The sequence below is a fragment of the Leuresthes tenuis genome, unplaced genomic scaffold (assembly GCF_036924035.1).
Source record: "Leuresthes tenuis unplaced genomic scaffold, fLeuTen1.0.hap1 SCAF_22, whole genome shotgun sequence".
NCBI classification, from domain to species: domain Eukaryota; kingdom Metazoa; phylum Chordata; class Actinopteri; order Atheriniformes; family Atherinopsidae; genus Leuresthes; species Leuresthes tenuis.
In genome coordinates this window covers 2361577-2426658 of record NW_027325376.1, presented here as the reverse complement: position 1 = coordinate 2426658, position 65082 = coordinate 2361577, and the positions used below count along the sequence as shown (strand labels likewise).

The following is a 65082-nucleotide window of genomic DNA, read 5'->3' as shown; positions in this document are numbered from 1 at the left end:
TTTTGGGAGTTTCTTGGTCATGTCTGTTGGCTGGTTTTGGGAGTTTCTTGGTCGTGTCTTTTGGCTGGTTTTGGGAGTTTCTCGGTCATGTCTGTTGGCTGGTTTTGGGAGTTTCTGGGTCATGTCTGTTGGCTGGTTTTGGGAGTTTCTCGGTCGTGTCTGTTTGCTGGTTTTGGGAGTTTCTTGGTCATGTCTGTTGGCTGGTTTTGGGAGTTTCTCGGTCGTGTCTGTTGGCTGGTTTTGGGAGTTTCTTGGTCATGTCTGTTGGCTGGTTTTGGGAGTTTCTTGGTCATGTCTGTTGGCTGGTTTTGGGAGTTTCTCGGTCGTGTCTGTTTGCTGGTTTTGGGAGTTTCTTGGTCATGTCTGTTGGCTGGTTTTGGGAGTTTCTCGGTCATGTCTGTTGGCTGGTTTTGGGAGTTTCTTGGTCGTGTCTGTTGGCTGGTTTTGGGAGTTTCTCGGTCGTGTCTGTTGGCTGGTTTTGGGAGTTTCTCGGTCATGTCTGTTGGCTGGTTTTGGGAGTTTCTTGGTCATGTCTGTTGGCTGGTTTTGGGAGTTTCTCGGTCGTGTCTGTTTGCTGGTTTTGGGAGTTTCTTGGTCATGTCTGTTGGCTGGTTTTGGGAGTTTCTTGGTCATGTCTGTTGGCTGGTTTTGGGAGTTTCTTGGTCGTGTCTGTTGGCTGGTTTTGGGAGTTTCTCGGTCGTGTCTGTTGGCTGGTTTTGGGAGTTTCTCGGTCGTGTCTGTTGGCTGGTTTTGGGAGTTTCTCGGTCGTGTCTGTTGGCTGGTTTTGGGAGTTTCTGGGTCGTGTCTGTTGGATGGTTTTGGGAGTTTCTTGGTCATGTCTGTTGGCTGGTTTTGGGAGTTTCTGGGTCATGTCTGTTGGCTGGTTTTGGGAGTTTCTTTGTCATGTCTGTTGGCTGGTTTTGGGAGTTTCTTTGTCATGTCTGTTGGCTGGTTTTGGGAGTTTCTTGGTCATGTCTGTTGGCTGGTTTTGGGAGTTTCTGGGTCATGTCTGTTGGCTGATTTTGGGAGTTTCTTGGTCATGTCTGTTGGCTGATTTTGGGAGTTTCTGGGTCATGTCTGTTGGCTGGTTTTGGGAGTTTCTTGGTCATGTCTGTTGGCTGGTTCTTGGTCGTGTCTGTTGGCTGGTTTTGGGAGTTTCTCGGTCATGTCTGTTGGCTGGTTTTGTGAGTTTCTTGGTCGTGTCTGTTGGCTGGTTTTGGGAGTTTCTTGGTCGTGTCTGTTGGCTGGTTTTGGGAGTTTCTGGGTCATGTCTGTTGGCTGATTTTGGGAGTTTCTTGGTCATGTCTGTTGCCTGGTTTTGGGCTTGACTTGTTTTGTTTTTGAAGGCCATCCTCTGCCCTCGTCGTCTTCACCATGAAGCTCTTCGTTGTGTCTCTTGCTCTCGCTGCTGCTCTGAGCCTGACTGGAGCCGGTCCCGTCAACTCCACCCTCACCAGGCAGTCGGGGGGGCTCTGTGACTACAAAAGGCAGAGCTGCATTAGTTTCCTAGGAGCTTTCTGTCCACAGTGCGACCCCTATGGGAACTTCCTCCCGCAGCAGTGCTCTGCATCAACTGGCTACTGTTGGTGCGTCGACGTCATCACCGGCGATGAGATTCCCAACACAAGGACACGGCCTGGTGTTGTGCCTATCAACTGTGGTGAGTGACTTTGTCTAAACAGAAATCTTTAGCTTGTGTAAAATGATGAAGTATTATAAGTGAAAAGCAGCACCAGAGAAGGTTTGGACCTTTGTTGTGCCAGTCCCGAAGCTGCCCTGTTCACAGCTTTGTTTCCTACCCAGGATGACACCCGTCATGCTCCAGCAACTAGATAGAAACAAAGAAATCCCTCAGAAAAGTAAATCTGATGGTGAATTAACTACAGATCCGGAGAAAATCAGTGAAACATTCGCCCCTTTTTACCGATATACATATACAGATTAAGCAGGTATAGAAAATGGATGGAAATAGTCAGTTGTTACACTTCATTGTATCATCACTCGAGTCATATGTTCATATTCTCGTCATGGTTAAATGTTGAGTATTGTTTAGTGTTTGTGACGTTCCTCAATGTTCTGAGTGTTGTTCGGTTGTTTATTGTCTATGTTTATATTTTTCTGAAAGCTTTTTGTTGAATTATTTGGTTCATTCCTCTTTCAGTTAATATTTTTGCTGAATCGTTTTAAGTTTTGATGCTTTTATCCAGAGCAACTTACAGGTAGGATAAGGGGAGGGGGTCTTGCCTCAGGACCCCTACTGGAGGTAATACCTTTCATGTAGGGCAGGGATGTCAAACTCCGGTCCTCGAGGGCCGCTGTCCTGCAGGTTTTAGATGTTTCCCTGCTTCAATGCACCTGATTCAGATTAAATTAATCTCTTCAAAAGATTGTTAAGTTCTGCACAAACCAGCTAATGAGGCATTGATCTGAATCAGGTGTGTTGGAGCAGGGAAATAAAAACCTAAAACCTGCAGGACAGCGGCCCTCGAGGACCGGAGTTTGACATCCCTGATGTAGGGGATCTGAACCCAGGTCTCCCACACAGATGGTGGCAATTATACCACTAATTCAATTCAGTTTTATTTATATTGCGCCAAATTACAACAATTGTTATCTCAAGGCACTTAAATAATATAGTCCAATATAGTCAAGCCAATTGGAATTCAATGTAATCATAATCCAATTAAATCCACTACACTATCCAGTCCATTAAGTTTACCAGTTACCAATCACAGCCAATCACACATGTGTCCATTGCCTTTGGTGTGAGCCAGCTGTTGGGAGCTTAAGTAATTAAGTGGTCGGTCGCCAAGTCGGGATGGGACAGTTTTTCCTGTGAATAAGAACTCGAGTTACAAAGAACCCCATGTTGTTTAGGACCTGAATGAACTCTGTGAGTGACGAAGATGTAGCAGCATTCTCAGACAGCAGGTGCCAGACAGAGATTGGGTTTCAAGAGGGATAAGAAGGTCTTGTTCTTGTTAGGTCCCGTAACGTTACACTACCTTGTTTCTTGAAGTTTTTTGCTGCTTCTTGAGGTGTCTTTTGTCAGCCTCTAAAGCAAGATAACACACTCACGTGCATAACTGTGCACGTGCAGGGTTCATACAGACAGTGTCCTTACATCCCAAAACTGTAGGGGGAGCCAGTGATGCTTTAAGTACAGCTTTGAGGAGCTTTTTCTTTCTTCTCGTACAAGAGTCTGAAATAAGTTTATGAATAAATAAAAATGCCATCTTAAAACAACAAATATTTGACCTTAACCAAGTGTAACGGGGTTCAAATGTTTTATAGAGGTGGACATGCATTGTCCCAGCGGCTGGACTCGCTTCGGGCACCGATGTTTCATCTTCATCAACGCACAGAAGTCGTGGGCCGAGGCCGAGGTGAGCTCTGATAGAGACGCCACCGACCGTGTAGATCAGGGATGTCAAACTCCGGTCCCTGAGGGCCGCAGTCCTGCAGGTTTTAGTTGCTTCCCTGCTGTTGGAAAAATTATATAGTTATACTATGACAGAAGAGTCCCTCCATCTGTTCACCTTCTATGATTCAAGCAAAAGTGTTTTGACTCTGGTACTAGTCTTTCCCATAATATTAACTGGTGAGAAGCACCTCTTATGTTCCTTCCCATAACAAGGAATGGGGAGAGAAGCACCTTTCCCCATAACATTGAATATTCCTTCCCATAATAATGAATGGTGAGAAAAGCGCCTTTTCTCATAACATTGTGTGATCAGCAAGCATAAGCAACATAAATAGCTGGAGCACCATTTTGTCGGGAGACAACTCTGAGCGGTCTTCCCGACAGGTTGTGTGGATTTGTCTCTTTCTTGCAAGAAATCAATGTTTTGTGTTAATTAATCGTATCCAGCGACTCTCAGCCTAATTTTACAGAGAATTTTTCTAACACCTGCTTCAACACACCTGATTCAGACTAAATGGATCTCTTCGATAGATTGTTAAGTTCTGCATAAGCCTGCCAATGATACATTGATCTCAATCAGGTGTGTTGAAGCAGGGAAGCAACTAAAACCTGCAGGACAGCGGCCCTCGAGGACCGGAGTGTAGATGTTCATACATGATGTAATGAAGGAATTATGGGTGAAATAACTTATCTCGCTCCTTCCAGTTTTACTGTCAGTTTGACCAGGCCAACCTGGCGTCAGTCCACAGTTACGAAGAAGAATACTTCCTTCAGTCTTTGACCAGAGGAAACACCCACATCTTCCCAGAGACCTGGATCGGAGGCAGCGATGCCATACATGTATGCAGATGATAGCAGTGTCCTCTAACAAAGATGGACTCGATCAATATCTGACCAACTGACTATTCTTTCAGTCATAGTGAATATAAGATAAGAAAGCAGTAAATTGCACGATAATTCGATGGTTTGTTGGCACATTTAAGTACAACAACAAAAGTTTTATTAGAGTTTTATTAGACTTTGTTGACCTTACAGCATATTAAAGTTCCTGTGTTGTTTGTATGAATTTGTGTGTCTTAGCTTGGTCTATGGATGTGGTCCGATGGCTCGAAGTTCAACTATGAAAACTGGTACGACGACGACCACGATGAGAAGACTGAGCGCTGCCTGATGATGAACTATCAATGTAATACTATCCACACACAGACACAAATATAATCAGATGGCTTAAATTGGTTTTAACATCAAATTTGTTCAAAGCTGCTCCAAATAGCAGATTTGATCACCTGAAATAGCTGAGGTGCTCCGGGGACCGGTGGCTCAGGCTAAATAGTCTGATCAGTGGTGCCACAAAAGAAGGAAGAGGAGTCAGGACAGTCCTGGTTAAGCCATCATCCTTCATATAGCTCTACGTTCAGACGTTATTATCACTTAAAAAGTGATGAACGCACCAGGAGCTATTGCAGGCCTCGACATGTGGACGGAGGAAGCCTGGCCTCAAGAAACATTTCATATCGTGCTTAATATTTTCTTTTAGTTGTTGTAATTTATGTATGTTTAGCTGTTGCAACTGCACAATAGAAGATATAATGTGTGAAGGGAGTGCGTTAAACCAGCTTGATCCCTGAAAATTCCTTTGTTTTGTGTTGCAGATGACTTGAAGTGGACCGCCGCCCTCTGCAATGGCACCCTGCCCTTTGTTTGTTCCAAGAGAGCCTGAAAACAGCCTGAAAACAGCCTGAAAACAGCCTGAAAACTGCATGAAAACAGCATGAAAAACAGCATGAAAACAGTCTGAAAAACAGCATGAAAACAGCCTGAAAACAGCATGAAAACAGTATGAAAATAGCATGAAAACAGCCTGAAAACAGCCTGAAAACCAGCATGAAAACAGCATGAAAACAGCCTGAAAAACAGTATGAAAACAGCATGAAAACAGCATGAAAACAGCATGAAAATAGCATGAAAACAGCCTGAAAACAGCATGAAAACTGCCTGAAAACAGCATGAAAATAGCATGAAAACAGCCTGAAAACAGCCTGAACACGTGTTCATATGATCATCTTGTTTTGTTCTAGATAAGCCTGATGAAAGGAACTAAAGTATCATATCAATACAGATTTAATTGAAATTTAATGTAGAATAAACACACATTTAATCAGCCAGAAAGGTGTTGGTTGGAGAAAGAGGAGCCTGAAAGAGTCACATATATGCATGCAGGAGATATATGTTGTAAACGTCCTGCATAAAGAAGGGTTCAAATAAGTCATTAAAAGTCTAAAATTCAAACAGTTGTTCTGTCACATTCTGTTCGTTAGCTTCAAATGACGCACACCAACATGAACAACTGACTCACTTTTACGTGGTGGTCATTAAATTTAAACTCTAAACCCTCCTAAAAGGCTTTAAACACAGATCCAAGCATGAATCAGTTCAACCCTGTGCCAATTTGTGTCATATTTTATTAACACAATCATAGTAATTATCTCCAGAAATGGTGTGAGATGACTTTTTAAAATGATATTTTAAAGCTCTGTCGCAGGTTTGTGTGTGTGGGTGTTGGGGAGTTATTGTATAACTCACCACTTCATACCCTTTTGGACTCAAACAAACTTTCCTGGCAGCGAATGACTCAGTGCAGCGTTTCCCAAAAATAAACATCTATAAAATGTATTTTATTATCAAAACAAATGCTATTAAAATGAAGAAATGTCAAATTAATGCATTTTTCTGCTTTAATTTGAAACTTCATTAATTTAAGTTTGTGTTAATGTTGCTATTTAATGACTTTGCCACTCAGTTTTACATTGATTTTATCATTTTAATTGGAATATATTCAGTTTCTTTCTTTCTTAACGTGTCGTTCCTGTTTTTATTTCTGTATTATTTTCTTTAACAAATTATTTTTGTCTGTATTTTACTTCGATTTCACCACACATGTTTATTTCAGGCTGATAATTACGCATCTGTTTCGGCACATCCTGACTCAGGCCTTTTGCCCTTTTGTTCCCTGACGAGCGCGAGCGAGCACAACTCTGACTCAGGTTGGGTAAACTGTCCCTGCAGTTATTGACCAACTCCAGCAGATCAATGAAAGGGATTGAGAGGATAAATACTCGATCGGATCAGGTTTCAGCAACAGAAAAGGGACACACAGTTTGAGAAACTAACACCGCTGACAGAGGACGATGAAGACGCTGCTGCTGCTCTATCTGTGCGTGCACGTCACCTGGGCGCAGGGTATTTTTGAGTATGACGACTATGATACTGTGAGTATGTTACCGAACATTTCAGTCATGCTGGGCTCAATATTCAGGAGAAAAACATCTGAATCTGTAGAAAATTGGCACCAAATTGCATCACTAAGTTGTTCGTAAAAAAGTCAAATTAAGTGTAAAAAGTTCCGACCTTTGAGCTGATTTATTCACTTTTTTTCTATTTAACTTTAAAACATGAGAAGTCTGGTTTGAGTCTGAAGTTTTTTTAAACAACATTTATCAAATTATTAAATCAATCAGCACTAAAACCAAAGGTACTGGAAGTAAAACTGAAATTACCTGGAAAATATTTATGAATGAATGAATCAAACTGATTGGAAATGGATGAATTTAAGTAAAAACTTCGGTGGGAAATTCCAGATGTTTTCATAATAAAATTCACAATTGAATCATGATGTTATTTTTAAGGAATCCACACCTATTCTAATAATGACAAATAAATCTAATTATCGGGGAACTCTTGAGAATGACTTGATGTTTCACTTTGATTTTCATCAGGATTTGGCCAAATGCGCCATATGCATCCACCTTAAATGCGCTTTAATAATATATTCTTCACCATTTAACACATTTCTTACTAATGGACAACAGTAAGATTTAAACAGCATTTAGAAAAGCTTTATTCTTTCTTATCTTCCTCAGGACACCTCACCAGGGAAGAACGCAACGGTACGTAAAAACCAATCTGCGCAACCTGATTGGCTTCATTAAGCGTGTAACGTTCAATAATCTGTTCTCATCTTGACTCTCAGGGCGGAGGAACGGCTGTAGACGCGCGTGGTCATCGGCCACTATCGAGAGGCAGAGAAACGTACAGTAGAAACAGATATTCCCCCCCTCCCATCGGCGGAGTCAGCAGGTACGACCACGTGGTGGAAAACGTCACGTTAATACGACGCAGCCGTCCTTATTGTGTATGAGTGACGTAAGAATCAAGTAACGTACAGAATAAACCATCAAAATGTGACTTTGTTAGCTGTGTCTGAATCTGACGGCTCATAAGTATGTTTTTGTGAAGTTTAACTGGCAATTCTTGATCAAAAATCATAAATTGTTGAGCTGTAGTCTCATTAAATAGAAAGCTTAAGTAAATATAAGTTGTTCTGACATCTAAGAGGTTATTTTGCTGAAAAGTGGGAATATTTGGATGCGTTTAAACTTGAGCTTTTCACCACCAAAAACAATCAAAAGTTGTTTGTGAGATATTGCAGACGTCCAATCCAAATCCTGGAAATTCACCATAAAAAACACGCTATTTATTAATCTGCTTTTAAACCAGTTTAAACTCATTTTGACCGAGTCAAACCAAAGTCCAGCTAAAACGAGTGCTGTGTGTCCCCCCCCCTTGTTGTTCAGATATGGCGGCCGTCCCACTACCGCCCCTGTCGGAGGTCATCGGGGGCAGGAGAAGGTGCAGCAGCCTGAGGCTGGAGGATGCACTCACGCCTCAGATGAGATGGTAAGAAGACACTTTTCTTTGCTGTGTTAGCCGTTTAAAGTTGATAAAAAGCGACTAACATGTTGCTTTTTACTCATATATTCAAGTTTCCTGTAAAAACTCCCTCCTATAAAGCTTAGTCTGCTCTGATTGGTCAGGCCTGGTGGCCTGATTAGGTAACATCCACCAGTCTGAAGCAGTCATGCTAAAAGAAAAAAGCCTATTATTGGATGAAAAATCTATCTAAAACCCTGAATTCAGCATCAACATTTATACACCCATGTTTATAGATTTGTATTTTTAAGGAATAACTCATTTAACAGTTCCTCACATCTTTTTTTTGCCATGTTAGCCGTTTAAAGTTGCTAAAAAGCGACTAACATGTTGCTTTTTTCTCATATATTCAAGTTTCCTGTAAAAACTCCCTCCCATAAAGCTCAGTCTGCTCTGATTGGTCAGGCCTGGTGGCCTGATTAGGTAACATCCACCAGTCTGAAGCAGTCATGCTAAAAGAAAAAAGCCTATTATTGGATGAAAAATCTATCTAAAACCCTGAATTCAGCATCAACATTTATACACCCACGTCTATAGATTTGTATTTTTAAGGAATAACTCATTTAACAGTTCCTCACATCTTTTTTTTTGCTGTGTTAGCCGTTTAAAGTTGCTAAAAAGCGACTAACGTGTTGCTTTTTACTCATATATTCAAGTTTCCTGTAAAAACTCCCTCCCATAAAGCTCAGTCTGCTCTGATTGGTCAGGCCTGGTGGCCTGATTAGGTAACGTCCACCAGTCTGAAGCAGTTATGCTAAAAGAAAAAAGCCTATTATTGGATGAAAAATCTATCTAAAACCCTGAATTCGGCATCAACATTTATACACCCATGTTTATAGATTTGTATTTTTAAGGAATAACTCATTTAACAGTTCCTCACATTTTTTTTTTTTTGCCATGTTAGCCGTTTAAAGTTGCTAAAAAGCGACTAACATGTTGCTTTTTACTCATATATTCAAGTTTCCTGTAAAAACTCCCTCCCATAAAGCTCAGTCTGCTCTGATTGGTCAGGCCTGGTGGCCTGATTAGGTAACATCCACCAGTCTGAAGCAGTCATGCTAAAAGAAAAAAGCCTATTATTGGATGAAAAATCTATCTAAAACCCTGAATTCGGCATCAACATTTATACACCCACGTCTATAGATTTGTATTTTTAAGGAATAACTCATTTAACAGTTACTCACATCTTTTTGTTTTGCTGTGTTAGCCGTTTAAAGTTGCTAAAAAGTGACTAACATGTTGCTTTTTACTCATATATTCAAGTTTCCTGTAAAAACTCCCTCCCATAAAGCTCAGTCTGCTCTGATTGGTCAGGCCTGGAGGCCTGATTAGGTAACATCCACCAGTCTGAAGCAGTTATGCTAAAAGAAAAAAGCCTATTATTGGATGAAAAATCTATCTAAAACCCTGAATTCGGCATCAACATTTATACACCCATGTTTATAGATTTGTATTTTTAAGGAATAACTCATTTAACAGTTCCTCACATCTTTGTTTTGCTGTGTTAGCCGTTTAAAGTTGCTAAAAAGCGACTAACATGTTGCTTTTTACTCATATATTCAAGTTTCCTGTAAAAACTCCCTCCCGTAAAGCTCAGTCTGCTCTGATTGGTCAGGCCTGGTGGCCTGATTAGGTAACATCCACCAGTCTGAAGCAGTTATGCTAAAAGAAAAAAGCCTATTATTGGATGAAAAATCTATCTAAAACCCTGAATTCGGCATCAACATTTATACACCCATGTTTATAGATTTGTATTTTTAAGGAATAACTCATTTAACAGTTCCTCACATCTTTTTTTGTCCATGTTTTCTGAATCAAACCTTGATTTAAACCCATAAAAACAACAAAGGCCAGTTTTATTCCCAGCAGCTGGTTTTCATTCTGTATCTGAGCAACGTGGGGATGGTTTTACACCTGAGCAGCTCGTGCACAGTGAACTTAGGCTGGAAGTATTCTCTACTCTTTAGAAGTTATTAAATCAGAAGAAGAAAGGACGGGCTTTGTTTAGTTGCCATAAAAATCAATTCTTCCGACATTTTTCTTGTCCATCAGGGTGTTTTGTGTCCCACTGGCTGCGAACTGAAGACTGCGCTGCAGAAGCAGTCGAAGAACGTCAAGACGGTAAATCTAGACTATTGACAACAACTCAGCCTGAGAAATCGCTTAAAAATGTCATGAAAAATGAGAGATTATTAAATGTGTTTTTGCTCTCAGATCATAAATGAACTCAGGCCTCAGATTGATGAACTGTCCCAGTCCTCCAACAACATCTACAACTACGTCAACGGCATCTCTGACTCTCTGAGGGAGAGACAGAGACTCTTTACTGGTGAGAAACACATCTTCGATACTCCAAAGTGAACTTAAGAAAATACTATGTAGGCTTTACTTAAGAGAAACTGATTTAATTAGCATCAGAGCCTTCAGAAGGGCCCTTTTAGAGGATACACATGTCTTTATATGAGCCAAGATTAATCATTATCCATTAATGTGTCCAAAGATTTAATAAAATATCTTCTTTTTGTTCAGTTTTTATGTTAAAATGAACAATACAACAATTTTAACAGCTAAAATTACATTTTTTCGGTCGTTTCGACAGTTTTTCTTCTGAATCTTCTTTAAAAAAAAGACTCCAAACCTCTCATCTTACCTGTTTTCTATTTCCTGATGTCCTCAGACAACAGCAGAGTTATTAGTCAGTACACAGATCAAGTGGAGGAGCAACACGTCTTCATCAAGGAGACGGTGGACTCCGTTTTCCCCTCCAACATCAGAGTGCTGCAGGTAAATTGGGGCTATCGCAAAATTACATATGGGCGGTTTGCTGTGTATGCATATAAAAGAAAAAGGGCTGCACCTAATTGAACATATATGGTGTCATTGCTGCAGGGGGTTCTGGACGACATCCGGTTGAAAATCCAGAAGCTGGAAAAGGCCGTCCAGGCCCAGAAAGATGAGTGCAAGGAGCCATGTACAACCAAGTGTCCCATACCAGTGGTGTCAGGTAAGCTAAGGCCGGGCGATTCCCAACGTTACAGGAAGAGTTTGGATTACTTACATTTCAATCAGGCAGCAGAAACTGAAGTGTAGCCGAGGTTTCAGTATCTTACCCAAGAATACTTCAAAATGTAGATTTGGAAAGTTGAGGATTAAAATTAGAAAACTCCAGAATGATTCGGACAAACAAAAGTTTTTTCAGAGCTGTGAGGTCTAACCTCTGGGGAACAGCAATGGGATCCATAAATGGGGGTGATGAGAGAGGATGAATCCTCAAGGACACGCTGACCTCATGTTGGTGCTAAAGAAAAGCAGTGAGGATCAGGAAAATCGTATTGTTTTTAAGGATTGGGTGAAAACAGCCTGAGAACAGCCTGAGAACAGCCTGAAAACAGCATGAAAACAGCATGAAAACAGTATGAAAAACAGTATAAAAACAGCCTGAAAACAGCCTGAAAACAGCATGGAAACAGCATGAAAACAGCATGAAAAACAGCCTGAAAAACAGCATGAAAATAGCATGAAAACAGCCTGAAAACAGCCTGAAAACTGCCTGAAAACAGCCTGAAAAACAGCATGAAAACAGCATGAAAACACCATGAAAAACACCCTGAAAAACAGCCTGAAAAACAGCCTGAAAACAGCATGAAAACAGCATGAAAACAGCATGAAAACAGCATGAAAAACAGCCTGAAAAACAGCATGAAAATAGCATGAAAACAGCCTGAAAACAGCCTGAAAACTGCCTGAAAACAGCCTGAAAAACAGCATGAAAATAGCATGAAAACACCCTGAAAAACACCCTGAAAAACAGCATGAAAACAGCATGAAAACAGCATGAAAAACAGCCTGAAAAACAGCATGAAAACAGCATGAAAAACAGTATAAAACAGCATGAAAACAGCCTGAAAACAGCATGAAAACAGCCTGAAAAACAGCCTGAAAAACAGCATGAAAATAGCATGAAAACAGCATGAAAACAGCCTGAAAACAGCCTGAAGACAGCCTGAAAACTGCCTGAAAAACAGCATGAAAAACAGCATGAAAACAGCATGAAAAACAGCATGAAAACAGCATGAAAACACCATGAAAAACACCCTGAAAAACAGCATGAAAACAGCATGAAAACAGCATGAAAAACAGCCTGAAAACATTAACCCCAGAGAATAGAAATGGTAAAGCTCATTGGGCAACAAACTACACACAACAACTGGCATTAGTTTTTCTGAATGTATTTTATTGGTTAACTCTGGCAGGTAAGGACTGTGAGGACATCTTCCGTCGTGGAGGAAAAGACTCCCAGATGTACCTGATCAAGCCCGATACTTTCTACCCTCCATACAAGGTCTTCTGTGATCAGACCACCCAGAATGGAGGTACGATAACGCCACCTGCACAGTAACTTTAACCAATTCTTCAGTAGCGTCACTCTGGACTTCACTTGCTTCTATTCCACCTCCAGGATGGCTTCTCATCCAGAGCAGGCTTGATGGCAGCGTCGACTTCGGCCGACGTTGGGACGAATATCGCCGCGGCTTCGGCAACATCGCCTTTAAAGCTAGCAAGGATCACTGTGAGATTCCTGGTAAGACATTAAACTGATGAGACGTCCATATTCCACCGTTATTCCCATCAGCTGGGGGCGACTAACACAACTTTCTTCTTCCTCATCATGTGCCAGGAGAGTACTGGTTGGGCAATGACCGCATCAGTCAGCTGACCAAGGTGGGACCAACTGAGGTTCTCATTGAGATGCAGGACTGGACAGGAGCCAAGGTGAGGTGTTGAGGTTTCTAACTATAGCAAATTAGGACTTATTTGTCATCTTTGAGTGTTAGACTGTTGGTTATGCCCAACATGCCCCCCAACTCCCGGTGCAGGCCATGGTCATCTCCCACCTTAACTACTGCAACGCTCTCCTAACTGGTCTCCTAACTGGTCTCCTAACTGCTCTCCTAACTGGTCTCCTAACTGGTCTCCTAACTGGTCTCCTAACTGCTCTCCTAACTGGTCTCCTAACTGGTCTCCTAACTGGTTTCCTAACTGGTTTCCTAACTGGTCTCCTAACTGGTTTCCTAACTGGTCTCCTAACTGGTCTCCTAACTGGTCTCCTAACTGGTTTCCTAACTGGTCTCCTAACTGGTTTCCTAACTGCTCTCCTAACTGCTCTCCTAACTGGTCTCCTAACTGGTCTCCTAACTGGTTTCCTAACTGGTCTCCTAACTGGTTTCCTAACTGCTCTCCTAACTGGTTTCCTATCTGGTTTCCTAACTGGTCTCCAGCCTGTGAAACCTCTGCAGATGGTCCAGAACGCGGCGGTGCGTCTGGTCTTGGATCAGCCTAAAAGAACACGTCCCCCCTCTGTTCATTGAGCTCCTCTGGCTGCCCTTAGCCGCCTGCATCAGATCCAAGTCCCTGATGTTAGCTACAAAGAGCTTAATGGAACGGCTCCATCTACTTGGATGCTCTTGCAAAGGCTTCTGTCCCAACTGGGTCCCTCCGTTGGTCCCAGGATTGTCGTCTAGCAGCTCCTACACCACGCCTAAGACAATCCAAACTCTGTTCATGTGTCGTCCCACGATGGTGGAATGACCTACCGAGCGCTACCAGAACAGGGGCGTCCCTGTCTATCTTCAAGAAGCTCCTGAAAACCCAGCTCTTCAGAGAGCATCTCCTATCCCAGCACTTACCTTGTACTTCCCTCCCCCCTCTATCTCTGCACTTTATCTTTCTGCACTTCCTTCTATGCCTGCACCCTATCTCTACTCTGTCCCCTCTGACAGAGTCGGACTCCTGGGTTCCTTCTATGTAGCTTATTGTTAGCTTTTTATAAAGCTGTTATATCTTCATTTGTAAGTCGCTTTGGATAAAAGCGTCTGATAAATACATGAATATAAACATAAACAACTAAGAAGTCTCTGAAGAGGACTTCATCCTGAAATACTATTGCAGTTAATTACAACTTTCTTTTCATTTTCAGGTCCATGCCCAGTACCGCCAGTTCACCATCCAGTCGGAGACGTCCAGCTATGTCCTCGCCGTTGATGGTTACTCTGGTAACGCCGGTAACTGTTTCCTGGAGGGATCCCTGGAGCTCTTTGGAGAAAACCGCACCATGACCATTCACAACGGCATGATGTTCAGCACGTATGACAGAGACAACGATGCCTGGTAGGTGCCCCAAAGGGCCTCCACTGAAAGTGTTTAGATGAATAATTTTATCAGAATAATCCTCCTGGATAGAAAGGTTTCACTTTTTCTTTCCTTTTGTTTGATAATTTAATTATACATACATGCCTCATTACCAATATTAGTATAACACAACAGCCTTAATTTATCATTATGATTAAATAAGGGATAAATCGTTTCTTCTGAATGAGTCGTTTCAAGCTTCTTCCTGAGAGCTCTGAGGTCAACTAATCAACTTTTACTGGAAGTGTCCAGGTCCAAATACAAGCCCTGGGGTGACTGAGCCTTTTCTGCTGCTGCCCCCAGGCTCTGAAATAAGCCCCCCCCCCGAGATGCATCTTATTTCTGACCTGGGCCTCTTTAAATCAGGGCTAAAATCATACTTATTTCAGATGGCTTTTAATACCCAGTAGTATGGTGACTCTTTTATATTATCTTATTCAATTTTGCTGTATTTTATTGAGTTTACTGTTATTTTATTGTTTTGTACTTATTCTTTTCTTTATTTATTAGACTTTGGTACACCGAAATGGATTGTTGTAAAGGGCTGTATAAATAATTTACATTTCCTGGTCCCTCCTCAAGCCCAGTGACCTCACAGTGACAAAGCATCAGTATTTGCACCTGTGATGGGGTAAAAAGTGCTAAAAGCCAGGCTGTGACTTAAATGCTGGAGTTTATTTGGGATGCAAATTCAGGATCTCTTGTTTAGAAGGGAAAACTATTACCGACTGGTATAGATTGGGTCTTTGATGATTTTCCTTGGAAAAAAGTTGGAAACAGAACCTTCAAAGAAAGTTAAGACCATGCTAATAATTAGTAGTGGAACTGAGCTATTTTAAGGCCCTTGAACCATACTTGAGTATTTCCAATTAATTTGTCTAAGCTTCTCAGTTATGCTGTTAAATATTAAAGCAGTTTCTAACTCCCTTGACCTTTAATTTTTTGATAAAAACTCACCCGTTATGGTCTTACGACGTCAGGTTCAGACTTCTTTATCATGGCTGCATAAGTGAAAACTGAAAATTAAAGCTATAAGTCTAATCTTTGCTTTTGTTTTTAAACGGTTTCTATGGCCACTGAGATGTTCATCATGCAAAAGCTGATACACTGAACTGGAGATGTGCAAGACTCGAATTATGCAACTGAATTAGGGTCTAAAACTGGACCAATTGTAGCTAAGATGATCTCACAATAATCACAATAATATCGCAGTCAGTGTGATTAAACCAGTGCTTTATGCCTTAAACTTAAATATCACTAATGATCTTCTACTGAAGTCAGACTTTCACACTTTCCTGTCCATGTTTGCATCCATTAGGAACCCCGGCGATCCCTCCAAGCAGTGCTCCAGGGAAGATGGAGGCGGTTGGTGGTACAATCGCTGCCACTCAGCCAATCCTAATGGACGATATTACATGGGTGGAGCCTACACGTCAAAAATGGCAAAGCACGGCACAGATGATGGCGTGGTGTGGATGAACTGGAAAGGCAGCTGGTATTCGCTCAAGGCCATCAGCATGAAGATCAGGCCTTACTTCGCCTCCAGATAATCAGGATGAAGCGTCAACACAAGCAGCACAAACAGGACTAAGTGCTCTCAGACGGATTTGAGGATAATGGTTTTACAGGAGAAAAAAAAGGTTTAGTTTGTTGATAAATTCGCAGATTTACGCTCAACTAACACAATGTATGGATAAAAAAATGAAAGGAACTAATAAACATCCTTACATGCAGCATTTTTACTCAAAAAAAGATTCATTAGAGATGAAAACTTGATCAGTTGTGAGTAAATGTGTTGAGATGTGTCTTTCCCTGCTATGTGTGACGACTTCATTGTACCAGGACGAGTTGATGAAACTGTCCTCTGCTACTCAATAAACACATTGAGGAACGTACTCTGTTGGGTCTTGTTACTTATTATCTTTAGTCCTGATCTGAAAAAATGGGTTTTCAAGTCAGATACCTTCAGACAAAATGAGCAAAAGGCTTAGGGTTATTGGAAGTGAAGCTGTGCTAACCTGAGAAGGTCTCAGAACTATGTTTTATCATCCATCCATTTTCTATACCGTCAATCCATCGGTCAGGTCGCGGGGGGGCTGGAGCCAATCCCAGGGTGCATCCTGGACAGATGGCCAGTCCATCACAGGGCCACATAGAGACAAACAACCACTGCTAAGGACAATTTTAGAGTCACATTTAGAGTAACATGCATGTTTTTGGACGGTGGGAGGAAGCCAGTTAAGCCAGTTAGGAAGCCAGAGAACCCGGGGAGAACATGCAGACTCCACACAGAAAGAACCAGCTGGGATTTGAACCTGGAACTCTCTTGCTGTGAGGCGACGGTGCTGACCACCACACCGCCGTGCAGCCCGATGTTTTATCATATCAGCATGAATTAAATTCACAAGTTTCCCCCTTGAAACTACCAGTCCAGTGCAATTCCTTTGGCTCATTTCCAGTTAAAACAAGTTTCCAAAGCTGCCCCCTCTTCATTGAAAAGAAAAGAAAAGGTTCAGTCTCCTCTGTTGGGTTAGCTGCAGTGGCCCTATGACCCATCTTCCACCATTCTGTGTTAGCATTGCTAAAATTGGATGCAAAATTAGTATAAATTGGTATAAATCCTCAAAGACTTTGGCTGTGTTCAGACTGTTCACCCACTCACGGGATGTTAAGGATTCCTTTGAGAACAGCTGGTAACCAGCTGCTGATGTATTCTGTAAACTCCTATAATTCAGTTAAGTGTTGGATTAAAGAAAAACCACTGGCGTAATAGACAAAAGCCAAATCTGAAGTGGTGGACAGCGCTTTCAACATTTTCTGTATTTAAAGAATGCATTTTGTTTTTATCAACATTTCACAGAGCATCCCGAGTTTTTAGGAGCTGGGGTTGTCCAATTCAGCCTAACATATTCTAATGTTTAGCATTGGCAAATCAACATGTCATGTTTTGTGCTTTTAATTTTCCTGTCCTGATCATAGCTTTGTTTTCAGGTTTCTGTTTAGTCCAAGGATGTCAAACTCCGGTCCTCGAGGGCCGCTGTCCTGCAGGTTTTAGATGTTTCCCTGCTCCAACACACCTGATTCAGATCAATGCCTCATTCGCTGGTTTGTGCAGAATGTAACAATCTTTTGAAGAGGTTCATTTAATCTGAATCAGGTGCGTTGGAGCAGGGAAACATCTAAAACCTGCAGGACAGCGGCCCTGGAGGACCGGAGTTTGACTTCCCTGGTTTAGTTTTTGCCATGTTTTGCCATGTTTTGCCATGTTTTCCCATGTTTTGCCATGTTTTGCCATGTTTTCCCATGTTTTCCCATGTTTTGCCATGTTTTCCCCCAGTCACTCTTGCCAGTCATTAGGTTCATCCATGTCACCTGTTTTTGTTCACAGCTGCACCCCATCTCCAATCACCTCACCACAGTATTTAGTTTCCAGGTTAATTACAAAGTCCCCATCTTCGTTGATGCCACGGGCGTTCATGGTTTCAGGTTTGTCTGGTGAGGTTTTGCCTCTTGTTTTTTTGTTTCCACAGCCACAGCCTTAGCATAGTTTTGTTTATTCCACAGTTTAGATCCGGTTCAGCCGCACTTTTTGTTCTTTTTGTTAAATAAATCAAGTTTTCCTTAAATATCTGCGTCCTAACTCCACCACGTCACTCACAACCCCTCCACACCACATGTTGAAGCCTTCCCCGGTGTACTTCTCCCTTATATAGTCCAGCAGAAATTATGGCTGATTCCAAAAAGTGCCCCATTTGCAGGTCAACTTTCCCATTGGCTCATCTTACCAGACTCTCTGCCACCTGTTGTCATCAGTGATGTCATCAGTGATGTCATCAGTGATGTCATCGCATGCATATTAGATGCTTAACTTAGCGGCCTTCGTGAACTTTGGATCACACACAATGTTCCTCCACTTTACGGTATTCCTTAATTGCAAACTATTTTAAAACTATTCCTTTTTTAAATCTCGTGTTCAGAATCTAGGGTTTTCTTAAAGGGTTGAAATATCCATTTTATTTCAAGATTATAAGGAAACAAAACATTTACAAGCCACTAACATGAACAACATGAATATGTACAGTCTGATATTCAGTCTAAATATGCTCCTGCATACATACCAAAGATGTGTTTATTAAATCGGTTCATTTACTCAACTGTAAAACTTGAGCAGTTGGCACCATATTAAACAAAGAGGAAGAATCTGGCCCACTGTTCATTGCTCTAAACTGCAACCATGATCAATAAAAACTGGAATAAAACCCTCTAATTTATTAGAATTGGTCCTTTCGCTAGTTTACAAAGTGCTTCCTTTGCCCACGCTGAGTAAGAGCTCATCACTCAAACTCTACTTCATTGAGAAAATTCACATCTGCAGACTCGTACATCACGAACTGACTCTGTCCGATGTCCTCAAACTGGGTCAGCAGCTCTCTCTGGATTGTCGGAATCGCCTTATAGTCTGCAGATGGCACCAAACCAGAGTCCACAGGTTGAAGCTCGATCCGTGGAATGTCCATTAGAGGTGTGGGGGTCTTGCTTTTCTGTTTGCGAGTTTTGTCCATGAAGTCCAACTCAGTTTTAAGCGCCTGGTAGCTGCGATGATCGGTGCCGAATGGTAGCACCGAACGGCAAGAACCACCACAGGCTCGCAGCTTCATGTCTATGTCCACCTGGAAAAAGCACCAGTGAGTTTGGATTCTGTGACAGATTCTCATCTTTGTTTGCCCCCATTCACCCAACATTTAATGGATCCATACTTAGTTAAACATTTGGAACATTACAAAAACTAAGGAAAATATGGCATCAGATCAAGATGAGTTCAAGGCTGAATGTAATTATGCAATTGGCTGACTGCCATAGTGATCAGAAGGATCTTAATTGGCCAACAACAGGGATGCAGCATTGGTTTCTGCACAGCTCTCTTAAGGTCCCACCACAGCATTTCAGTCAGGCTGAGGTCTGGACTCAGACTGGACCATTGCAACACCTTGATTCTCTTCTTTTTCCCACATTCTGCTGTAGATCTGCTGCTGTGTTTGGGATCTTTGTCCTGTTGATGAGCCAGTTTCAGCCCAGCTTTAGCTGTGGGACAGATGGCCTCACATTTGACTCTAGAATACTTTGGTATCCAGAGGAGTTCATGGTGGACTCAATGACTGCAAGGTGCCCAGGTCCTGTGGCTGCAGAACCAGCCCAGATCATCAGCCCTCCACCACCGTGCTTGACAGCTGGTATGAGGTGTTTGTGCTGATCTGCTGTGTTTGGTTTCCTCCAAACGTGCTGCTCTGCATTAGGACCAAACATCTCCACTTTGCTCTGGTCTGTCCAAAGGACATTCTTCCAGAAGTCTTGAGCTTTGTTCAGATGCAGCTTTGCAAACCTAAGCTGTGCTGCCATGTTCTTTTTAGAGAGAAGAGGCTTTCTCCTGCAGCCCTTCCAAACAAGCCATCCTTGTTCAGTCTTTTTCTAACTGTGCTGTCATGACCTTTGACCTTTAACATGCTAACTGAGGCCTGTAGAGTCTGAGATGTAGCTCTGGGCTTTTTCACCTTGGGGTGACCTTTAACCTTTAACATGCTAACTGAGGCCTGTAGAGTCTGAGATGTAGCTCTGGGCTTTTTCACCTTGGGGTGACCTTTAACCTTTAACATGCTAACTGAGGCCTGTAGAGTCTGAGATGTAGCTCTGGGCTTCTTCACCTTGGGGTGACCTTTGACCTTTAACATGCTAACTGAGGCCTGTAGAGTCTGAGATGTAGCTTTGGGCTTCTTCACCTTGGGGTGACCTTTAACCTTTAACATGCTAACTGAGGCCTGTAGAGTCTGAGATGTAGCTCTGGGCTTCTTCACCTTGGGGTGACCTTTAACCTTTAACATGCTAACTGAGGCCTGTAGAGTCTGAGATGTAGCTCTGGGCTTTTTCACCTTGGGGTGACCTTTAACCTTTAACATGCTAACTGAGGCCTGTAGAGTCTGAGATGTAGCTCTGGGCTTCTTCACCTTGGGGTGAACTTGCTGGGACGTCCACTCCTGGGAAGATTGACAGCTGTCCTGAATGTTTTCCACTTGTGAATAATCTTTCTCTCTGTAGAATGATGGACTCCAGATAGTTTGGAAATGGCCTTATAACCCTTCCCAGACTGATGGGCAGCAGCAGCTGCTTCTCTGAGATCATTGCTGGTGTCTTTCCTCCTTGGCATCGTCTGAATGCTGCAGACCTGGCTGCTAATTATTCTCTTCTTCTTTTGTCATACCCTGCTTCAGCATTTTGTCTTAGGTTTTGTTCAAAATATGTTGCGTGTTGTTTATCTGAAATAGTTTTTACTTCGATTTAAGAATAGTTAAGGACCATAAATAAATAAATTCTTCTTATATTCTGAAAAAGGAGTTAATGCTGCCAAATGAACACAAATACATCAAGCTTTTTCTCAAACTAAAGCCTTTAGGAACCCAAACTGGAGATGGGTTTGAGGTAAATTACTGTGTCTGCTCCCAGATGAACAGATAATATTCTGAGTATAAAGCGCAGTGCAGCTAAACAGCAGATGTGTCATCATGTAAATACAGTACTGCATGAGACATTTGTCTCACCTCCGTTCGATACAGCTCCTCCATCTGTTTCTGCACTCTGCGGTTCAGCTCCTTTAGTTTTTGCGCCAGAGTGGCTGATCGTTTCCGTAGCGCCGTCAGGTTCCCGGCGAGTCCGTCTGCACGCTCCACAAACTTCAGCTCTGACACTAAATGCAAAAATACAGCCTAATTAACCCAACATTTCGCCTTTTTCACCCAGAAAACCCAATCCACGCATCTTCACCGAGTCTTAACTGTATCTGTTAACGATGACCCTCCGGTTGGAGTTGTAGACGCTCGTCATCGCCGACATGGATTTCTCGGCCGCATCTTCGTATTTCTTTGCTGTTTTGCACAATGTCCGCAGTTTTCTTTCCACGTCACTCTCCATCTGTGAGATCAAACCCTGCAGTCTGCAGCCCGATGGGCATTTAGAGACCTTTGGAGAATGATATGAGAGCTGAAAATGAGTTTTCTTAGAGGTTGGTTACATTTTACCAACTTGTTTTAAATAACATCAGCATCCTTTTTGGTCTTAAAAGCAGCTCAAATGTTAGATTGTTGGGTTTTTTTGTTTTATTTTCACATCAGACTCGAGCAAAAATTGCTTTTCTATTGAATTCGAATTTCTATTCTCCCTCAGAGACCTAAGAACACGAAACAAGTGTTTGAATAAATCAAGTAATGGCTGGAGTTTGCTCCATTAAAAAGGTGTCTGTGGGGCCTATTACCGTCCATGGGTTTCATAGCAGTTTCATATGAACTGGACTCCTGGGTTTACTTTATGGGGTTAGACGCCCATTGCTGGCCAATCAGCCAAAGCAAAAACAATGTGGTTTATTCACATGAAGCAGAAAGGGAACATGTGGACAGTTGGACACTGGATCCATTTTTACGACTCCGCTTTGGGCGCCGTGGAGAAATGGCGGCTGGGGGAGAGTTTTTCAAATGGATATAATATGTTAACTTTGAGTTCTTTATTTCTGTGGCTCTACTAGAATGGTTTTGTATGATTCATTGTTAAAAAACCATCTTACTTATGCTATAATGACCCATTAAGATGATGAACAAAATATTCTATTTCCTTTCTCTTTCAGGCCTCCTTCCTTAGAGCCCTGACAGGCCACTGTCTCAGTGGCAGCTATGATTAAGGCCTTATTGCCTGAACTTTGTATACATGCTATGTCTGTAGTGACTTTTCGAAATGGGTATATAACACTGAGTCACATATAGATGTGGAGTAGCATCTAAAAAATATGGTGGTACATGTATGACTGCGTTTTATTAGACTGAGGCTGAGCTGTTCTTACTGTGCAGTAGTGTGCAAAAGGTCTTAAACTACCCCTCAGATCTATATGTATTGCTGTAAAAAGGAAAATAGGTGCAGTGATTTATTGAAACCAGAATGTAAATTCAGTATATAATCTAAAATCTGCACACCATGCTGAGATATGCCAGGTTTTCAGCTAATAGCTCTTTGGGAATCACCTTGTTGCTGCAGAAATCCTATTTTCTGTCTGTCAAACTGTGTTTTCTTTGCTGTTTTTCATAGATGCAGCTAAAGAAATGGGAACAAATGATGTGTCTCTGTGACAGGCTGCTGGTAACAAAGTGTCTAAAGATCCAGTTTAAATGGCTTCTTTGCTAAGTTGTCTGTTCTGTGTCGACACAACACTGGTTCATCCCTTGAGTTAGGAGCCTTTTTTCTGCCTGAATGCTTCATAGCTCAGAGTTAAGTGGCTGAACAAAGAAAAAACACTGAAAATGTTCAGGTACAAGGACTGAAAATGAGTGAAAAAGCAGAAAATGTCCAAAGAAAACTGTGAAGGAGCATCAGAAAGCTGCAGAACTGTTGATCAGGACACTTTAAAGATTACAGAAACAGGAAGAACTGAGGGCTGCATCTTGAATCTTTGTTTTTCAGGACTTGACACTTCAGCTTTGATTCTTTACTCTGTTGGAGGTGAATTAACTTCGACTGTTTAAACACTTGTTTCCCCCCATGAAGCTCCACACTTAAGCATTAAGTTTTACTTTCGTTCCAGCTGAGTTAGCGGAATCCCATCCTGACACTGTTGTGTTGTAATTAAATCAAAAACTGCTTATGAATGCTCTTCTGTATGAAGTTGTTGCTCTTACCCAATCATCATCTGAGCAGAGAGGCACATGTGACTTTGCCGAGCACATGTGTGTCTGGGTGCGACTTGGAAAGTGTCGGCCATCTTGCTTCTGCTGTTGGAGCCTCATGCACACTGCAGAGAAAACAAGGGGATGGAGTCAGTTCACCTCGAACTGAGCTCCAATTCAAACAAAACAAGTACATGTTCTTCCTTTGTTTATTTTGTGTCATTCGACTGACTTTTGGACCATCGAACATCATGTTTGCTTTTGCCCAATTCTTGTGAATTGTGGGGGTGGAAAAAGCTTTGAAAGCATTTCGACATGTTTCTCTGGTGGCTTCAGAAAACCTTTGGATGTTTTTTTGTGTTGCTCTTAATTTCTCTGTGTTACCTCAGCCATGGACACTAAGGGATTGGTTTGTTGGTTTATATTGGGATTGGTTTGTTGGTTTATATTGGGATTGGTTTGTTGGTTTATATTGGGATTGGTTTGTTGGGACAAATTTCATGAAAGAGTTGGAAGGTGTGCAAAGGAAGAACTCTTTCAGTGAATCGTTGTTGTGAAAAGAATTATGAAAGAAAACATTGATTATTGTTATCAATTTGATGGTATTTCATAAGCAGACATATTGATTCTTTAAAATAAGCAAAAGTTGCTTCAAGTCCATTGAAAAACAAAGTAAAGTCTCTTTATATTCTAATGTTTTTCCCCTCAGAACATAGAAACTAGAATTATGGTAAATACAGATGAACGTGACTTATTACACTGTGTCGTTAACAACAAAAACTAAGTGAACCCTCACTGCTTCCACAGGAACTAAGAGGTTAAGTTGCAGCCAGGAGCTGCTGATCAATCAATTGATTGGTAAGGGAAGAAGAGGGGATGACGAGCTATCACCCCTAAAGAAAGAAGAAGAAAAAGTTAACTCTTTCTTCTTCTTTCTTTCCAGAAACACATTTTCAGAGACCAATCGTGGCGTTTTCTGCTCCTCTGATGTCTGTTTATCAACCATTAAGTTAACTTTAAAAGCCGTTAATATCCAGGTCTTAAAATTAGGCAAACACAACATATTACACCATCATTATTCACCAGAATAACCTGACTGCTCCCACAGGAGTTAAGAGGGCAGCATTTCAGGTGTGTTTTAACACGATGCCAAGGAGGAAATACATCAGCAATGATCTTAGAGAAGCAGCTGCTGCTGCCCATTAGTCTGGGAAGGGTTATAAGGCCATTTCCAGACTATCTGGAGTCCATCATTCTACAGAGAGAAAGATTATTCACAAGTGGAAAACATTCAGGACAGCTGTCAATATTCCCAGGAGTGGACGTCCCAGCAAGGTCACCCCAAGGTGAAGAAGCCCAGAGCTACATCTCAGACTCTACAGGCCTCAGTTAGCATGTTAAAGGTTAAAGGTCACCCCAAGGTGAAGAAGCCCAGAGCTACATCTCAGACTCTACAGGCCTCAGTTAGCATGTTAAAGGTTAAAGGTCACCCCAAGGTGAAGAAGCCCAGAGCTACATCTCAGACTCTACAGGCCTCAGTTAGCATGTTAAAGGTTAAAGGTCACCCCAAGGTGAAGAAGCCCAGAGCTACATCTCAGACTCTACAGGCCTCAGTTAGCATGTTAAAGGTTAAAGGTCACCCCAAGGTGAAAAAGCCCAGAGCTACATCTCAGACTCTACAGGCCTCAGTTAGCATGTTAAAGGTTAAAGGTCACCCCAAGGTGAAAAAACCCAGAGCTACATCTCAGACTCTACAGGCCTCAGTTAGCATGTTAAAGGTCAAAGGTCACCCCAAGGTGAAGAAGCCCAGAGCTACATCTCAGACTCTACAGGCCTCAGTTAGCATGTTAAAGGTTAAAGGTCACCCCAAGGTGAAAAAGCCCAGAGCTACATCTCAGACTCTACAGGCCTCAGTTAGCATGTTAAAGGTTAAAGGTCACCCCAAGGTGAAAAAGCCCAGAGCTACATCTCAGACTCTACAGGCCTCAGTTAGCATGCTAAAGGTTAAAGGTCACCTCAAGGTGAAAAAGCCCAGAGCTACATCTCAGACTCTACAGGCCTCAGTTAGCATGTTAAAGGTTAAAGGTCACCCCAAGGTGAAAAAGCCCAGAGCTACATCTCAGACTCTCCAGGCCTCAGTTAGCATGCTAAAGGTTAAAGGTCATGACAGCACAGTTAGAAAAAGACTGAACAAGGATGGCTTGTTTGGAAGGGCTGCAGGAGAAAGCCTCTTCTCTCTAAAAAGAACATGGCAGCACAGCTCAGGTTTGCAAAGCTGCATCTGAACAAAGCTCAAGACTTCTGGAACAATGTCCTTTGGACAGACCAGAGCAAAGTGGAGATGTTTGGTCCTAATGCACAGCAGCACGTTTGGAGGAAACCAAACACAGCATATCAGCACAAACACCTCATACCAGCTGTCAAGCACGGTGGTGGAGGGCTGATGATGTGATCTAATATGGTAAAAGTGCTGTAGTTATATAGCACTTAAACTATCAGCTACATTCATTCACACAGACTCATACAGCAGCTCTTATACAGAGTTACAGGCTGCACAGTTTGTTTTCTATATTTATTACACATATTGAACAAAAGACACTTTAACATGTGGTCCAGGGAAGCCGGGGATCGAACCACCAACCTTCCGATTGGCAGACGACTTCCCTTCAGCCACATTAAAGCCACAAATTAAAGTAGCTACTGGATTAAATAGTCTAATCTGTTCAGTTACATTTGGTTAGTTAGGAGATTGTATTCAGTTATTCAGGTGTCTAAGAGCTGCACAATAAGAAATAAGATGATAAAACAATGATATAAATTAAATAATTCAAGTAATTCTGAATACAGGCAATAAATAAGGTGAACTTTCCACATAAGAGTGTATTAAAACTTTTGCTGGTGCATTTATCAAACTACTTTCCCATTTAAGTAAAAAGAAGCACAAATAGTTTACATTATTTGTACTTTTTCAATGTTAAAAAGCCAATCAACTTTTAAAAATTGGGTAAATATTAGATTGGTGTTTTATAAACAATCTTACAGTGGAAAAGGTCATCTTGTGTGAAATGAGGAACCACAGCAGCTGAAGTGAACACGGGTTTTATTGATGGAGCAGAGTTCAGTTCGGTACAGAGTTGAGCAACAGGGAGAACATCGGGTCACTGAAAGAACATTGGACTGGCAAAGCTAACAAACAGGTCAATGCCATTTGCACAGCGTGTTGACAGAAATATAATTATCAGCAAAAATACACGGTTTTAACATCATTTAGACTTCCAAACATCTTCCAAATAATCTGCAAGGGTCCACCTCACATGTATCTATGCCCTGCCTGTCAGAAAGCAGCCGGTCGGATGAACATACGGACAGTTTTCAGGCTGTAACTGGCTGGTTTGTAGGTCACCCACACGACTCCATTCTCCACCCCATACGGCGTGTTTGCGCCTTTGTGATAAATCCCATTTGGGTTAGCAGCCTGGCAGCTGTGGTACCACCAGCCGCCCCCGTACACCTCTGCACAGTTCTCCTCCCACTTATCGTTGTCTTTGTCGAAGGTGCTGAATTTCATACCGTTGTGGGACAAGTCAGGCGCCCTCACGGATTTCGGCATCGTCAGAGCGTCACCGGCGTCCCCGGTATAGCCAGACACGTGCAGCGGGTACCCCTCCTCCTCCGTTCCCACCCTCACCACGTACTCAGCAGTGCCCACGCCCCCTTCCCAATCCTCCAGCTCGACCTTCAGCAGGGTCTCACCCTGATTCGTCAACAGGTGGAGGTTCTGGTTGCCCAGCCAAAACTCCCCCTTGCCCTGAGCATCGACCGAGCCAAACCCTTCGCGGTATTCAGCCCAGGTGCGGTTGAAACCGCGCACGCCGCTCTCCCTTTGCTGGACTAACAACCACCCGCCCATTAACCCCTCCTGCTGGCAGTAAACCACTATCGATGGGGAGATAGCGCCGACGGGTTTGATCTCAAACAGGCCGTTTGTTTCCCCTTTCTGGTGCTTCTGGAAGGCTTCGACACAATCTGCAAACAGAGGGGCACACCGCGAGTTAGCGTGGGCCGGCTTCCTGTCGACTGGTTAAAAAAAGGCTAAAAACATCGCCTCCGGCTAAAGAAAATACCAATAACTTCCCCAGAGTCAAACCCATTTTCACCAGACTGCAAGATTAGATGACACATCTGTTGTTGCAAACAGGCCCGTAGCGAGAGCATGCTGGGTGATGTTTGAGAGGAATTTACGTGTAAAATGTCATGGTTTTATTCTTAAAATCGGAAAATCGCAGTTTGGTTGTCAAGCTTATCAAGAATGTCATAGTTCAGGGAATGTGACCGAGAAATATAGCTTTATTGAATGTATTAGAACACAAGAAAATTACACCGATCTCACACAAACAGCTGCTTTTATCAAATCTTACATCTGACTTTTTAAATGTAATAAGTTCAAAACTTTAGTTTCCATTTATTTTCTTTGGTTAAACAGTGAGCCAAAATACTTCAGTAAACTGTTGTTCTTATTCATTACACTGGATGTAGAAATCTATAAACTCTAGCAGCAAAGATTTAAGGATATTGTGTTCACTTCTTGTTTTGGTACATAAGGCTAGCTGGCAAGCTAGCTGATGCTAACACATGCTATCTAGCTGTCGTTCTCCTCCTGGCTTTGCAGATTTTACTCCAGATCTGATGTTTTGGTACCTTTTCCCACAAAATCGGCCTGCCGGTCGACACGCGTGCTCTTCACACTCCGGGCGTGGAAATCAGGAAGGTCATCCTCTGCGTTGTCGGTCATGAACGCTCCGAGATCGAACCCAACTTCAGCACCAAATGGTTGCATGGGCCCAGATTTGAAATCTCCCAAGAGGCTTCCTTTCGTGCCCCCAGAATGAAACGACTTGGAAGATGAGGAGGAGGAGGAGGAGGAGGATAATGTATGGCTGAGGCTGGGGAACAAGGAGCTCATCCCTCCCTTACTAGCATCCGTCATCGCCTGACACTCAGGTCCTCCATCAATCACCTCCTCCACCTTTTCCACTGGTCCATCCTTTGTGTGAACCACCGTCGTCCTGATTTTCTTAGTGCATCTGACAGTTTGGGATGATACGTGACTTGTACTTGTACTTGGTTGGCTTAGACTGTCAAACCCTCCAAACCCTCCAAACCCTCCGAATAAATCCCCATCGCCACGTCCTGTGTGTTCAGTGATGGATTTCGATGAGGTTGAGGATGAAGAGACGGACGAAGAGGCGGATGAAGAAGCGGATGAAGAAGAAGGTGAGGATCCAGACATAGAGTAGGAAGTACCTGGGACCTTGGAGATGGTTCCTGGGGATGAGCTGGAACCTTCCTCCTCCAGGACCAGTTGGACTGTATTTACCTGGAGGAGAAGAAAAAAATGTAGAGTGAGATAACATGGTTGTGCTGGGGTTTGTTCTTTGGTTTGGTTGTGAGGAAATTAAGTTTCACTCTCAAACAGAGTAATGCGATACCTCTGCTTTCAGATACCAAGGGAAGCCATGATAGGATCTCCACTAAGACCATTGTTGTATTTCAAAATTGCAAATACATGCTCAAACTTCCTATTAAGTTTCATTAAAGTCAGCTGGTTGTTTTCTTTGTAATCTTGCAAACAAAATAGCAACAATCACATACTTTTTGGTTAGCTCTAACAAGCTAACCTAGCTTGTTGTTTGCTAATTCGAAACTTTATTCTTATCTGTCTTTAATAAAGCATCTAATATAGCATTTAATATATCATTCACTCATGCAGAATTCAGTTCGTTGAAAGCAATAACTGACAGTCAGTAATTTAGTACAGGAGGATGAAACCGACAGAGGAACAAGACCTGCATGAGCGCTACATATTAACATGAGACGAGTTAAAACTGGGAAGTAAATGCATGACACTTTGATGAGCCTTTTACGGATTTTCTGTTGTTTTTATGTGGATAAAATGACAAAAAACATGAAAAAAGATCATAACTTGGAACAGCTTTGTTCATAGTTTGTTCATGAATCCATCAGAAGTTCAGTAGAAGTTGTAAAATAGCAGGCACCACCATGCAATGATGTCACCAGTGATGTCATCACATGCAAATTAGGTGATTAGATTTACTACCTTTAAAAACTTTCGGTCACCCTGAATATTTTTACCCATTTACAGTTTTCCTTTATCTCTGATGCTTCCTTGATGCTTAAAGGGTCAACATGTCACTAACTATGGCTAAGTATCTGTGAGCCAACATTGGGCAAGGGACCTTGTATTTTCAGTGGATTTTACACAAATTTTAAAACATTTGCTACCCCTGTGACTAAAGCCATACGAATGCTAACATATCTTAGGTCCTGAATAAGGAAACAGTTTTAACTTATTGTGCTGGTACAACGTAATTCCCAGAATGTTTAAAGCATGTTCTGCTGCTGCATATATAGACATCAGTTTATGATTCACATGAGAAATTAAAAAATGTTTAAAAAGAAACATCTTTCACCTCAGGGAACATGTCTTCTTTCCGCTGTGCCGCCACATCCTTGGATTTGTAGATGCTGTCCACGACCACGTTTTTCAGTGGCCTGCTCTTCATGACGTAGAGCGTTCCCACTGATTCGATGTTCTGTACTGACTGAGAGTCCAGCTGCTGCACCTGAGGGACGGACAGGAGACACTCAACACTAACAGAAATAAGAGAGATCCATCTGTGATCGAGAAAGCCTGAGAACCTACGGAGTACCACAAGGTTCCATACTGGGCCCCGAGTTGTTTATACTGCACATAAAAGACACATGTAACGTGTCTAACATGTTAATGATCCTTTTATTTACTGATTATGATCATTTATATTGCTTTAATAAAGGTTTGGAACAGCTTCTGAGTACAGTAGAACGGGAATTGACAGTTTTAAAGTAGTGGTTTGACATAAATAAATTATCACTAAACTAAAAACAACTCTGCTGGCACATATCTAACAAATTTCTCCTCCTTAAATTAAGTGACTTATTTTTTTTTCTTCTTTTTTTAAAGGAATTAATTTGTATTTTAAGCCATACAAGTGACTTAACTTTCTTAATGGTTCTAAGTTTCTTCTTTTGGTCGTGAAAACAGTAAAACTGCAAACAATTTTAGGGTATTTTCTCAAAAAGGTCTAGAAATCAAACTGGAACTTAAACTGGCCTTTGAGCATTAATCTTTGAACTGTAGAAACCAGGCAAAACAAGATAACTCTGATTCACATGTTTATGTCCGACAAAGCAAACACAGCTGGATTGAAGAACTGAGGCCTCACCTGTTTATCCAGGGTCACGTAGCTTTCGTGGTCCACCTGGTACTCGGTGTAACCAGCGCAGGATCCTTTGCAGGACCGGAGCTTAATGTCGATATCAACCTGACGGGGGAGACAAACAGTTGAAGAAAATTATTCCTTAAGTAAATAAGAAGATAAACTAGGCTACAGTACTGTTTATAATGTTTAACATGCACAATAAAATGTGATCTATAAGAGCTAAGATCTGACAGGAATTCAAATAAAGCTAAATTGTAGTTTAAGGGTAAAAGAAAAGCTTCTGTCTCTGTGGTTGTTTTGTTTGTCTTTGAGGGTCACTCAGAAAACAGTTTTAAGGTTTACTGTGTGAATGCAAAGAGGTATATCTGTGTTTTTGTCCCTGTTGGCTCTCCGTACCTCCAGCCTTTGCATCTCAGTGACCTGGTCTTTGACCCGATCCTTCAGGGCAGACAGGACCCTCAGCTGTCTGTCAATCTTGACCTTCATGTCTAAGATCCTCTGACGCAGACTCTGGGCTAAGTCGTAGTAGTTGTTGCCATGACCTGGTGGAAGAAGTTTGTGTCAATCTTTCTCTAAATTAGTGGCGTACCTGAGGACTCTCCCTTTAAATAACCTGATTTAAAGAGATATATGGTATCAGAGGGATAGCACATTCTTGGATAAATGGTTATTTTCATCAGATATCAGTGTGTTCAGATAAATAATGCTGACTGTTATTTACTGCAGGTTACCTGTGGGGAACCACAGGGTTCCATGCTGGGCCCCAAACTGTTTATACTGCACATAAATGGCATATAAAACATGTCTAAGATGTTGAAGTTCACTTTATTTACTGATGACAGTCATTTATTTTGCTCTAATAAAAGTATGGAACAGCTTCTGAGAACAGTGGAAAGAGTTTGAAATAAATAAATGTTTCAGTAACAGATAGATAATAAAATAAATAAGGTCAAAATTATGATAAATGATGTTGAAATAGAAATAATGTGAGGAAACCAGATTTTTGGACGTTATTTCAGTTTCAGTGAATAAACACTGACCAGCATCGACGGTGAGCTTCTCCTTCAGGTAGCTGTAGGTCTGTTTGGACACCTGATCGGCAGAGCGATGTTTTGCCCTGTTCTGATCCAGCAGGTTACGGATCTTCTCGATCTTTTTCAGCAGTTCGTGGTCGTTTTTGTCCATCAGACCCTGGATCCTGCAGCCCGACGGACATTTAGAGCCCTGACAGAAGAAGAAACAGATTAAATTAGAAGGCAGAATTATGACTCATCGATTATTAAACCCAGACTTTGCTTAACTTGAATGATTTCTGGAAAATTTACAGTATTCTCCTTTTATTTCTCAGACTGTAAAAAACATAAACAGTGAATGAAAACAGTTCAAAAGATTAAATCTTCACTTTATGTTTATCTATATTTTCCTGAGTCTTGAAAATGTTGATGCTGTGTTTGCGTTGCATCGGCATTGAAAGGTAAAAGGATCCATTGAGTGTCTGAAAACGTTTATCAAATCACATATAAATATCATTTACTTGCTCACAACTAACAATAAATTAACTGTTTATTGATTATCTTCATCAAATGTGAGCTGAAGTATCTTCAAAGCAAATTAAGCTAGTTGATGAATCAAGCTAACTAGCTTACAATCAAAAGTGTTAATTTAGGATTAATTTGATGAAAAGAAACATGTCAGAGTCCTTTCTTTGTGGGAATAAGAGTCACAATCAAAAGTTTAGGCTGACTTTCGTGCTTTTTAGTGAGAGTTAGTTCCAGCCAACATAATCCAAGATAGCGTGTTTGCTAACCGTGTTCATAGGTGCACATGTAGAAAGAAGCTAACATATCATGTAGTGACCAAAATGCTATAGAGTTACAGTGAAATTTGGTGGCTTTTAGAGATATTGAGTCACTAAAATAGCCATAAAAGTGTGTTTTCTAACACCTTGGGAGCAAATTTGAGAGTGCTGTCTTGGCCAAGCAACTCTTAGCAGTTTGTTACCAGCGGATAAGATGCTAGCAGATAAAACTAGCTAAAGCGGCTGACTTGTGAGTCTTTAAATGTGTAAAAGGCTTCGTTGTGATCCAGAAATATTTGTGTCTGGTAATGCTAAAAGTGAGGCAGTAAATTAGTAAAAGCTTCCAGTTCATGTACTTTACTTGTTGAGGTGACAACCTCAAAGTCAGGATCTCAGTTACACATTTGGTTTATGTAACATTTAAGTTAGCTTTGGTCAAAATGTTAAAATAGCCTCTCATCCTCAAACACAGGTGGTGGATAGTTCTAATCCTCAACTGTTGAAATGCTCTTGGATGAGGCCTATCATTTCAAAACCACCATCTATTTTTTTCATTTGATTAGTTGGAGAAACAGGGTAAAGTGTAGAAGTGAAGAAGAAGTACCCAGTCATCGTCTATGCAGAAAGGCCACTCCCTCTGAGTTGCACATTTATCGGATCTGGTGCCTTGCTCCACCGGACGAGCTCCTCTGGGGTCTATCTGCACCTCGGCAACGACAGACAAGAAAATCATTTCACTTGGTCAGTTTGGGGGACGAATCCAGCAGAGAAACGATAGAATTTAAATGTTAAGTATAACTTCTTCACCGTTAAGTTGTTGCATTTACATTGAGATGATTGATAAAACTCAGTTTTATGGATTACGGCAACAGTTTCCTTCACAGATTAGTAATAAATAGTATTTGGACTGAATTAATGATCAATACTTGATGCATTTAACTGAATAACTCGTGTTCTCTCTTTAGCTTATTGCTCTCATACATTTAGACACATAATCCAGGACTACAGCTGTGTATGATTCTTTAAGAAAGCGAACTCACCTGTGCGAAGGCCACAGGAACCAGACAGATGAGTACACCAAACCACTTCATCGTTCTTCTTCTTCTTCTTGTTGTCTCTGCTTCACTCGGGCTGCTGTTGGGTGCTTTTGAAGCCTCCTGCTTCAGTGTGACTCACCGGGAAACGTCTGTCAGGTCAGATCAGAGTTGAGCAACAACTCCTGCTGTTTGTTGAACTGTGTGTGTCTTTTCTGTGATAAAGTGCACACACGGTGAACTCAAACATGCTGCCGTATCACAGCAGTTGCTGCAGGATTTACTGGCATTCGACGGTTTGTGATCTCCTAAAGCAAATAATGACAAATCTCTGTCAGGAACAATTATTATGAGGCAGTAGTGACTCAAATGAATCAATAAGAGAGGGACAAGCTAAAGAAAAACAACGATTCTGAACAAATTCTTACATGTTTGTTTATTTCTTCTGGTTTTTACATGAACTTAATCATTTATTAGACTTATTGCTGCTTGTTTTAAGATTTGAACGACTTGGATAAAACTTATAATTCTGTTAAATGTGATTGTTTGTGTGGCGAATAATATTTTACCAAACCGACATAAACAGTTTTCTGATTAATTCAGCTTTTGTTGGTGCTTTATATTAAAAATTTAAAGAGTCTCAGTGACTTTCTTGAGGAGTGTTTAATCAGCAGATTGCTTTTATCCGTCTCTGTTAAAGATCCATCTGAGCAAAAAGGTTTTTTTATTTGTTAGACACATCATGGCCGAGTGTTTCCACGTTTTATGTTTTGATTATCTTGTTTTCAGGTTCTTTTACACATTTTCAGGTTTACAGGTTACTTTCTTGTATTGTTTTACCACGTTTTACCACAGTACCATAGTCTTGTTTAACCATAGTCTTGTCTTGCTTTGTTTATTCCATTTATTTAATCATATATCAGTCCTTGAAAGAATTATTCTGAATAAATAAGATTAATGTATTAAAGTAAGAACTACTTTATTTATTATCTGAACATTTTGGCTTTCTAAAACAAAACAGGCCTCAGAAAATTAAATAAAAGTGTCGCAATTAGCAGCATTTTCCCACATTATAGAGAAGAAAGATGATGAAATCAGCATAAGTCTGGATATGCAAATAAGCCTGTAGTTAAAAGAGCTGAATCAGCTGACTGACAGGAAACATGAACCTAAACAAGAGATCTGTGAGTGGAATCAGTGGAAAGGTTCATAAAACTCAGCTCAGAGTGCAGCAAAAGACGTAGTAATCACTCATTCATCAAAGGGCAGCATGATGTGCACATGAATAAAGATAAATCAAGATGATCCTCATTTCCTTGGAAGTGAAATATAACATCCTCTAAGAATCATATTTTTCTGCTCGGGCTGTAAACATGTTACTCATGTGTGTTTTTAAACTGTAAACAACATTATTTAGTGTTTTATTGATTCCTCTGAAGCTTCTGATCGGTTTAAAGTAGAGTTAAAGAGGCGTTTATATAGATCATGCCAGACCTTAACAATTAAATGTGGTGAAAGGGATTCAGCTTCAGAGGAGAATCTTTTTTATCTTTATATTGATGATCTGTCCAGATAGCTAAAAGCTCATCAAAGTGGGAGCCTCATTGGTCATTTAGTGGTGAACAGGCAACGGTTTGTAATGCACCTTTAACTTAAAATGCTTTGTAATTGTTGACGTCATGCAGCCCACATGATGCTTACTCGTTTAGATCAAATTCAGTTACATGATGCTCAGATGCTGTTCAGTTGAACATAGCTGTTTTAAGAGGAAATTTACCTTTAAGATGTTCATATTCCTGCTTATAAATAGCATCGTTCCACTAAGGCAAAGACAAACATGAATGTAAGTTTAATTAAACCAGCTTCATGGTGATGGGAGAATGGTGTCGTTCCTCCGGTCACCACTAGATGGAGACACATGATCGGTTAACAGCTGTTACTCACTGGGCCTCCTCTCTTCTGCAGGTCTGATCGGCTTTGCATCCATTTAAAAAGACGTGAGGGAGGCTGTAAATGTGCAGAATAAATGACACGAGGGAAGCACGTGAGAGCCGTGCTGCTGAAGACACGAATATTTCTGCAATGAGACCAAAAACGAAGGCAGAAACGGCCTCCGAGCCTCGGAAAAAGACTCAAACAGGTCGATGACACACAAAAGTCCCACAAACACACGCGCACATCCATCCACAGGCTGCAGCCTTTGATAATTTCGCTCGTTTGAAGATGGGACGTTTTTGAAGTCCCTTTGAAGTGACTTTTACTGTTGCTTTGAGAGCCTCATTTAAGCATCTCCATTATTTCAAATTCAATGACTCGTGGTTTTCTGGAGTTTAATTGATTGAATGTGATGTGGAGTAGGAGGAACTTTAATCCTCTGGAAAGGATTGTTAATATACGTTACCTCTTACGGGCCATTTTATCGTCTTAGTTTACCATCCCACCAGCTGAGGACGGCTGGAAGGTGGATGAAGGTGAGGTCTCTGCTGGTTTGGGAGGAGAGTGAGGTGAGGATGGTCCAACAAAGAGTGACACAAAAAGCCTTGGCAGGTGATTATAACCTAATGTATCAATGCTCCGAACATTATGAACGTGTCACACCTTCCCTGGTGGTTTTTTAAAAGGTGATATTTTGTGAAAAATTCCCCAAAATTAACTCCCAGAGTTCAAAGTTTAGTCTCAACAAGCCCAAAACTTCAATTTTATCAGTTCACAGCGATATAACTCAGAAGAAAAGATGCAAATCTTCACTTCTGAGAAGCTGCAGCCAGAAAACGTCGCTGATCTTTATCAGTTTATCTCTCACAGTTCTGTGGGTAAATATAAGAGTGTGAGGGTGGAATTCCACATTCAGGACAAACAAACTATGAAATAATTGATCTTTGCCTCCCGAGGACTGATTGGCTCCTAAAAGCATCCTGCAAGAGAAAACTAAAAAAAATCTACAGCTTCGGGGAGTAATTTCACACTTTGCCTGGAGTTGAAGATAACTCTAATATTTGACATCTTGAGTGAGTTGTTAGCGTTGAACACATCTGCCGTGTTTTATCTGTGAGCTGCACACTTCCTGAAATGCTGTCCTGCCACAACATGTATTGACTTTAAACAGCCTCAATCAATCACAGCAAACACATGTCCGCACTTTGATTCATTTCATAGAGAGGCTTACAAACTAAATTAATGCACGAATACACAGCAAGAAATCCCCTGAACGGCGCAAATATTATGCTAACTAAATTCAATTTGCCATGTTCAAGGAGAAATAAAATCATGGTATATGTTTATGGATGAAGAAATGTGTATAAGAGGAAAAAATCCTTAAAACTGGCACAACAACTTGGATTTAAGGGTCTCGAATGAGCTTTTTTTCAACATACATCTGTGTGTTGGGTCTGTAATTTCATCTGATATCCAAACTGCATCTCATTATATGTCCAACATAAGGGAAGAGAAGCATGGAATAAGTGCAGCAGGAGTGGGAAGATGCAACGGGCAGAGGCAGGTTAAAAGAGGTTCTAAATATATGTTGGCTAAATATATATCTATGAAGCTCAGAGCAGAGCCTGCAGAACTCAAAAGTCTAAAATCGTGTCTTTTCTGGGCCAGAGCTCATTTAAAAAGTGGGAAACTGCTCTGTGGTTAGATGGATCAGAACCTGACGCTGCTAAAGAGGAGAGGGACCATCTCTGGCCTTTGGAACTGGAAACCTGCACATCTGGAAAGGCTCCATCAATGCTGAGTGGTGTTTACGGGCTTTAGAGCAACATCTGCTCCCATCTTAGATGGTGTCTATCCAGGTAAAGCCCTGCATATTTCAGCAGGACCGTCGGAGGCGAAAAGCAGACCCAAGCAAAGCTGAACAAAGGCCCTGCTGAGGAACCCAAGGACAGAAAATAAAACCCAATCCACAGAACAAAAGGACTGAGAAAGGATTGAAGTGAAGAAACCAACAGAGACGCTGACAGAAGAAGATCAGAGGCAGGAAAACCAGGAGGATATTCGCTGAGGGAGTTAATGAGAAACATGAGGCAGGCGGTCGTAATTAGCTCACTGAATCCGGTGGGGGGGCAGAAAGCAGGACGTTGAACAAGCTGAGGACATAAAACAGGACATGAAATACAAATGAAGCATAAAGTAACACTGAACACTGAAAACTTCAATAATCTAAGGTAAGACAGCTGCTGGACTGACCTGCCGCAGTCCAGATGTTTCAAGAGTCCAGCTGCTGGACTGACCTGTCCGCAGTCCAGATGTTTCAAGAGTCCAGCTGCTGGACTGACCTCCCGCAGTCCAGATGTTTCAAGAGTCCAGCTGTTGGACTGACCTGCCGCAGTCCAGATGTTTCAAGAGTCCAGCTGCTGGACTGACCTGCTGCAGTCCAGATGTTTAAAGAGTCCAGCTGCTGGACTGACCTGCCGCAGTCCAGATGTTTCAAGAGTCCAGCTGCTGGACTGACCTGCCGCAGTCCAGATGTTTCAAGAGTCCAGCTGCTGGACTGACCTCCCGCAGTCCAGATGTTTCAAGAGTCCAGCTGTTGGACTGACCTGCCGCAGTCCAGATGTTTCAAGAGTCCAGCTGCTGGACTGACCTGCTGCAGTCCAGATGTTTAAAGAGTCCAGCTGCTGGACTGACCTGCCGCAGTCCAGATGTTTCAAGAGTCCAGCTGCTGGACTGACCTGCCGCAGTCCAGATGTTTCAAGAGTCCAGCTGCTGGACTGACCTGTTGCAGTCCAGATGTTTCAAGAGTCCAGCTGCTGGACTGACCTGCCGCAGTCCAGATGTTTCAAGAGTCCAGCTGCTGGACTGACCTGCCGCAGTCCAGATGTTTCAAGAGTCCAGCTGCTGGACTGACCTGCTGCAGTCCAGATGTTTCAAGAGTCCAGCTGCTGGACTGACCTGCCGCAGTCCAGATGTTTCAAGAGTCCAGCTGCTGGACTGACCTGCCGCAGTCCAGATGTTTCAAGAGTCCAGCTGCTGGACTGACCTGTTGCAGTCCAGATGTTTCAAGAGTCCAGCTGCTGGACTGACCTGCCGCAGTCCAGATGTTTCAAGAGTCCAGCTGCTGGACTGACCTGCCGCAGTCCAGATGTTTCAAGAGTCCAGCTGCTGGACTGACCTGCCGCAGTCCAGATGTTTCAAGAGTCCAGCTGCTGGACTGACCTGCCGCAGTCCAGATGTTTCAAGAGTCCAGCTGCTGGACTGACCTGCCGCAGTCCAGATGTTTCAAGAGTCCAGCTGCTGGACTGACCTGCCGCAGTCCAGATGTTTCAAGAGTCCAGCTGCTGGACTGACCTGCCGCAGTCCAGATGTTTCAAGAGTCCAGCTGCTGGACTGACCTGCTGCAGTCCAGATGTTTAAAGAGTCCAGCTGCTGGACTGACCTGCCGCAGTCCAGATGTTTCAAGAGTCCAGCTGCTGGACTGACCTGCCGCAGTCCAGATGTTTCAAGAGTCCAGCTGCTGGACTGACCTGCCGCAGTCCAGATGTTTCAAGAGTCCAGCTGCTGGACTGACCTGCCGCAGTCCAGATGTTTCAAGAGTCCAGCTGCTGGACTGACCTGCCGCAGTCCAGATGTTTCAAGAGTCCAGCTGCTGGACTGACCTGCCGCAGTCCAGATGTTAGAAGAGTCCAGCTGCTGGACTGACCTGCCGCAGTCCAGATGTTTCAAGAGTCCAGCTGCTGGACTGACCTGCCGCAGTCCAGATGTTTCAAGAGTCCAGCTGCTTGACTGACCTGCCGCCGTCCAGATGTTTCAAGAGTCCAGCTGCTGGACTGACCTGCTGCCATCCAGATGTTTCAAGAGTCCAGCTGCTGGACTGACCTGCCGCAGTCCAGATGTTTCAAGAGTCCAGCTGCTGGACTGACCTGCCGCAGTCCAGATGTTTCAAGAGTCCAGCTGCTGGACTGACCTCCCGCAGTCCAGATGTTTCAAGAGTCCAGCTGCTGGACTGACCTGCCGCAGTCCAGATGTTTCAAGAGTCCAGCTGCTTGACTGACCTGCCGCAGTCCAGATGTTTCAAGAGTCCAGCTGCTGGACTGACCTGCTGCCATCCAGATGTTTCAAGAGTCCAGCTGCTGGACTGACCTGCCGCAGTCCAGATGTTTCAAGAGTCCAGCTGCTGGACTGACCTGCCGCAGTCCAGATGTTTCAAGAGTCCAGCTGCTGGACTGACCTCCCGCAGTCCAGATGTTTCAAGAGTCCAGCTGCTGGACTGACCTGCCGCAGTCCAGATGTTTCAAGAGTCCAGCTGCTGGACTGACCTGCCGCAGTCCAGATGTTTCAAGAGTCCAGCTGCTGGACTGACCTGCCGCAGTCCAGATGTTTCAAGATTCCAGCTGCTGGACTGACCTGCTGCAGTCCAGATGTTTAAAGAGTCCAGCTGCTGGACTGACCTGCTGCAGTCCAGATGTTTCAAGAGTCCAGCTGCTGGACTGACCTGCCGCAGTCCAGATGTTTCAAGAGTCCAGCTGCTGGACTGACCTGCCGCAGTCCAGATGTTTCAAGAGTCCAGCTGCTGGACTGACCTGCTTCAGTCCAGATGTTTCACCACCTGAAAACAAATCCAGGAATCCTATCAGACAGGAACGGGACCACAGTCCTGTTCCAAAGGTCCAGCAGCTGGTCTCCTGAGTTCCAGATGTTTACAGATGTTGTTAAAAGAAGAGGAGATGCTAATGCGGCTAACATTTAGCTATGTTTGAGATGTTTTCTGTGTTCTATCATGAATAAAACATTGATTTGCAAATCACTGCCTTCTGTTTTTTGTTACCTTTTTGCAGCTGAAGCCGTAAATCTGCAATAAATACGACTCAGTTAAATCCGAAGCGTCTTAAATCCGAATGACGACACAGCTCAGGTCACTGAATGTGTTTGTGTTGTCACGGAAACGTCAGCCGACCTGCCGGTGGCGATTTACGCCTGGAGCGAACACACAAAGATCTTCAGACCAGCAGGAGACCAGCAGGCTGGGTGAGAAGGTTTTCCAGGTGTTGGAATGCCTCTCCCAGTCACCCTGGTTGTCCGATGGTCCGCCTGCCGTTTCAGCTTCATGGAGAAAGCCACGGAAAGCTGTCGCTGAGATGAAATAGCCGCCCTCTGCCTCTCACTGGTGCAGAAGATGACGGATTTCCTCTCAGCTGCAAATGGAGCCTTGACTTTTCTTGGGAGATTTTAGACCCGTTGACAGAAACGTGTGATGAAAGGAAGGCTTACAGAGAACCAGTCTAAATGCTAATGGTGTCATTACTCTGTGGCCTCTACAATAAACACATTTTTTCATGTTCAGGTGCTGCCTGAAAGGCTGGTTCTGCAGCCATTATGAGGCGTTGGCGTGCACCTCGTACACAAGGGGAAAGTCTTCCCTGCGGCTGGCCTGTGATGCGGTTGGGATCGACTTGCTGTTTCAGGCACCTTCGGACAGAGAGTTATAGGAACTGTCCACCTCGAATTTAGTTCCAAGGTCTGCCCTTCTCCAGAGGAAATGTTTCCTTTTGCATAAGTCGGAGACCTTTACAGGGACTGATGTGACGCAGCCGCCTGCGACAGACGTGCTGCTTTGTTGTTGGCTCTGATAGACCTGAGAGTGAGTATTTTATGTTGTAGTTTACAGACAAACTGGCCTCAGCTACTGTGGTTTGCAATAGTATTCACACCCCCCCCCCCCCCCCCCCACTTGGCATTTTTCCCATTTCATTACCTTCCGACCTGGGAATGAAATGGATATTTGGATGGATTAATCATTCATTTTCACCACATGGAAATAACCATGAAGATGCAAATTATTTGTCATTGTGAGGCAAACAAACATAACTATTCGCCCCCATGAGGTCATTCTTCTATAGAGCGAAGTCTCTTAGGGTTTGTCTCACTGAGCCACTGCTTCAAAGTGAAACTGCTCCAGCTCCTCGAAGTTCTGCCGGTTTACAGCAATCTGTGAGTCATTCCACAGACTCTCACGGGGATTGAGTTCGAACTCTTTTCCCCTTAAACCAGTTGAGTTTGAACTCTTTTCCCCTTAAACCAGTGGAGTTTGAACTCTTTTCCCCTTAAACCAGTGGAGTTTGAACTCTTTTCCCCTTAAACCAGTGGAGTTTGAACTCTTTTCCCCTTAAACCAGTGGAGTTTGAACTCTTTTCCCCTTAAACCAGTGGAGTTTGAACTCTTTTCCCCTTAAACCAGTGGAGTTTGAACTCTTTTCCCCTTAAACCAGTGGAGTTTGAACTCTTTTCCCCTTAAACCAGTGGAGTTTGAACTATTTTCCCCTTAAACCAGTGGAGTTTGAACTCTTTTCCCCTTAAACCAGTGGAGTTTGAACTCTTTTCCCCTTAAACCAGTGGAGTTTGAACTCTTTTCCCCTTAAACCAGTGGAGTTTGAACTCTTTTCCCCTTAAACCAGTGGAGTTTGAACTATTTTCCCCTTAAACCAGTGGAGTTTGAACTCTTTTCCCCTTAAACCAGTGGAGTTTGAACTCTTTTCCCCTTAAACCAGTGGAGTTTGAACTCTTTTCCCCTTAAACCAGTGGAGTTTGAACTCTTTTCCCCTTAAACCAGTGGAGTTTGAACTCTTTTCCCCTTAAACCAGTGGAGTTTGAACTCTTTTCTCCTTAAACCAGTGGAGTTTGAACTCTTTTCCCCTTAAACCAGTCGAGTTTGAACTCTTTTCCCCTTAAACCAGTGGAGTTTGAACTCTTTTCCCCTTAAACCAGTGGAGTTTGAACTCTTTTCCCCTTAAACCAGTGGAGTTTGAACTCTTTTCCCCTTAAACCAGTGGAGTTTGAACTCTTTTCCCCTTAAACCAGTGGAGTTTGAACTCTTTTCCCCTTAAACCAGTGGAGTTTGAACTCTTTTCCCCTTAAACCAGTGGAGTTTGAACTCTTTTCCCCTTAAACCAGTGGAGTTTGAACTCTTTTCCCCTTAAACCAGTGGAGTTTGAACTCTTTTCCCCTTAAACCAGTGGAGTTTGAACTCTTTTCTCCTTAAACCAGTCGAGTTTGAACTCTTTTCCCCTTAAACCAGTTGAGTTTGAACTCTTTTCCCCTTAAACCAGTTGAGTTTGAACTCTTTTCCCCTTCAACCAGTTGAGTTTGAACTCTTTTCCCCTTAAACCAGTGGAGTTTGAACTCTTTTCCCCTTAAACCAGTGGAGTTTGAACTCTTTTCCCCTTAAACCAGTTGAGTTTGAACTCTTTTCCCCTTAAACCAGTCGAGTTTGAACTCTTTTCCCCTTAAACCAGTTGAGTTTGAACTCTTTTCCTCTTAAACCAGTGGAGTTTGAACTCTTTTCCCCTTAAACCAGTGGAGTTTGAACTCTTTTCCCCTTAAACCAGTCAAGTTTGAACTCTTTTCCCCTTAAACCAGTGGAGTTTGAACTCTTTTCCCCTTAAACCAGTGGAGTTTGAACTCTTTTCTCCTTAAACCAGTCGAGTTTGAACTCTTTTCCCCTTAAACCAGTTGAGTTTGAACTCTTTTCCCCTTAAACCAGTTGAGTTTGAACTCTTTTCCTCTTAAACCAGTGGAGTTTGAACTCTTTTCCCCTTAAACCAGTGGAGTTTGAACTCTTTTCCCCTTAAACCAGTCGAGTTTGAACTCTTTTCCCTTAAACCGGTCGAGTGCTTCAGCAGGAAGCTGCGTGTGCCTCAGGTTTTCCTCAAATAATTCCCTGTATTTAGCAGCATCTCTGGTCAGAATTCCTTTAATTTTGACCAGTTTCCAAGTCGCTGATGATGGGAAACATCCCCACATCATGATGTTTCCACTGGGGAGGCTGTTCTTAGGGTGATGAGAGCTGTTGGGTTTGTTTTCCTTGATGACCAAAGAGTTGAATTTTAGTCTCATCTTCCAGATGTTTGGGGAATCTCCCACATGAGCCGCATTCGGACAGAGACGTTCTACGAATTTAGTTCTAAGACCTGTTCACCTCCAATTTAGTTCTAAGACCTGTCCTTCCCCAGAGGAATTGCATTCTCACATGAGTCGGGGGCCTCGACAGGGACTGATGTGACGCAGCCGTCTGCCACAGACGTGTTACTTTAGCGCCACTCAATAACAAAACAGAACCCGGGAAAAGCAAGGAGAGAAGAAAACAACAGCACCAAGAAACTAACATGGAGAGCGAGGAGGCCACCGTGTTCATGGTCTGCATGGCGGTGATATTAATCATGGACGATCACATCAGGCGTCTAAGATGGAGGCTGGAAGAGCGCACAGCGAGAGTCAGGAGACGGAGAATCCAGCAGCGGGCGATACTTCTTCCTTTCATGGAGGAAAGAAGGAGAGCAGAGCGCCGCAGACAAAGGAGACTAAGTTTAACTTATTAAACAGGCGCCGGTTGGGTCCGTGTCGTATGAGTAAACATTTCAGACAAGGGGCGGAGCTACCAGCCACCAAACACCTACATCATATGTGTTGCTATGGAAACCAGAAAAGACCCGGAGCTAAAATGGTTCCAGGAACTGAGGGCTGTGGTCCCTAGTTCCTGAGGGCCGTGGTCCCTAGTTCCTGTATGTCCGAATGCACAAAAAAAACGGCCTGAAAAGGTTCTAGGAACTGCAAAAGGTTCCTACAGTGGGAATACGCCTATAGTAACTGCTCACATACTTCCTGTGTAGTACACTTGTTACCGGACTCCACCAGAGGTCACACCTGATCACTGAGACCAGAAGCTGCAGCTGGATGCTGCAGAAGCTGATAAACGGTAAAAATAGAAGAGGTTGACCTTCAGATCACGACAGAGAAAAGAGAAAGCAGCGATATGAGAGATGGTTTGTGAGCTCCTCTAAACACCAAGCACGGCGCGGGAAAAAAACATAGAAACATCAACAATAGGCTTCCACGCCCCCTACTGGTCAACATTAGTTTCACAACAGACGCACCAAATGAACGTCCAGTTAACAGCAAGAATATTTCCACACTTGGAGAACCGACCTATGGCATCTCCCTATTTCCACTCAGGCTCACTGGTGATTTCGAGAACCGGTACGATGTTAGCTTTGCAGGAAGCCTGAAAGTTGAGGCTGTTCCAACACTAAAAGGTCACGAGTCTGAACCTCGGCTGGCATTTTAACACACTTTCCACATCCCGCTTGAACACGTAGCGCGTTTCTCAAAGTGTTTTCTTGCTCATGTTTTGTAGCTTCCTACTTCCTTCCACGTCCCCTCGACAAACCTCCAGGATTTCGACCAATCAGAGGACACTTTAACCGGGTCATCTCGTTCTCAGGAGGAAGCTCAGAGAAAGCTCCTCCCTCTTCTCCACTAATTACAAACTATTAGGAGTCATGAAGTGTAAAGCTAATCTGGAGCTACCCGATATTAAGAATCCATCTATTATCTTTTTCCTGCTGTTTCTTCCTTTCTTTTTCGTCCGATATTGATCACATCTTCCCATCCACGCCTCTTCCCTCATCTTTTTTTGCCATTTGTATCTTCCCTCCCTGACTCTTCCTCCCTCTCCCGCTCCTCCGCCTCAGACGGTTGCTAATTGGCTTCTGATGCATTTTTAATGTCCAGCCACCCAAACCACAGTTTGCCAATTGTGTGTCATCAGTGTGTTCATAAATCACGTCCGTAGTGTCTGTGTTTGTCCCTCTTTTTAAGGACATGAAGTCAATTTGTACTCATCTTCTCTCGCTTCAGTCCCAGCGGAGGCTTTAATGGCCAAACGGAGGGTTGAGGAAGCAGGAAGTCAACAGCTTTTCCTAAAACTATTTGAAGGTGACTTCATTAAGTCAACTTGCAGCAAACTGGGTCATTTGTTAACCCTCAGGGGTATCTGGGAGCCTATCTGGGACGTTTTTCAATACTTTTGATTTTGCCTTTTTGAACCACATAAAGAAATGTTTAATATAGTCTTATCTTGGTGTCTTTCTTTTCAGCACAACTTCATCTAAAGGATCTGGTAATTATTTTTTCACTTGAACTCAGTTTATTAACATATCAGGCCCAAAAATATACTTAAAATCTGAAATTTAAAAAAAAGAAGCTACAAAAATGCCCAATGAACTGTTTTAGAACGTGAAAAAGTAAACAAAAGTTGCAAATATGACCATAGAAAGGTCAAATTTAGATATATTAGAACTAAAAAACATGCATATGTATGGGCATTTTGAGAAGCTGTGCTTTGTATTCGCAGCCATCATTAGCTCAGCACTCAGCCACCACCAACTGAGGAACATGGAACACAGAAATAAACACAGACTCTGACATTAACACCGCTTTTTTTACAACTATGTTACAGTGTTTGAAAAACCACAAGAAAGGAAGCAGCATCGCCCATCCTCCATCGATGCCATCAGACCTGGAGCCAACAGCTCGGGTCTCATCCCGCTCCCTGACTGCAGCTGCCAAAGCAGGCAGAGGATGATTTTACACAGTAATTAACTGTCTTTACTAGAGTTCGTATCAATCACGTAATGGACCTTTAACTGCTTTGTGTTTTAATGGTTTGCATAAAAGTAAATCCAGTTTCTGCTGTTATCGAAAGTACCTGAGAGCCCTTTTCACCGTTTCTCCATCATTAAAACATGAATCAAGGAGTGTGGCTGTGTGTGGGAGCAGAGTTTGTAAAGAGAGTCAGAGCCCTTCACACACATTTGGTAGCTGCAGGCTTTCCAGAAACGGCTTCACTCTGCTCGCTTCATGACTAATTCTCATTCCTGTGCGAGTATGTCTTTAAATGCGCGTGTGTCTGTGTGTGCATGCAATAAGCTAAAAGGATTTGTGGGATAGCCACGCTGACCGAGCAGGTTCTTGTACTCGAGGTTTGAAATAATGTTCCCTGACTCAACACGTGGCTTCGCTTGATAGGAAGCTGCAGGCAGAATTGAGACACATGAAACACATTCCCCAGCTCCAAATCTCAATCTTTCTCTGGTCTGAACTGAATCTAAGACTCAAACTTTATCACAACACTGCCCTGAAAATAATTCAGAAAAGGGAGTTTAAAGTTTTCTGTTTCTCCGAGAGCTGGCTCATTGTTAGTCGTGAAATAATGGTTCGTATAGAGATTTTTGCCCTGTTTTACACCAGTAAAAATGAGTCAGTGTGTTAATAAATCTGTTCCAGTTAAAAGAGAGATGATTCTGACTTGAGGAAATCTACATAACAAGCAGTTTTAACATAGTTTGAATTGTTGTTACCGTCATAAGCTGTAAACAAGAAGCTTCCGGGTCATGGAAGCGGTTGTATGTATGTGTATATATACAGTATATATGTATATTCAGCTATCCATCCATTATCTACCGCTTCTCCGAGGGTCGGGTCGGGTCGGGGGGGCAGCAGCTTTAACAGAGAAACCCAGACCTCCCTGTCCCCGGCCACTTCCTCCAGCTCTTCCGGGGGGACCCCGAGGCGTTCCCAGGCCATAGTCTCTCCAACGTGTCCTGGGTCTTCCCCGGGTCTCCTCCCAGTGGGACGGGCCCAGAACACCTCCCCAGGGTGGCCTCCAGGGGGCATCCTAACCAGATGCCACCTCATCTGACTCCTCTCGATGCGGAGGAGCAGCGGTTCTACTCCGAGCCCCTCCCGGATGACTGAGCTTCTCACCCTATCTCTAAGGGAGGCCCAGACACCCGGCAGAGGGGGGTTAGGGTTAGGGTTAGGGTTGCGGAGGAAACCCATTTCCTTCGCTTGTATTCGCGATCTTGTTCTTTCGGTCTCTTCCCACAGCTCGTGACCACAGGTGAGGATGGGAACGTAGACTGACCATTAAGCCCATTTCGGGCAGCGCTGACTGAGTCCAACCCTCACCAGAAACAACTTACTGCCGGCAATGTGGACCAAACTCTGACACCGGTCATACAGAGACTGAACAGCCCCTATCAAGGGGTCCGGCACCCCCCACAGGTGCCTTCTGGCTCAGCTATAGACATATTATATGTATATGTATGTTTAAAATTAGAAACCGTGACCTTCTGCCACTCCATTAACATCAGAAAAGGTGTTTTCTTCCCAACTATCAATCCTAAGGCAGGCATCACTGGCGTGGGCATTATTGAAAGTCTTGTAGGTTAAAGGTGGTAACTGAACATGTTCACCAAACGTTCTCCAAATAATGCCTTCTAGAAAATGTAACTTCTAACCATTTCTTCTGTTTACAGATAGAAAAAGCTCAGGTTTTACATAAAACCTTATTTTTTCCCCGGCAAAATCCATCAAGACAAGTGAAAGATAAACAGTAAATCATTTAAATAAGTGTATCACATACATTGACAGACTGTGTCACAGTCCTGACGATCCTTTAGGTCCTAAAGTTAAATCAGGAGGGCTCCACAGCATCTTACGTGGCTGTTCGGTTGTATTTATCATGTTCTTTGAGTCATTCCTGAGCAGCTTTTCTGCGGTGGTGGGACTGCCGGGGGAGGCATTTCTATAAATCTGAGAAAATAGGAACCCGAGAACACTGGAAACAAAGGGGTTTGAAAGCATGAAGAAATACCTGGAACACAGCAATGCCCCCAACAAAGAGAAGAAGAATAAGGCACACCTGTGTCCCCAGTCTAAAAAACTGTCCCCAATCCCCAGCTATGCGCCACGTGTTTCTCTAAAAACCTGCCAGCTCTCTATAAATATCCTCACCAACGGTGTAAAACCATCTAAGAGGGACATTGAAGGTAATTCAAACACCAAAATCAACCTAATTACAGCTGATGCTGATGGGGGCTTCATGTTGAGGAAGAATTTGATGATAATGTTGCAAATTTCAGGGCATTCGAGGTCCAGTTTTGAATACATTTCACAGGAAATGTCCTGGGATCACCAGTAATTAAGTTTATCCCCTTAATATCTGCAAAATCTCACAATATATCATAGATGTTGGTGACGTATTTCAGATCAAAGTAGCTGATTGTACACAAGAGTCATTAGATTTACATTTTTTTAATGAAAATGTGGAAATGAAACGACTCGAGGTTACAACATGAAAAATGCATTTGCTCATTTCAGATGGCCTCTAAATTTCTGAGCATCATGGCTGGGTTGTTCCGATAGTGCATGTTAAACAAGTAGAACAGCTTCCCTAAGGAGAAAAGAGGTCTTGAGTTCAGCAGGAAGAACACAGCCTGTCTCTTTAGATTATCCAAGAATCCTGTTTTTTTTCACCAGGCTGTGGCCTGAGCTCAGTCTGCAGCTTCCCTCTGCTTTTATTCTGCTTTGACAAGCTTCTGTCTGAGGACTGTGGCTATGTGCTACTATTTGACTCCACAGACAAGTACATCCACAACATCATTTTCTCGGTCGTGTTTAATCTGTTGTGGCTAAATGAAACATAAGAGCCCCTGATGGTACCTTAGGTTCTAATGGCTATTTGCCACTGCAGCCTGGTTTGATAATAGGCCACTTTGGGCAGATGGCATCATTTCAACCTAATGATACATCTTTTAACCCCATTTCATGAAAGAATCTGCCAAATAAAATGCAACTTAATGGGTTTCCATCTACTGAAGCTATGCACAAAAGAAGTGTAAGATTGAGAAAATCAGCAGGTGGTGCTGATCTAGAAGAAAACATAAGAATGCATTCATTAAGTTGTTCGGGTAAAGGTTAAACTGTTAGTGTACTGTATGAAGTAGATGTTTTCTGTCTGGTTTGTTTTATTGCAACTCAAGCCTGAGTAGTGACATGCTTTATGTTTGTCAGTGTTTACGAGCCGCTCTGCTGTGCTTTGATTCTTCAGGCAGCTTTTCGATGCCAGCTGAGGGTACGGATTTTTATGCAATGCTTTTGACGTTTTGGCATTTCCAATTTCAGCTTTTCTGAACACAGATTTGAAATGCGCAAAGTTGGATGGAATCTCAGCATGTTGTGTCATAAATGGGACCAAGTAAGTGGAAGCAAGTAAGTGGGATATCCTTAAATGAGACACATATATATATATATATATGTCACAAACTGAGTTACGAACTCATTGCAAAGCAGTTAACCTCATCTGTTGGACCAACCTAATGTAGGGCCCATAGTTTGTGTTTTTATGTCACCTTTAGTTACATCTTTCCAGTCACATAGCAACATTGGTTTGGCCCAGTTCTGGCCCACAAACCGCAAAGAATGACGGCCCCAGATCCGGTTTGCCAGAGCTGGTCCAGCACTAGGCCAGCTTTGGGCCACCATTGCCAGATCCGGTCCATATCTGGTTCACTTACTAGTTGCCATGCTAGCAGTCAGCCAGAAGTGCCGGTTTGATGCCAGATCTGGCCCAGACCCATCATACATCAGACCCAGTACAGATTTTTATGCAATGCTTTTGACGTTTTGGCATTTCCAATTTCAGCTTTTCTGAACACAGATTTGAAATGCGCAAAGTTGGATGGAATCTCAGCATGTTGTGTCATAAAAGGGACCAAGTAAGTGGGATATCCTTAAATGAGACACATATATCACAAACTGAGTTACGAACTCATTGCAAAGCAGTTAACCTCATCTGTTGGACCAACCTAATGTAGGGCCCATAGTTTGTGTTTTTATGTCACCTTGGCGGTTTTAGCTACATCTTGCCAGGCCCAGTTCTGGCCCACATACCGCAAAGAATGACGGCCCCAGATCTGGTTTGCCAGAGCTGGTCCAGCACCAGGCCAGCTTTGGGCCACCATTGCCAGAACCGGCCCATATCTGGTTCACTTATTATTTGCCATGCTAGCAGTCGGCCAGAAGTGCCAGTTTGATGCCAGATCTGACCCAGACCCATCTGCTCTGTGGTAGCCATGGTGCTTTGGGAAAGGCTTTGATAGAGCCACTGACCATGATGTTTTCCAACCTTAATCAAGTACATTTACATTTATGTTTATGCATTTAGTAGACGCTTTTATCCAAAGCGACTTACAGATAGGCATGTATGCAGGGGGATTTGAACCCAGGTCTCCCACATGGAAGGTGGCAATCATACCACTACAGTGGTATAAGTAGACGAGTGAAGGAAGTCAACATTAAAGCAGTATGAGTGAGAGGAGGAAGGCTGCAGCCACGCACATGACCCATGCTTTGGACATCCTTACCAGTTAGCTGTCAGTGAGTAAGCTCTCTGGAATGATGTTTCCAATCTATATTCACTTTTTGGTACAGTCACTGTTGAAGAAGGATAGTGGAGGACATGCAGTGGCAGAGCAGAGTTTCCTGCTTTAAAAAAGGAGGGGGGGGGGGGGGGGGGGAATGTGTTGTACCGATCAACTCTGGTGTTCTGATCGGGCATTACTCCCACCATACAACATCAGCTCTGCTGAAAATCAAAGCCCCCGAGTGCAGGATGAGTCATCAACACTCTTATGCTGTTATTCAGGAAATGACTCTGGAATACCAAGAAGAATACCTACAAAATGACTTTTTTGTCTGTTGTTGCTGGGCCTTGTGCTGAAAAAACATGTAATAACACAAGCATTATTCTCTGTTTCATGAGGACTTCAAAGATGAATTATACCTTCTAAGGAGGAACACTATTATGAGACATTTTGCAAAATATCCACAAATTTACTGTCACAGCTCCACAGCCATAAGATCAGAGTGAGTAGGCTTTCTTTCCAAAAATACATCAATAAATGAATCTGAGGGATTTATTCCATTTTATTTTTACTTTCTTACAACCAAAACAGGACCTTGGAGCTCATAACAGCCTCGTAACAAGGAGACATTCACACCGATGTTCGAATACATCTCAACAGAAAGTCCTATGAATTAGATGCAGCAGCAATGCCTCAACTTTAGTTGCTACTACAACTGCAACATTATTTAAACTTTTTAATAAGATTTTAATGGCAACATCTTGAACACTTTACCTCTTTCCTGCTGAGACAGCAAGCTTAATGAAGTTTGAGGACTTTTTAGCTGCTGAAAGGTCGAAAAGTGGAAAGAATGTCACCTTTTTAAGTTAGGGTCATAAAGATTAAGTACATCCATTAATGTAACGGGTAAAACGCTGCTGCACCATATGTTAGTGGCTGCTCGCCAATAATGAGCCCGCTGCCAAACAGCATATCTACAGAAATAAACAGAATATCCAACTGAAGCGGGCTGGTGCGGTGATTAGCACCATCGCCTAACAGCAGAGGGTTCCAGGTTCCAGGTTCGATTCCCTTTCTGTGTGGAGTTTGCATGATCTCCCCGGTTCTCTCTGGGTACTCCGGCTTCCTCCCACCATCCAAAAGCATGCATGTTAGGTTAATTGGTGACTCTAAACTGTCCCTAGGTGTCTCTAAACTGTCCCTAGGTGTCTCTAAACTGTCCCTGGGTGTCTCTAAACTGTCCCTGGGTGTCTCTAAACTGTCCCTAGGTGTCTCTAAATTGTCCCTAGGTGTCTCTAAATTGTCCCTAGGTGACTCTAAACCAGTGTTTCTCAATTCCGGTCCTCATGACCCACTGCCCTGCATGTTTTTGATGTTTCCCTCCTCCACCACACCTGACTCAAATGAATGGCTCCTTATCAGGCCACTGCAGAGCTTGATGACAAGCTGATCATTTGAATCAGGTGTGGTGGAGGAGGGAAACATCGAAAACATGCAGGGCAGTGGGTCACGAGGACCGGAATTGAGAAACACTGCTCTAAACTGTCCCTAGGTGTCTCTAAATTGTCCCTAGGTGTCTCTAAATTGTCCCTAGGTGTCTCTAAATTGTCCCTGGGTGTCTCTAAATTGTCCCTAGGTGTCTCTAAATTGTCCCTAGGTGTCTCTAAACTGTCCCTAGGTGTCTCTAAACTGTCCCTAGGTGTCTCTAAACTGTCCCTGGGTGTCTCTAAACTGTCCCTAGGAGTGAGTGTGCATGGTTGTTTGTCTCTGTGTGGCCCTGTGATGGACCGGCGACCTGTTCAGGGTGAACCCCGCCCGATGAAAGCTGGGATAGGCTCCAGCCCCTACATTGGATTAAGCAAGTATAGAAAATAGATGGATCCAACTGAAGCAATTTAAAGGCAATGACACTCAACCAGATAAAGTCTGATAAAGTCCCCCTATAAGTGACACCTGATTGATCTACCACCTTGCTGCATCCTTCCCCTTTCTGGAAGCTTTCTGTTCAAAAAGAAGTTGTATTATTCTATTATTATTACCTCAGTAAACTTGGACTCAGGACCTTGCTTCCTCTGATAATGTCTCAGAGCTGTGAAGATAGAGACCGCGGGAACTTTTAATGACTTGTGCTGTCTGACAGTGGAACAGATAACGCTGGGACAGCAATGTTTTTTACCCAAGCGAAGCAGCCTTTAAGTTGCTGCTGATCTGGGATCCTACACAAACACACTGTTACTGCCTCTCCCAACATCTGAAAGTAATTTATAAAAACAAACAGCAGTAGCTGCAGGGACAGAAAGGTGGGATGAACAGAGAATGTTAATGATCTCACTGGGGGACTTCTGTTCATTGCCTGCACCTCAGAACCAAACCTCGAATGGATAAAATAAATTAAACTCCACAGAAACAGAAACTTCTTCTTCAGTCGATGAAGTCTGCAGCTTTACTATCCATGTGGCAGCGTTACTTGTTCAGAGAATCGAGGTCTGTATCCAAGGCTGTAGAGAAGGAGAACACAAACTTTACAGAGTGTTTTGAGTCTCAATAACAACATTTGAATGAGTTTTTATCAGGCGTTTACGGGCACAGCTTTGGGGTTAAAAGCAGTGAAGAAACGAGTCCCAAACGTTAACAGTTTAATCAGAACCCCTGAGTATCCTGCTGGCTGCCAAACTAACAGTATACCTGTCAAATGTTGTGGGAAAATCTTGTAGAAAACAAGCGTATTGCAGTAATAAGGGTTTCACACCACAAGTGGCCACAAATTTGGACTGAATTCCATTCTACAATTCAGATTTAACGATTTAAAGCTCGTTTCCATCCCATCCACCTTCCCATTGTACAGAGGTTAGATGCCCCTTTAAGGGTCACCCAACCTTTCAACCTGGGTAGACTTTTGAAAAGCTTGATGACCACCACTCCCTGATGTCCAAAAGGAAAGCAGCACCTCCCCTAACTGCATGACTGGAATAATGTGGGACAGGGCTGAATGTTGGACTTAGGATCGGTCTCAGCTGATGAACACGACTTCTGTATTTCTTCTGTTATAATTGGCTTTGTTCTTAGACATTATGTATTCACATGTTCCTCGCTGGTACTTTTCCACTCTGCTCACCTTAAATGGTCCAAGACCTTTGTCTGTACCCAACAACTGGGTCAGACAAAACATCTGTATTGGAGTTGTTATGGAAGTTTTCAATCGCTTCCTTCCTAATACCTCTGATGATCAATGAAATAGAGAAACTTACTTTTTCTGCCGGCCGGCTAAGTTTTTATTCTTCGTTGCAAGGAAAAAGATCAGCTTCAGGTATGAAGAGATACAGACAAAAGGAATACAGAGCATTTATACCTGAGGAGGGGGGCTTTGTTCTTTAGATGTGTAACAACATCTCCAGTGGGGGGCAGGATGCAGTCTTGATGATAATTAAGAAACAGGAGGTTAAAACAATTATCTTGTCTGAGTGTTAATTAAGGGGTAAATAGTTTAAAACAATTAGCGTGTATGGGTGATACAAATGGTTAATGTGGATTGGAGAGTCTGTCAGTCCTGAGACATAAAATTTACCATCACAGAGTAGATAGGTCTGGTACATTAGATCCGAGCCTAAAACAGTTTATCACATCCAAAGAACACAACAAGGACAGCGGTTGGCCTGATCAGGCCACTAAAAACTGGCCAATTATACTCTGACAAGTGTGAATACAACCTCTGTGAGATAAAGCTGAATATAAATATGAAATGTTTCCGGATATCGAGACGGATTTCCTGCTCTGTCCCTCCGAGTCCAGCTGCCATATACTTTACTATGTGACCACTAATAAATACTTTGTTTAATAAACTATTTCTCCAGCTTGTTCTTGGGCTTCCAATGAAAGAATCGGGCTAATAATATGGTGCCGTGACCCGGATTGGCTGAATCTGAGACCGTGTCCGATCGAGGACTGCCGACTGCTGATTGGAGGAGACTCTTCTTCAGACAATTCAAGGCCTAAAGCACAAGGTGAGCAGAAAACCTAAAAAAGATTTCTCCAGCTTGTTCTTGGGCTTCCAATGAAAGAATCGGGCTAACACTCCCATGCCGTGCACGTTTGACGTGATGAAGGATGTGTGGTCTGTGCATCCAACTATTTATCTTTCATATCCAGCTAAGACGGATTCAGCAACCTGTAAACCCGGGAAAATACTATTTTAATTCAAAACATTATTGCAGTATCTGTTTAAAGGAGAACCATAAGGATAAAAATCTGTAAGCTCAGCTTATTAACTCCATATGAATAACTGAAAGTTGTGATAACTCTTTGCATTAAGCTGCATTTTCAGAGTCAACCCTCCAAGGCCCAACATGCCACATCAGCAGGGAGCCGAGTCTGGATCTCATTTGAAAATCTCCCGAGGTTTGGAGTTAATTATTACATTTTTGGCGAGGCCTTCTTATACGTTGCTTTCATTATGTGATTATATTACCTCGACAATGTGGCTGTAAATGTAATTTCATACTTCGCTCTGGTGCAAACTCCCTGCAGCTCGTCTGAGCTTTAATGGTTCAGGTTTTCAAATATGTCTCTATTCACCGGATGTTTGCACATAAGCTCATTACGAGCCCATTATATGTTCACTTTTAGTTATCACTTCCATAATTGTGCTTCCGACTGGCCAAACTTCACCTAAGAGTGGGCCAGAAGGTGCATGTCACCCATTGTGATCCATCATAACCAGATTAAATTACTTCGAGCTATCATGTTAATCACGGGAAGTTTCTGCAGGAGGTTTCCTGTCAAAGAGTGAATTTTATGGGCACCCACTGGCCGTGTCTTTGACTGACAATGATCAGTGGAAATCAGAGTATTTTGGGCATTTTTACTGAGAAAGTAACAGAGATATTTAATCCATCTTTGCCTAATCAATTGAAAGTTTCAGCTTTTGTCAGTTTTACACCAGAACACTAAAGTTTCCTCATTATATCAAAGGTTGCTTTGAAAAATGGAACATTTTCCTCGTTCTTTGTACAGCTGGAGGACGTCCCGTTATTTTCTTTGACCTGAGGATGATCACAGTTCATAGAACCGTTTTTAAGGGTCTAAGTCGTAGTTTATGCTTCAACGTCATTTCGAAGTCGCGTAGACGCGGTCCGTAAGGGCTGTGATTGGTCCGCTAAGAACGTAATTTCCGGCAGTTGCCTTTTCCGGTCTTAATGGCTGTAAGAAGCTCGTTGACATTCGAAATTATCTAAAGTGCATTTATTCATCCCGGTTGTAAATTCACCCGTTCAGCCTCGGCCGGTCGTACAGACTGGTTCAGCGCTTCAACATTTGCAGTTTAAGCATTTGTTCTTCAATATCGATGAGCTCCAGCTGCAAATACAGCTGCTCCACCTCGGTTGCCATTGGTTACTGTTGTTAACTGGAAGAAAAAGCAAGGATTCGACTATAACCTGAAGCCACACAAACACACAGCCACACCCCCCTACTGGCATGGTGGTGAACTGCAGAGAAACGTGTTCCAGTCGATGTTCTGGGAGAGTATAAATGGAGTATGAATCTAGCTTTATGTGGACTTTTTCTGTTTGAAGAGGCGCCGTTTCAGTTAGGCGAAAAAGTCTGTCATCTTTTTTATCTTTCTGCTCAGTTTCTGGTAGCTCCTAAGCAACAAAGTGATATGATATTAAATCTACTGGCATTGACTGGCATCAATGCTATGACAACAAGCGTGTAAAATATCTTCTGTGGGATGTCTCAAACCGGGAATATGTCCTCTGGACCTCATTCCCTCCGGAGATTCAAAGAAACCTGATGAAAATCCAACCACTCACTCCAACACAGCTCTGATATTCTTCAGAGCTGCATTGATTCAGTCCCACCAGTCTGAGCTGGATGGGTAGATCAGGGTGATGTAACGTGTCTCGATAGAACTTTTCTAGGGCCTGTAGGCGGTTTGTTTATTTGAGCTGATAAGAATGTTTTGATTTGGACTTTTCTTATCGTCTTCTGCCCTGCAGAAAGTCGTTCACGCCTTTATCATCTTTGATTTAAACTCCTGCAGATCCCTCTAAGCCTCTCCAAACAAAATCCCCCCTCAGACCTTCAGTTCACACTGCCTGATGCAAGAAAGTTTTCATACACAGCAAATTAAACCCTGTGTATGATTTTTATGTTGCTACAGAGTCTTGTGTTCTTATTCTGAAAATCCTCTGGGTAAACTTTGTGATATTTGATATTTTTCCTGTTGAAAATACCAAAAGCTGTTGTACAAAATCTTTACATTTGATTTTCCTTCATGCCACAGAGGTCCATTTTCCCCCGAAAGTTGAACTAAATCACCCATATGCCATCCAGCTGCCACAAATATTTAAAAAGCACCACTTAGAAGTCCCCAATGAATGCTGGCTACTACTTTTGGAAATTAATTAACTTTTAAACAAGAAACTACATAATTAAGAGCCGGTTTAAAGATTAATGGCCTCTCTACGAACCGTAGTGGTTGAGCTTTGAGTGTTTTTTCCCCTTCTGGGTTAATATTGAGCATATTGTGATGTAATCTATTGTCACATTTTGTCAATAAAACACTTGCAGTTTGCCTGTATTCTGACCCCTGCCTCTTGATAAACCATTGAGTCTACGAGGACCTCAACGGGTCACAATAACAGGCACATTCCTACCAAACGATTCTTGGCTCTCTCACATTTATGGGGATTGGGCAGCTCCCCAAAGGACCTTCCCTGGCTTTTTCTCTGGATGCATTCACACCACAGATAGGAGCTGATTTCCCAGCTGATGATTAAAAGAAGAGTGAAAAATATGTTGGAATTCCTCTACCCTCTATCCATCTGTGGTTGGTTTATGCGTTTAGAGGCTAAAGTTAAGAGCTCCCACTTACGTGACCTACTTTCAACTGATGTTAACAACCTTTTTTTGTTGGTGAAGGGTCTTACTCTGAAGTAGGAGCTAAAATTACATCTATTAAAGGAAATCAGCTACAGTTTTTTTGGTGTGGACATGTTAGCCCGATTCTTAGCCCAAGAACAAGCTGGAGAAATCTTTTTCAGGTTTTCTGCTCACCTTGTGCTTTAGGCCTTGAATTGTCTGAAGAAGAGTCTCCTCCAATCAGCAGTCGGCAGTCCTCGATCGGACACGGTCTCAGAGTCAGCCAATCCGGGTCACGGCACCATATTATTAGCCCGATTCTTTCATTGGAAGCCCAACAACAAGCTGGAGAAATCTTAAGTTAAACAAAGTATTTATTAGTGGTCACATAGTAAAGTATATTGCAGCTGGACTCGGAGTGCCAGAGCAGGAAATCCGTCAGGCCGAGCCCCGATATCTGGAAACATTTCATATTTATATTCAGCTTTATCTCACAGAGGTTGTTTTCACGCTTGTCAGAGTATAATTGGCCAGTTTTTAGTGGCATAAGCAGGCCAACTGCTGTCCTCGTTGTGTTCTTTGGATGTGATAAACTGTTTTAGGCTCGGATCTAATGTACCAGACCTATCTACTCCAATAGAGATGTTTTGTCTGACCCAGTTGTTGGGTACAGACAAAGGTCTTGGACCATTTAAGGGGAGCAGAGTGGAAAAGTACCAGCGAGGAACATAGGTTATTTAGTAAAATACAGAATATGAATACATAATGTCTAAGAACAAAGCCAACAGACACAAAAGGGGAACAGCCTCCCATAGTCGACCCTTATCAACGACAGTAATAGTGAAACTTTGCATTAATTTGGTAATTTGACGGTACTTATAGAGCTTTTCTAGTCTAGCTGACCAGCCAAAGCGCTTTAACACTACATGACACATTCAGCCATGCACTCACACAGTCCTACAGCACATCTTAGTCCATAGAGCAACATTCATACATTCATATACCAATGGATACATCAGTACGCAACGTGGGGTTCAGTGTCTTGCCCAAGGAGGAACCACCTATAGCCATCCTGTGGAATTCTATCACCATCGCGCTGTCTGCTTGTTAACATCCATCCATCCATTTTCTAGACCTGTTTAACCCAATTCAGGGGGTCTGGAGCCTATCCCAGAGGCAGGGTACCCCCTGGACAGGTCACCAGTCCAGGGTAATACCTCCCAACCAACTATCATGGAGAAAACAATCCTTCAAAACTGGGAATCCCCCAAAAATCTATAAATATTAATCACTGAACAAACCTTTTGAGAGAATATATTACAGCAGAAAAAAAGCCCAAATCATTCCCACATGAATAATGAAGCCACTTTTAATGACTCGAGTGAGTTCAGCTGGGCTCAGCCTTAAGAACGAGGTGAGAAACTTTAGGAACAGACTGTCCCTACAGGCAGCCGCTGAGGTGGATCGGGCATCTGATTGAGATGGAGGTTGTTCTGCCTTCCAGCTGGAAGAAGGCCATGGGGAAGACTCGCTGGAGCGATTATTCATCACTGCTGGCCTGGAAACGCCTCAGGATCCCCAAGAAAGAGCACGAAAGTGTCACTGGTGCGAGGGACGTCTGGATTTCCCTCCTGGACATGTTCCCCATATGACTCAGTCTCAGATAAGCAGAAGATGGAGGATGGATGGGTTGCTTTCAGCATGAAAAGGTTCCTGCTATCCAAAAGCACCTGATGTGCAGAGAAACATGTGTGAAGCCATTGTTTTGAGTTTAAAACATCTGCTATCTGCAGCTAAAACTTTGATGAAGGTCAAGCATGTGGGAAAGGATTAAATTTGTTGTATACCTGCAGCAGAAGCTGCTGAGATGTTCATCCTTGGCAAACGAGTCCAGAGCTGAGAGCAAATAAAACATCTCTGGTTTTGGTCTTTATGTCAGATTTGTGCCAAAGAGTGCAGGTTTGAGTGTAAATACGTCGCCTCCGGGCAGGATTACCGCAGGATAGCAGCATTTAGACGACAACGGGAGGAAAATAATGCAGCTCACAGCCTGAAATGAGCTGTCGGCACGAGTTTCTGTGGCTCATGTGCCAAATGAGGAGGAACGAGTCACAAAGAGACTTTAATAATTCATGTGGAGATGAGAGGTCAGTATCTGCCTGAGTATGTTTGACAAGTGATTCATTTTTCTCATATAAACACAACTGTACTGTTGAGTCTCTTATTATTAATCTGCAGCTGCTTCACCTGGACATTGTAGTCACAAAGTTTGCTGCTTCATCCTCACGTTAAAAGCTACACGTCTGAATCTACACGATATGCACAACATGGACATTTGGCATGAAATCGCACTCATTTGGAACCAGTCACACGAAATCTGACGTTCTGATGCGTAAATGTTACCCTGCTCATGGAGGAATTTGTCACACTTTTGGCGACTGCCGCCTTATTTGATTTGACAAGTCATTTCAGTCGGAACAAACAGGAAGTGAAATGTTTGCAGAAAAGCAGGAGACGTGAAGCAGCTACATGAGGCATCATTTGGACTGCTACTTCCTGTTGGTCTCAATGTCCGTAAACAGAAGACATTTAGACACAAATTAACTGTTAGATCCGTATCAGGACTACTAAATGCACAGATTCTACACATACTCTGTCTTATAATATGTAATCTGTGGCTTTAGTTTGGAAAGGTCTGTTACAGGCTTTATTATATCTTACAAATTAACAGCGATGTTAGTTTTTTTCTATTTAATTTCTTCAGCTTTGCTGGAAGTGAGCACATCCCTGAGCAATATCATTAAAATGTCAAATAGAAATTGTATCTTTGCTTAGCAACTGTCTTATTTCACTCCTGCCTCTTGGCTGACACACATTAATAAAAAAAACAGGGCTAAATTAAGTAAAACTGATTACACTTTAGATGGCCAATTATACTCTGTGAGGATGGTAATTAAATACCTCGTAGTTTTGGACCTACAGGGTGAGTCTATTTGACTTTTATACTACAAAAAGATGGAGAAGGTGTCAGATGAACAGTAAAAGCCATAAAAACAACATTCAGTTCCTCCAAATGGAGCATATCTACAGTGTATTCATTCTGTCATTTAAAAGGAGTGGGCAATAGTCAGCAGAAGTGCAATAGAAGACAAATAAAGGATGTGAGCCGTGGCTATAATCTTCAGGATCTCAATTAGCAGAGCAATGAGCCCCTCTGTGCGACTGGCAGAGGCACCAGGCTTTGAGGCAACACACCGAGGTGAACATAATCAGGACGACAACTCTTCATCTTTAAAATTTCCCTAAACGTCTGCTTCCCGCTTGTTAGGGTGCTGTGATCCACGGAGGCCCAATGGCCAACTGCAAAGCCTCTAATTGGCAGGGGAGACGTGTGTGTCCAGCATTCATCTCCGTCTGGCCTTTGAACATCTGTAGATTGTTCTGCCTCTGGGAGGTAATTAGTTGCACCACAAGACCAGAAGGTCAGCATCTATATTAAATGAGAAATTAACCAGCAGTACTGGTAATGATACACTGTGTGTGTGGGGGGATTAGCTGAGGTGTAGAATTGAGCTTCCTACTGTGAAATAAGGTCACGTTACTGAGATTTAACTGCTCCTGTCACACTTACCTTGTGTGTTTTATACAATAACATCCTTGGGTTCCAGAAGTAGTGTTTCAGTGTTAGCATCCTACGATTTGTTTCCCTCAGAAACCCCAAGTTCATCCTCTCTACTCATCATGGGATCCAATCAGTTCAAAATCAACTCAAATCATGCTCTATTAACTATTTACGGCAGCCAGTTACTTATCCAAACTGCTCCACATCTATAACCCCAAAGGAGCATTGAGATCATCCAGCCAAATGCCCCTAATGCAGCCAAGGAGTCGTTTAAAGCAGAGAATGAATGAGGCTTTAGCCCCAAGATTGGAATAACCTGCCACTCAATACTCAGTTATTCAAATCCTGCCTGAAAACTGGCTTTTAAAGAGTTCACTTTGAGTTTTTAGTAAATTTTATTGTATTTGTTTGTTCTTATGTTTTATTTTTATTGTAATATTGTCATTTTAATTGCTTAAAGCTATTTTTACTCAACACAGTTGATGGCTGCATCCAAAAAAGTAACCTGAAACTGTTTTATACCAGGAGGAAAAGCCATATATCAACACTAAAATGGTACAATTCAACAGATTGTTCAATGAATTTGGAGGTATTCAATTTGTTTGCTTGAATAAATTGATTTTGTGGGAATCAGATTATGGTACAATATCATATTAATTAGTAAAATTAGTAAAAAAAAATGCAAACAACTCACTGTGGCTGCATCATTTTCATTTAAAGATTACTTAGCATGAGGGTCTGGTTTAAACCACCATCAGCTGCTCACAGGTATTCCATTTCTCAGAAGTCTAATTAGCTAAAAATGGTTGTTATAAAACCGTATAACTGTTATATTCTGAAGGAAGAAACCCTGAAAAGCTCCCCTCAGCTCAGGGATGAGTTGTAGTCCCGGCTAAAGTAGCTCCACTGGGTCTTGTTCACAAATGAGGGTGAAATGGAGCGTGAGACTGAAAGGCAGACACGCTAGAATGCAACCAAGACAAGCAAAATGTATTTGAAAAGCACATTTCATATATAAAGAAGTTTCAAATAACTTTACATCAAAGATAGTGGAGAAAATGATTAAAATGAGTGAAGAAAAATTAAAACCCATCACATAAAGAACTGATATTTAGCCTATGTTATAATAAGTGGCATCTTAAGTGAGGCTTGTTTGTAAAAATGATAGATAGATAGATAGATAGATAGATAGATAGATAGATAGATAGATAGATAGATAGATAGATAGATAGATAGATAGATAGATAGATAGATAGATAGATAGATAGATAGATAGATAGATAGATAGATAGATAGATAGATGAGGATAGAGGGAAATAGTTTTGCAGTTAGCTGTAAGTTAGCAGTTAGCTGTGAGTTAGCAGTTAGCTGTAAGTTAGCAGTTAGCTGTGAGTTAGCTGTAAGTTAGCAGTTAGCTTTAAGCTAGCAGCAGATGCTAGCAAACAATGCTTTTCTCATTATGTGCACAGCGTAACTCGTAGTAATGCATGTGCACCGTTAATTACTGCGTTTAAACACTTTGGATATATTAACCTCATTAAACAGTTGTACCTGGAGACCTCCATCTTTATCAGAAACATGCCGATAATGTAACGCTAACACACCGAGAGCGGTACACGGCGTTCAATGTAGCAGCAACTTGTTAAATGAGAAACTTTCAAACAAAGAGGAGCTAAAGAAATGCCAGAGTTGTGTTTTGGGAAGTTTTTCCTGTGTGTTGGGAATAGCTAATGGTCTTAATAGTGAGGCTTATAGGGAGTGTGATTAAATAGTGACAAAAAATAAAAGTATGAATGAATAGAAAGTGCCTCCCTCAGGCCTCTGCCTTATTTAAATTCAAAATAAATCAATTTGGTAAGCTTTGATGTGAGCACTGAAATTTAGGTTCTCATTAATGACTACACCACAATTCTGGTTTGAGGGTGGGAATAAACTTGCTTTCTAACTTGAACTTTTTTGTGAACTTCTTCTGTGGATCCAAAGGCAATGTCTTTAAATTTGGGATCATCCAGTTGCTGATCTGTTGGAGGCCCCTTTTTTTCTTTTCTTTTTCCCCTTTGGCCTTTCCCTCCTGTTGGAGGCACTTGTTTTTTAAAAAATGTTCCCCTTTTTTATTGTTTTCTTTCCTTTTTTTCTCCTTATTTCTTTTCTTTTTCCCTTTGGCCTTTCCCTCCTGTTGGAGCCACTTATTTATTTCCATTTTACCACTTTTTTCTTTTCTTTTTTCCCTTTGCCTCTTATTGGAGACACTTATTTTATTTTTCCCCCTTTTTTTCCTTTTTTACTCCTTTTTTCTCTTCTTTTTTTCCCTTTCCCTCCTGTTGGAGCCACTTATTTATTTCCTTTTTTACCCCTTTTTTCTCTTCTTTTTTTCCCTTTCCCTCCTGTTGGAGCCACTTATTTATTTCCATTTTACCCCTTTTTTCTTTTCTTTTTCCCTTTGGCCTTTCCCTCCTGTTGGAGCCACTTATTTATTTCCATTTTACCACTTTTTTCTTTTCTTTTTTCCCTTTGCCTCTTATTGGAGACACTTATTTTATTTTTCCCCCTTTTTTTCCTTTTTTACCCCTTTTTTCTCTTCTTTTTTTCCCTTTCCCTCCTGTTGGAGCCACTTATTTATTTCCTTTTTACCCCTTTTTTCTTTTCTTTTCCCCTTTGGCCTTTCCCTCCTGTTGGAGCCACTTATTTATTTCCATTTTACCACTTTTTTCTTTTCTTTTTTCCCTTTGCCTCTTATTGGAGACACTTATTTTATTTTTACCCCTTTTTTTCCCTTTTTACCCCTTTTTTCTCTTCTTTTTTTCCCTTTCCCTCCTGTTGGAGCCACTTATTTATTTCCTTTTTTACCCCTTTTTTCTCTTCTTTTTTTCCCTTTCCCTCCTGTTGGAGCCACTTATTTATTTCCTTTTTTACCCCTTTTTTCTCTTCTTTTCCCCTTTGGCCTTTCCCTTTGCCTCTTGTTGGAGACACTTAATGAGAGTTCGTAAGGGATTAAAATCCATGGATGATACAGTGATGTCGATTTGTCTGTCGTCATGTTTTGTTTACTTAACATGTTCAAGAGTGCATGAGGCCACAGAGGGAGCTGGAACATATCACTATCAAAAGGGGCAACAAGCTTGCATAGGTTACAACGACTTGACTTCCAGATAATGAGTTCAAGGATCAAGATAATTATGAAAGGCCTCTTTTCCCAGCGTAAGGAAGACAAGGCTTTCTAAGAGATGATGACCTACCGGCACTGTCGCAGACTTCCTCACAGCTTAAAGCATCTCAGGACAACTCATCTGCCTCTGGTGCTTCTGCAGTGCACAGCTATGTGACAGCTTCACTGACCCCTGCCAACAAGAAGAGCAAGGCCAAGTCCCCCAAGTCTTCCTCCTTTACTGATGGCACGCTGGTCTGGTCAAAAATTCCTCAAAATGCTCGTTTCCCAGCCTGACTTTGACTCCAGCTGAGGTCGGTTCTTAAGGTTTGACCTGAAGTGACACAGTCTGACCCACAGAAGCAGGGTTTTATCATGAAGGGAAGGTCACTGAAAGTCAGAGAAGAAGGGTGCAAAAGTACAATTTGAGTTAAGTTTGGAAGTATCTGTGTCTGAGGAAGTTATATTTAGTTGGATGTAAGATAGATGGACAAGAGGAAAAGGACAGACACTGAGAGTGGGTGGATCAGCAGAAATTTAATAGAAACACTGGAGTACAGTATAGTTTTTAGACCCCATTGTCTTATTGTGCTTTTGACACGTGGAAGTTTTAAGTTACTGTTTTCAACAAGGCTCATGTTGTGACTCATTCATCTAAATGAACCATTCAATAATTTTTTAACTTAATTCAAACTCAACTATTAAGCCGAGTCTGAGCAGTTCTGGTAAATCTTCATATTGATGACTTTAGCTTCACAGAATTAGAAAAAAAAACCCAACAGTGTTCCCATCTGGCTAAACGTCACCAATGATTTCAAGGCAGTACTTACACTGAAAAAAATAACTCATAAGATTTACTTAAAATATATATTGTAAGTATTTACATGCAAATGATTTAAGTAAACTTTAATCCTGCAATATTAAGTCAAACTCACTTTCCAGTATCAAATAAATGTTACTTTCCATAAAACATTACAGTTGTGAAAATATTAAGTAACATTACATCCAAATTTTAAAGTATATTTATTCAAACAAATTAAGTAAAGTGTACTTTCTTTTCATAGGCAGGAACATCATTTTACTAAGTAAAATGATGAATCTTACATATCTGTAGAATTTGCATTACATTACTACCTAAAATGAGGTGGTCCACCTTAGTTTTCCCCTATAATTCATGTGTTACCTTAATAAAATGTTTAATTTTACTTAAGAAACTCTTGTTCTTACTGAATCTTAAAAGGTAGAAATGATGACAGTTACTCTAATAGAACTTTTTTCAGTG

The 65082-nt window shown here is 42.3% G+C and overlaps 3 protein-coding genes across 4 annotated transcripts; 1 reads left to right on the top strand and 2 right to left on the bottom strand.

Moving 5' to 3' along the window:
* The first annotated feature begins 6556 nt into the window (after positions 1 to 6556).
* Positions 6557 to 16278, top strand: fgb (fibrinogen beta chain). The gene is made up of 13 exons (XM_072375802.1): positions 6557 to 6693; positions 7345 to 7371; positions 7455 to 7561; positions 8059 to 8161; positions 10247 to 10315; positions 10409 to 10523; positions 10872 to 10978; positions 11084 to 11198; positions 12448 to 12567; positions 12654 to 12776; positions 12873 to 12967; positions 14172 to 14362; positions 15702 to 16278. Exons 1-13 carry the CDS (start codon positions 6613 to 6615, stop codon positions 15931 to 15933), a joined length of 1485 nt encoding a protein of 494 aa, XP_072231903.1. The 5' UTR covers positions 6557 to 6612; the 3' UTR covers positions 15934 to 16278.
* A 2104-nt stretch (positions 16279 to 18382) lies between these two features.
* LOC140281907 (fibrinogen alpha chain) lies at positions 18383 to 23984 on the bottom strand. Its single transcript, XM_072376418.1, has 4 exons — positions 23092 to 23984; positions 21208 to 21391; positions 20974 to 21119; positions 18383 to 19053 (listed from the first exon to the last, which is right to left on the bottom strand). Exons 1-4 carry the CDS (start codon positions 23197 to 23199, stop codon positions 18718 to 18720), a joined length of 774 nt encoding a protein of 257 aa, XP_072232519.1. The 5' UTR covers positions 23200 to 23984; the 3' UTR covers positions 18383 to 18717.
* Positions 23985 to 26162: 2178 nt separating this feature from the next.
* Positions 26163 to 33380, bottom strand: fga (fibrinogen alpha chain). 2 transcript variants are annotated; one of them, XM_072376790.1, is made up of 8 exons: positions 33198 to 33380; positions 32762 to 32863; positions 31400 to 31583; positions 30756 to 30901; positions 30363 to 30461; positions 29571 to 29723; positions 27778 to 28456; positions 26163 to 27105 (listed from the first exon to the last, which is right to left on the bottom strand). In XM_072376790.1, exons 1-8 carry the CDS (start codon positions 33246 to 33248, stop codon positions 26414 to 26416), a joined length of 2106 nt encoding a protein of 701 aa, XP_072232891.1. In that variant the 5' UTR covers positions 33249 to 33380; the 3' UTR covers positions 26163 to 26413. The 2 variants fall into 2 exon arrangements, with proteins under 2 accessions (XP_072232891.1, XP_072232892.1); XM_072376791.1 differs by having other exon boundaries at positions 32762 to 32857.
* Between the last annotated feature and the right edge of the window lie 31702 nt (positions 33381 to 65082).

Excerpts from the sequence above, each read along its gene's own strand:
- fgb (XM_072375802.1), top strand. The coding sequence starts at position 6,613 with ATGAAGACGCTGCTGCTGCTCTATCTGTGCGTGCACGTCACCTGGGCG. Across the intron at positions 10,524-10,871 it reads GAGACAGAGACTCTTTACTG|ACAACAGCAGAGTTATTAGT; the intron begins GTGAGAAACACA and ends TGATGTCCTCAG. Across the intron at positions 12,968-14,171 it reads AGGACTGGACAGGAGCCAAG|GTCCATGCCCAGTACCGCCA; the intron begins GTGAGGTGTTGA and ends TTTCATTTTCAG.
- LOC140281907 (XM_072376418.1), bottom strand. The coding sequence starts at position 23,199 with ATGAGGCTCCAACAGCAGAAGCAAGATGGCCGACACTTTCCAAGTCGC. Across the intron at positions 21,392-23,091 it reads TCTGCTCAGATGATGATTGG|GTCTCTAAATGCCCATCGGG; the intron begins GTAAGAGCAACA and ends CATTCTCCAAAG. Across the intron at positions 21,120-21,207 it reads GGTCATCGTTAACAGATACA|TGTCAGAGCTGAAGTTTGTG; the intron begins GTTAAGACTCGG and ends TTTTGCATTTAG.
- fga (XM_072376790.1), bottom strand. The coding sequence starts at position 33,248 with ATGAAGTGGTTTGGTGTACTCATCTGTCTGGTTCCTGTGGCCTTCGCA. Across the intron at positions 28,457-29,570 it reads AAGAAGACATGTTCCCTGAG|GTAAATACAGTCCAACTGGT; the intron begins GTGAAAGATGTT and ends CTTCTCCTCCAG. Across the intron at positions 27,106-27,777 it reads GGCCGATTTTGTGGGAAAAG|ATTGTGTCGAAGCCTTCCAG; the intron begins GTACCAAAACAT and ends CTCTGTTTGCAG.